The sequence below is a fragment of the Pseudorca crassidens genome, chromosome 4 (genome assembly GCF_039906515.1).
Source record: "Pseudorca crassidens isolate mPseCra1 chromosome 4, mPseCra1.hap1, whole genome shotgun sequence".
Taxonomy (NCBI): Eukaryota; Metazoa; Chordata; class Mammalia; order Artiodactyla; family Delphinidae; genus Pseudorca; species Pseudorca crassidens.
The window spans coordinates 155,389,253-155,461,341 of NC_090299.1; positions in this window are offsets into that span (position 1 = coordinate 155,389,253).

Genomic DNA, 72,089 nt, shown 5'->3' on the forward strand with positions numbered 1-72,089 from the left:
TGCAGGTTTGTGAATTACAGTGCCCCTGAGCTCCTTTCTTCAACTCGCTTTCTTTTGAGCTGGCCGCAACACCGCAGGATGGCTTCAGGCCCTAATCTGGTTCCGGCACGGCACGCTGAGCCTTTGGTTAATTCCTCTTCCTGGTGGGAAATGAGAGTTAAATTTGCCCGTCCAGACACCTCCAGCTAGTCTCTCATTGGTTCTCGCTATTCCTGTTCATCTTCCGCAGAAATTGCAAACTGGGCCAAACAGGAGGTTAAAGGGACTGACTCTCCAAGTCGGGAGGGTGTTAGTAAAGCGTCTGGAATGTTGCACCCGAGTACCAGGGTACGAAAACTGAGACATATTTGAACACATCTCCCGATCACATGGTTGATCATACTCTAGGTTCCACATGCATGTTTTACCTGAAGGAAGAATACCTTAAACCTGGGTAGTTGAAACCCGTGGAATGGGTACCATGCAATATGACTTCAAAGGGTCTTCATTTGCTCACCGAACCTCTCCAATCCTATCACTGCTGCGTTTATGCCCCTGTACACATGCTTGATTCTCTTTCGGAGACATAGCAATCCATAGGTTTTAAGATACTTACTAGTCAGGTACATTCTTAGGCGTTTAATATGCGGTGTTGAGTCCATTTCGTTGAGCAAGAGGTAGCTCTTGTCTATTCCATATTTGTCTTAAGGAACTTTATCTGTGCTCATTTCAATCTCTGGTTTTATGCAGCACCCCAACTCACCTTTACCCTTAAGAAAGCATAAGTTGGTTTTCTAAATTTGAGACCCTGTTCTGTTCTGTAATTCAGTTCCTGTGTAGCCAAGTTTACATTCCGTGTATTCCTGATATCTTATGATGTTTCTTTTTCTGTGTGACTTATTTCAGTTAGAATCATCATACCTGAATCCACTCATTGTGCTGCTAAGGGCCTGATGACATAGATTTCATTGCTGAGTGATATTGCTTTGTAAGTAAATACCACAACTTCTTTATCCATTTTTCACTTTCTGCGATGTTGAACTTGTACTGTAAACGAGGTTCTTGTAAACAGAGGCGTCCCAAACTTTGGGGTGGCTGTGTCTTTTTGATTTTAATTTCCCTAAGCTATAGGACCATAAGTGGAAGTGCCCTAGGCTCTGTTGCTTTGTTTTTTAGATGTTTCAGGAAACACCATACACTTCTCCCGAGTGTCTGTTGGCAATTTACATCCCGCCCATCAGCATAACAAGGCTCCCAGTTCTCCATGGCCTGTCCTGCCTTTCTGGATTTTACACTTTTTTCAGATGGCCCTTTTGACCGCGGGGAAGTGAGACTTCATTGTAGTGCAGATTTCCTTTGCAAGCTTGCTTGGTTGGCCAAAAAGGGCGTATGCGTTTTTTCCTGAATATATTCAGGAAAAAACGCATACGCCCTTTTTGGCCAAGTGCATCATTGTGGACGTTCTGCCTCTTTTCCTATGCTTTCAATGCAATTCCAGTCTACCTCCTGAAATCGGTTTCCTGCAATTCTGCCCCGCTTTCAAGTCCTCTTGGCAGCCTTACTTCAGTATATTTTTGGACGATAGCTGTCATTTATAACTCTGCAGGTTTGTGAATTACAGTGCCCCTGAGCTCCTTTCTTCAACTCGCTTTCTTTTGAGCTGGCCGCAACACCGCAGGATGGCTTCAGGCCCTAATCTGGTTCCGGCACGGCACGCTGAGCCTTTGGTTAATTCCTCTTCCTGGTGGGAAATGAGAGTTAAATTTGCCCGTCCAGACACCTCCAGCTAGTCTCTCATTGGTTCTCGCTATTCCTGTTCATCTTCCGCAGAAATTGCAAACTGGGCCAAACAGGAGGTTAAAGGGACTGACTCTCCAAGTCGGGAGGGTGTTAGTAAAGCGTCTGGAATGTTGCACCCGAGTACCAGGGTACGAAAACTGAGACATATTTGAACACGTCTCCCGATCACATGGTTGATCATACTCTAGGTTCCACATGCATGTTTTACCTGAAGGAAGAATACCTTAAACCTGGGTAGTTGAAACCCGTGGAATGGGTACCATGCAATATGACTTCAAAGGGTCTTCATTTGCTCACCGAACCTCTCCAATCCTATCACTGCTGCGTTTATGCCCCTGTACACATGCTTGATTCTCTTTCGGAGACATAGCAATCCATAGGTTTTAAGATACTTACTAGTCAGGTACATTCTTAGGCGTTTAATATGCGGTGTTGAGTCCATTTCGTTGAGCAAGAGGTAGCTCTTGTCTATTCCATATTTGGCTTAAGGAACTTTATCTGTGCTCATTTCAATCTCTGGTTTTATGCAGCACCCCAACTCACCTTTACCCTTAAGCAAGCATAAGTTGGTTTTCTAAATTTGAGACCCTGTTCTGTTCTGTAATTCAGTTCCTGTGTAGCCAAGTTTACATTCCGTGTATTACTGATATCTTATGATGTTTCTTTTTCTGTGTGACTTATTTCAGTTAGAATCATCATACCTGAATCCACTCATTGTGCTGCTAAGGGCCTGATGACATAGATTTCATTGCTGAGTGATATTGCTTTGTAAGTAAATACCACAACTTCTTTATCCATTTTTCACTTTCTGCGATGTTGAACTTGTACTGTAAACGAGGTTCTTGTAAACAGAGGCGTCCCAAACTTTGGGGTGGCTGTGTCTTTTTGATTTTAATTTCCCTAAGCTATAGGACCATAAGTGGAAGTGCCCTAGGCTCTGTTGCTTTGTTTTTTAGATGTATCAGGAAACACCATACACTTCTCCCGAGTGTCTGTTGGCAATTTACATCCCGCCCATCAGCATAACAAGGCTCCCAGTTCTCCATGGCCTGTCCTGCCTTTCTGGATTTTACACTTTTTTCAGATGGCCCTTTTGACCGGGGGGAAGTGAGACTTCATTGTAGTGCAGATTTCCTTTGCAAGCTTGCTTGGTTGGCCAAAAAGGGCGTATGCGTTTTTTCCTGAATATATTCAGGAAAAAACGCATACGCCCTTTTTGGCCAAGTGCATCATTGTGGACGTTCTGCCTCTTTTCCTATGCTTTCAATGCAATTCCAGTCTACCTCCTGAAATCGGTTTCCTGCAATTCTGCCCCGCTTTCAAGTCCTCTTGGCAGCCTTACTTCAGTATATTTTTGGACGATAGCTGTCATTTATAACTCTGCAGGTTTGTGAATTACAGTGCCCCTGAGCTCCTTTCTTCAACTCGCTTTCTTTTGAGCTGGCCGCAACACCGCAGGATGGCTTCAGGCCCTAATCTGGATCCGGCACGGCACGCTGAGCCTTTGGTTAATTCCTCTTCCTGGTGGGAAATGAGAGTTAAATTTGCCCATCCAGACACCTCCAGCTAGTCTCTCATTGGTTCTCGCTATTCCTGTTCATCTTCCGCAGAAATTGCAAACTGGGCCAAACAGGAGGTTAAAGGGACTGACTCTCCAAGTCGGGAGGGTGTTAGTAAAGCGTCTGGAATATTGCACCCGAGTACCAGGGTACGAAAACTGAGACATATTTGAACACGTCTCCCGATCACATGGTTGATCATACTCTAGGTTCCACATGCATGTTTTACCTGAAGGAAGAATACCTTAAACCTGGGTAGTTGAAACCCGTGGAATGGGTACCATGCAATATGACTTCAAAGGGTCTTCATTTGCTCACCGAACCTCTCCAATCCTATCACTGCTGCGTTTATGCCCCTGTACACATGCTTGATTCTCTTTCGGAGACATAGCAATCCATAGGTTTTAAGATACTTACTAGTCAGGTACATTCTTAGGCGTTTAATATGCGGTGTTGAGTCCATTTCGTTGAGCAAGAGGTAGCTCTTGTCTATTCCATATTTGTCTTAAGGAACTTTATCTGTGCTCATTTCAATCTCTGGTTTTATGCAGCACCCCAACTCACCTTTACCCTTAAGAAAGCATAAGTTGGTTTTCTAAATTTGAGACCCTGTTCTGTTCTGTAATTCAGTTCCTGTGTAGCCAAGTTTACATTCCGTGTATTCCTGATATCTTATGATGTTTCTTTTTCTGTGTGACTTATTTCAGTTAGAATCATCATACCTGAATCCACTCATTGTGCTGCTAAGGGCCTGATGACATAGATTTCATTGCTGAGTGATATTGCTTTGTAAGTAAATACCACAACTTCTTTATCCATTTTTCACTTTCTGCGATGTTGAACTTGTACTGTAAACGAGGTTCTTGTAAACAGAGGCGTCCCAAACTTTGGGGTGGCTGTGTCTTTTTGATTTTAATTTCCCTAAGCTATAGGACCATAAGTGGAAGTGCCCTAGGCTCTGTTGCTTTGTTTTTTAGATGTTTCAGGAAACACCATACACTTCTCCCGAGTGTCTGTTGGCAATTTACATCCCGCCCATCAGCATAACAAGGCTCCCAGTTCTCCATGGCCTGTCCTGCCTTTCTGGATTTTACACTTTTTTCAGATGGCCCTTTTGACCGCGGGGAAGTGAGACTTCATTGTAGTGCAGATTTCCTTTGCAAGCTTGCTTGGTTGGCCAAAAAGGGCGTATGCGTTTTTTCCTGAATATATTCAGGAAAAAACGCATACGCCCTTTTTGGCCAAGTGCATCATTGTGGACGTTCTGCCTCTTTTCCTATGCTTTCAATGCAATTCCAGTCTACCTCCTGAAATCGGTTTCCTGCAATTCTGCCCCGCTTTCAAGTCCTCTTGGCAGCCTTACTTCAGTATATTTTTGGACGATAGCTGTCATTTATAACTCTGCAGGTTTGTGAATTACAGTGCCCCTGAGCTCCTTTCTTCAACTCGCTTTCTTTTGAGCTGGCCGCAACACCGCAGGATGGCTTCAGGCCCTAATCTGGTTCCGGCACGGCACGCTGAGCCTTTGGTTAATTCCTCTTCCTGGTGGGAAATGAGAGTTAAATTTGCCCGTCCAGACACCTCCAGCTAGTCTCTCATTGGTTCTCGCTATTCCTGTTCATCTTCCGCAGAAATTGCAAACTGGGCCAAACAGGAGGTTAAAGGGACTGACTCTCCAAGTCGGGAGGGTGTTAGTAAAGCGTCTGGAATGTTGCACCCGAGTACCAGGGTACGAAAACTGAGACATATTTGAACACGTCTCCCGATCACATGGTTGATCAGACTCTAGGTTCCACATGCATGTTTTACCTGAAGGAAGAATACCTTAAACCTGGGTAGTTGAAACCCGTGGAATGGGTACCATGCAATATGACTTCAAAGGGTCTTCATTTGCTCACCGAACCTCTCCAATCCTATCACTGCTGCGTTTATGCCCCTGTACACATGCTTGATTCTCTTTCGGAGACATAGCAATCCATAGGTTTTAAGATACTTACTAGTCAGGTACATTCTTAGGCGTTTAATATGCGGTGTTGAGTCCATTTCGTTGAGCAAGAGGTAGCTCTTGTCTATTCCATATTTGGCTTAAGGAACTTTATCTGTGCTCATTTCAATCTCTGGTTTTATGCAGCACCCCAACTCACCTTTACCCTTAAGCAAGCATAAGTTGGTTTTCTAAATTTGAGACCCTGTTCTGTTCTGTAATTCAGTTCCTGTGTAGCCAAGTTTACATTCCGTGTATTACTGATATCTTATGATGTTTCTTTTTCTGTGTGACTTATTTCAGTTAGAATCATCATACCTGAATCCACTCATTGTGCTGCTAAGGGCCTGATGACATAGATTTCATTGCTGAGTGATATTGCTTTGTAAGTAAATACCACAACTTCTTTATCCATTTTTCACTTTCTGCGATGTTGAACTTGTACTGTAAACGAGGTTCTTGTAAACAGAGGCGTCCCAAACTTTGGGGTGGCTGTGTCTTTTTGATTTTAATTTCCCTAAGCTATAGGACCATAAGTGGAAGTGCCCTAGGCTCTGTTGCTTTGTTTTTTAGATGTTTCAGGAAACACCATACACTTCTCCCGAGTGTCTGTTGGCAATTTACATCCCGCCCAACAGCATAACAAGGCTCCCAGTTCTCCATGGCCTGTCCTGCCTTTCTGGATTTTACACTTTTTTCAGATGGCCCTTTTGACCGGGGGGAAGTGAGACTTCATTGTAGTGCAGATTTCCTTTGCAAGCTTGCTTGGTTGGCCAAAAAGGTCGTATGCGTTTTTTCCTGAATATATTCAGGAAAAAACGCATACGCCCTTTTTGGCCAAGTGCATCATTGTGGACGTTCTGCCTCTTTTCCTATGCTTTCAATGCAATTCCAGTCTACCTCCTGAAATCGGTTTCCTGCAATTCTGCCCCGCTTTCAAGTCCTCTTGGCAGCCTTACTTCAGTATATTTTTGGACGATAGCTGTCATTTATAACTCTGCAGGTTTGTGAATTACAGTGCCCCTGAGCTCCTTTCTTCAACTCGCTTTCTTTTGAGCTGGCCGCAACACCACAGGATGGCTTCAGGCCCTAATCTGGTTCCGGCACGGCACGCTGAGCCTTTGGTTAATTCCTCTTCCTGGTGGGAAATGAGAGTTAAATTTGCCCGTCCAGACACCTCCAGCTAGTCTCTCATTGGTTCTCGCTATTCCTGTTCATCTTCCGCAGAAATTGCAAACTGGGCCAAACAGGAGTTTAAAGGGACTGACTCTCCAAGTCGGGAGGGTGTTAGTAAAGCGTCTGGAATGTTGCACCCGAGTACCAGGGTACGAAAACTGAGACATATTTGAACACATCTCCCGATCACATGGTTGATCATACTCTAGGTTCCACATGCATGTTTTACCTGAAGGAAGAATACCTTAAACCTGGGTAGTTGAAACCCGTGGAATGGGTACCATGCAATATGACTTCAAAGGGTCTTCATTTGCTCACCGAACCTCTCCAATCCTATCACTGCTGCGTTTATGCCCCTGTACACATGCTTGATTCTCTTTCGGAGACATAGCAATCCATAGGTTTTAAGATACTTACTAGTCAGGTACATTCTTAGGCATTTAATATGCGGTGTTGAGTCCATTTCGTTGAGCAAGAGGTAGCTCTTGTCTATTCCATATTTGGCTTAAGGAACTTTATCTGTGCTCATTTCAATCTCTGGTTTTATGCAGCACCCCAACTCACCTTTACCCTTAAGAAAGCATAAGTTGGTTTTCTAAATTTGAGACCCTGTTCTGTTCTGTAATTCAGTTCCTGTGTAGCCAAGTTTACATTCCGTGTATTACTGATATCTTATGATGTTTCTTTTTCTGTGTGACTTATTTCAGTTAGAATCATCATACCTGAATCCACTCATTGTGCTGCTAAGGGCCTGATGACATAGATTTCATTGCTGAGTGATATTGCTTTGTAAGTAAATACCACAACTTCTTTATCCATTTTTCACTTTCTGCGATGTTGAACTTGTACTGTAAATGAGGTTCTTGTAAACAGAGGCGTCCCAAACTTTGGGGTGGCTGTGTCTTTTTGATTTTAATTTCCCTAAGCTATAGGACCATAAGTGGAAGTGCCCTAGGCTCTGTTGCTTTGTTTTTTAGATGTTTCAGGAAACACCATACACTTCTCCCGAGTGTCTGTTGGCAATTTACATCCCGCCCATCAGCATAACAAGGCTCCCAGTTCTCCATGGTCTGTCCTGCCTTTCTGGATTTTACACTTTTTTCAGATGGCCCTTTTGACCGGGGGGAAGTGAGACTTCATTGTAGTGCAGATTTCCTTTGCAAGCTTGCTTGGTTGGCCAAAAAGGGCGTATGCGTTTTTTCCTGAATATATTCAGGAAAAAACGCATACGCCCTTTTTGGCCAAGTGCATCATTGTGGACGTTCTGCCTCTTTTCCTATGCTTTCAATGCAATTCCAGTCTACCTCCTGAAATCGGTTTCCTGCAATTCTGCCCCGCTTTCAAGTCCTCTTGGCAGCCTTACTTCAGTATATTTTTGGACGATAGCTGTCATTTATAACTCTGCAGGTTTGTGAATTACAGTGCCCCTGAGCTCCTTTCTTCAACTCGCTTTCTTTTGAGCTGGCCGCAACACCGCAGGATGGCTTCAGGCCCTAATCTGGTTCCGGCACGGCACGCTGAGCCTTTGGTTAATTCCTCTTCCTGGTGGGAAATGAGAGTTAAATTTGCCCGTCCAGACACCTCCAGCTAGTCTCTCATTGGTTCTCGCTATTCCTGTTCATCTTCCGCAGAAATTGCAAACTGGGCCAAACAGGAGGTTAAAGGGACTGACTCTCCAAGTCGGGAGGGTGTTAGTAAAGCGTCTGGAATGTTGCACCCGAGTACCAGGGTACGAAAACTGGGACATATTTGAACACGTCTCCCGATCACATGGTTGATCATACTCTAGGTTCCACATGCATGTTTTACCTGAAGGAAGAATACCTTAAACCTGGGTAGTTGAAACCCGTGGAATGGGTACCATGCAATATGACTTCAAAGGGTCTTCATTTGCTCACCGAACCTCTCCAATCCTATCACTGCTGCGTTTATGCCCCTGTACACATGCTTGATTCTCTTTCAGAGACATAGCAATCCATAGGTTTTAAGATACTTACTAGTCAGGTACATTCTTAGGCGTTTAATATGCGGTGTTGAGTCCATTTCGTTGAGCAAGGAGTAGCTCTTGTCTATTCCATATTTGGCTTAAGGAACTTTATCTGTGCTCATTTCAATCTCTGGTTTTATGCAGCACCCCAACTCACCTTTCCCCTTAAGCAAGCATAAGTTGGTTTTCTAAATTTGAGACCCTGTTCTGTTCTGTAATTCAGTTCCTGTGTAGCCAAGTTTACATTCCGTGTATTACTGATATCTTATGATGTTTCTTTTTCTGTGTGACTTATTTCAGTTAGAATCATCATACCTGAATCCACTCATTGTGCTGCTAAGGGCCTGATGACATAGATTTCATTGCTGAGTGATATTGCTTTGTAAGTAAATACCACAACTTCTTTATCCATTTTTCACTTTCTGCGATGTTGAACTTGTACTGTAAACGAGGTTCTTGTAAACAGAGGCGTCCCAAACTTTGGGGTGGCTGTGTCTTTTTGATTTTAATTTCCCTAAGCTATAGGACCATAAGTGGAAGTGCCCTAGGCTCTGTTGCTTTGTTTTTTAGATGTTTCAGGAAACACCATACACTTCTCCCGAGTGTCTGTTGGCAATTTACATCCCGCCCATCAGCATAACAAGGCTCCCAGTTCTCCATGGCCTGTCCTGCCTTTCTGGATTTTACACTTTTTTCAGATGGCCCTTTTGACCGCGGGGAAGTGAGACTTCATTGTAGTGCAGATTTCCTTTGCAAGCTTGCTTGGTTGGCCAAAAAGGGCGTATGCGTTTTTTCCTGAATATATTCAGGAAAAAACGCATACGCCCTTTTTGGCCAAGTGCATCATTGTGGACATTCTGCCTCTTTCCCTATGCTTTCAATGCAATTCCAGTCTACCTCCTGAAATCGGTTTCCTGCAATTCTGCCCCGCTTTCAAGTCCTCTTGGCAGCCTTACTTCAGTATATTTTTGGACGATAGCTGTCATTTATAACTCTGCAGGTTTGTGAATTACAGTGCCCCTGAGCTCCTTTCTTCAACTCGCTTTCTTTTGAGCTGGCCGCAACACCGCAGGATGGTTTCAGGCCCTAATCTGGTTCCGGCACGGCACGCTGAGCCTTTGGTTAATTCCTCTTCCTGGTGGGAAATGAGAGTTAAATTTGCCCGTCCAGACACCTCCAGCTAGTCTCTCATTGGTTCTCGCTATTCCTGTTCATCTTCCACAGAAATTGCAAACTGGGCCAAACAGGAGGTTAAAGGGACTGACTCTCCAAGTCGGGAGGGTGTTAGTAAAGCGTCTGGAATGTTGCACCCGAGTACCAGGGTACGAAAACTGAGACATATTTGAACACGTCTCCCGATCACATGGTTGATCATACTCTAGGTTCCACATGCATGTTTTAGCTGAAGGAAGAATACCTTAAACCTGGGTAGTTGAAACCCGTGGAATGGGTACCATGCAATATGACTTCAAAGGGTCTTCATTTGCTCACCGAACCTCTCCAATCCTATCACTGCTGCGTTTATGCCCCTGTACACATGCTTGATTCTCTTTCGGAGACATAGCAATCCATAGGTTTTAAGATACTTACTAGTCAGGTACATTCTTAGGCATTTAATATGCGGTGTTGAGTCCATTTCGTTGAGCAAGGAGTAGCTCTTGTCTATTCCATATTTGGCTTAAGGAACTTTATCTGTGCTCATTTCAATCTCTGGTTTTATGCAGCACCCCAACTCACCTTTACCCTTAAGCAAGCATAAGTTGGTTTTCTAAATTTGAGACCCTGTTCTGTTCTGTAATTCAGTTCCTGTGTAGCCAAGTTTACATTCCATGTATTACTGATATCTTATGATGTTTCTTTTTCTGTGTGACTTATTTCAGTTAGAATCATCATACCTGAATCCACTCATTGTGCTGCTAAGGGCCTGATGACATAGATTTCATTGCTGAGTGATATTGCTTTGTAAGTAAATACCACAACTTCTTTATCCATTTTTCACTTTCTGCGATGTTGAACTTGTACTGTAAACGAGGTTCTTGTAAACAGAGGCGTCCCAAACTTTGGGGTGGCTGTGTCTTTTTGATTTTAATTTCCCTAAGCTATAGGACCATAAGTGGAAGTGCCCTAGGCTCTGTTGCTTTGTTTTTTAGATGTTTCAGGAAACACCATACACTTCTCCCGAGTGTCTGTTGGCAATTTACATCCCGCCCATCAGCATAACAAGGCTCCCAGTTCTCCATGGCCTGTCCTGCCTTTCTGGATTTTACACTTTTTTCAGATGGCCCTTTTGACCGGGGGGAAGTGAGACTTCATTGTAGTGCAGATTTCCTTTGCAAGCTTGCTTGGTTGGCCAAAAAGGGCGTATGCGTTTTCTCCTGAATATATTCAGGAAAAAACGCATACGCCCTTTTTGGCCAAGTGCATCATTGTGGACGTTCTGCCTCTTTTCCTATGCTTTCAATGCAATTCCAGTCTACCTCCTGAAATCGGTTTCCTGCAATTCTGCCCCGCTTTCAAGTCCTCTTGGCAGCCTTACTTCAGTATATTTTTGGACGATAGCTGTCATTTATAACTCTGCAGGTTTGTGAATTACAGTGCCCCTGAGCTCCTTTCTTCAACTCGCTTTCTTTTGAGCTGGCCGCAACACCGCAGGATGGCTTCAGGCCCTAATCTGGTTCCGGCACGGCACGCTGAGCCTTTGGTTAATTCCTCTTCCTGGTGGGAAATGAGAGTTAAATTTGCCCGTCCAGACACCTCCAGCTAGTCTCTCATTGGTTCTCGCTATTCCTGTTCATCTTCCGCAGAAATTGCAAACTGGGCCAAACAGGAGGTTAAAGGGACTGACTCTCCAAGTCGGGAGGGTGTTAGTAAAGCGTCTGGAATATTGCACCCGAGTACCAGGGTACGAAAACTGAGACATATTTGAACACGTCTCCCGATCACATGGTTGATCATACTCTAGGTTCCACATGCATGTTTTACCTGAAGGAAGAATACCTTAAACCTGGGTAGTTGAAACCCGTGGAATGGGTACCATGCAATATGACTTCAAAGGGTCTTCATTTGCTCACCGAACCTCTCCAATCCTATCACTGCTGCGTTTATGCCCCTGTACACATGCTTGATTCTCTTTCAGAGACATAGCAATCCATAGGTTTTAAGATACTTACTAGTCAGGTACATTCTTAGGCGTTTAATATGCGGTGTTGAGTCCATTTCGTTGAGCAAGGAGTAGCTCTTGTCTATTCCATATTTGGCTTAAGGAACTTTATCTGTGCTCATTTCAATCTCTGGTTTTATGCAGCACCCCAACTCACCTTTACCCTTAAGCAAGCATAAGTTGGTTTTCTAAATTTGAGACCCTGTTCTGTTCTGTAATTCAGTTCCTGTGTAGCCAAGTTTACATTCCGTGTATTACTGATATCTTATGATGTTTCTTTTTCTGTGTGACTTATTTCAGTTAGAATCATCATACCTGAATCCACTCATTGTGCTGCTAAGGGCCTGATGACATAGATTTCATTGCTGAGTGATATTGCTTTGTAAGTAAATACCACAACTTCTTTATCCATTTTTCACTTTCTGCGATGTTGAACTTGTACTGTAAACGAGGTTCTTGTAAACAGAGGCGTCCCAATGTTTGGGGTGGCTGTGTCTTTTTGATTTTAATTTCCCTAAGCTATAGGACCATAAGTGGAAGTGCCCTAGGCTCTGTTGCTTTGTTTTTTAGATGTTTCAGGAAACACCATACACTTCTCCCGAGTGTCTGTTGGCAATTTACATCCCGCCCATCAGCATAACAAGGCTCCCAGTTCTCCATGGCCTGTCCTGCCTTTCTGGATTTTACACTTTTTTCAGATGGCCCTTTTGACCGGGGGGAAGTGAGACTTCATTGTAGTGCAGATTTCCTTTGCAAGCTTGCTTGGTTGGCCAAAAAGGGCGTATGCGTTTTTTCCTGAATATATTCAGGAAAAAACGCATACGCCCTTTTTGGCCAAGTGCATCATTGTGGACGTTCTGCCTCTTTTCCTATGCTTTCAATGCAATTCCAGTCTACCTCCTGAAATCGGTTTCCTGCAATTCTGCCCCGCTTTCAAGTCCTCTTGGCAGCCTTACTTCAGTATATTTTTGGATGATAGCTGTCATTTATAACTCTGCAGGTTTGTGAATTACAGTGCCCCTGAGCTCCTTTCTTCAACTCGCTTTCTTTTGAGCTGGCCGCAACACCGCAGGATGGCTTCAGGCCCTAATCTGGTTCTGGCACGGCACGCTGAGCCTTTGGTTAATTCCTCTTCCTGGTGGGAAATGAGAGTTAAATTTGCCCGTCCAGACACCTCCAGCTAGTCTCTCATTGGTTCTCGCTATTCCTGTTCATCTTCCGCAGAAATTGCAAACTGGGCCAAACAGGAGGTTAAAGGGACTGACTCTCCAAGTCGGGAGGGTGTTAGTAAAGCGTCTGGAATGTTGCACCCGAGTACCAGGGTACGAAAACTGAGACATATTTGAACACGTCTCCCGATCACATGGTTGATCATACTCTAGGTTCCACATGCATGTTTTAGCTGAAGGAAGAATACCTTAAACCTGGGTAGTTGAAACCCGTGGAATGGGTACCATGCAATATGACTTCAAAGGGTCTTCATTTGCTCACCGAACCTCTCCAATCCTATCACTGCTGCGTTTATGCCCCTGTACACATGCTTGATTCTCTTTTGGAGACATAGCAATCCATAGGTTTTAAGATACTTACTAGTCAGGTACATTCTTAGGCATTTAATATGCGGTGTTGAGTCCATTTCGTTGAGCAAGGAGTAGCTCTTGTCTATTCCATATTTGGCTTAAGGAACTTTATCTGTGCTCATTTCAATCTCTGGTTTTATGCAGCACCCCAACTCACCTTTCCCCTTAAGCAAGCATAAGTTGGTTTTCTAAATTTGAGACCCTGTTCTGTTCTGTAATTCAGTTCCTGTGTAGCCAAGTTTACATTCCGTGTATTACTGATATCTTATGATGTTTCTTTTTCTGTGTGACTTATTTCAGTTAGAATCATCATACCTGAATCCACTCATTGTGCTGCTAAGGGCCTGATGACATAGATTTCATTGCTGAGTGATATTGCTTTGTAAGTAAATACCACAACTTCTTTATCCATTTTTCACTTTCTGCGATGTTGAACTTGTACTGTAAACGAGGTTCTTGTAAACAGAGGCGTCCCAAACTTTGGGGTGGCTGTGTCTTTTTGATTTTAATTTCCCTAAGCTATAGGACCATAAGTGGAAGTGCCCTAGGCTCTGTTGCTTTGTTTTTTAGATGTTTCAGGAAACACCATACACTTCTCCCGAGTGTCTGTTGGCAATTTACATCCCGCCCATCAGCATAACAAGGCTCCCAGTTCTCCATGGCCTGTCCTGCCTTTCTGGATTTTACACTTTTTTCAGATGGCCCTTTTGACCGGGGGGAAGTGAGACTTCATTGTAGTGCAGATTTCCTTTGCAAGCTTGCTTGGTTGGCCAAAAAGGGCGTATGCGTTTTTTCCTGAATATATTCAGGAAAAAACGCATACGCCCTTTTTGGCCAAGTGCATCATTGTGGACGTTCTGCCTCTTTTCCTATGCTTTCAATGCAATTCCAGTCTACCTCCTGAAATCGGTTTCCTGCAATTCTGCCCCGCTTTCAAGTCCTCTTGGCAGCCTTACTTCAGTATATTTTTGGACGATAGCTGTCATTTATAACTCTGCAGGTTTGTGAATTACAGTGCCCCTGAGCTCCTTTCTTCAACTCGCTTTCTTTTGAGCTGGCCGCAACACCGCAGGATGGCTTCAGGCCCTAATCTGGTTCCGGCACGGCACGCTGAGCCTTTGGTTAATTCCTCTTCCTGGTGGGAAATGAGAGTTAAATTTGCCCGTCCAGACACCTCCAGCTAGTCTCTCATTGGTTCTCGCTATTCCTGTTCATCTTCCGCAGAAATTGCAAACTGGGCCAAACAGGAGGTTAAAGGGACTGACTCTCCAAGTCGGGAGGGTGTTAGTAAAGCGTCTGGAATGTTGCACCCGAGTACCAGGGTACGAAAACTGAGACATATTTGAACACGTCTCCCGATCACATGGTTGATCATACTCTAGGTTCCACATGCATGTTTTAGCTGAAGGAAGAATACCTTAAACCTGGGTAGTTGAAACCCGTGGAATGGGTACCATGCAATATGACTTCAAAGGGTCTTCATTTGCTCACCGAACCTCTCCAATCCTATCACTGCTGCGTTTATGCCCCTGTACACATGCTTGATTCTCTTTCGGAGACATAGCAATCCATAGGTTTTAAGATACTTACTAGTCAGGTACATTCTTAGGCATTTAATATGCGGTGTTGAGTCCATTTCGTTGAGCAAGGAGTAGCTCTTGTCTATTCCATATTTGGCTTAAGGAACTTTATCTGTGCTCATTTCAATCTCTGGTTTTATGCAGCACCCCAACTCACCTTTCCCCTTAAGCAAGCATAAGTTGGTTTTCTAAATTTGAGACCCTGTTCTGTTCTGTAATTCAGTTCCTGTGTAGCCAAGTTTACATTCCGTGTATTACTGATATCTTATGATGTTTCTTTTTCTGTGTGACTTATTTCAGTTAGAATCATCATACCTGAATCCACTCATTGTGCTGCTAAGGGCCTGATGACATAGATTTCATTGCTGAGTGATATTGCTTTGTAAGTAAATACCACAACTTCTTTATCCATTTTTCACTTTCTGTGATGTTGAACTTGTACTGTAAACGAGGTTCTTGTAAACAGAGGCGTCCCAAACTTTGGGGTGGCTGTGTCTTTTTGATTTTAATTTCCCTAAGCTATAGGACCATAAGTGGAAGTGCCCTAGGCTCTGTTGCTTTGTTTTTTAGATGTTTCAGGAAACACCATACACTTCTCCCGAGTGTCTGTTGGCAATTTACATCCCGCCCATCAGCATAACAAGGCTCCCAGTTCTCCATGGCCTGTCCTGCCTTTCTGGATTTTACACTTTTTAAAGATGGCCCTTTTGACCGGGGGGAAGTGAGACTTCATTGTAGTGCAGATTTCCTTTGCAAGCTTGCTTGGTTGGCCAAAAAGGGCGTATGCGTTTTCTCCTGAATATATTCAGGAAAAAACGCATACGCCCTTTTTGGCCAAGTGCATCATTGTGGACGTTCTGCCTCTTTTCCTATGCTTTCAATGCAATTCCAGTCTACCTCCTGAAATCGGTTTCCTGCAATTCTGCCCCGCTTTCAAGTCCTCTTGGCAGCCTTACTTCAGTATATTTTTGGACGATAGCTGTCATTTATAACTCTGCAGGTTTGTGAATTACAGTGCCCCTGAGCTCCTTTCTTCAACTCGCTTTCTTTTGAGCTGGCCGCAACACCGCAGGATGGCTTCAGGCCCTAATCTGGTTCCGGCACGGCACGCTGAGCCTTTGGTTAATTCCTCTTCCTGGTGGGAAATGAGAGTTAAATTTGCCCGTCCAGACACCTCCAGCTAGTCTCTCATTGGTTCTCGCTATTCCTGTTCATCTTCCGCAGAAATTGCAAACTGGGCCAAACAGGAGGTTAAAGGGACTGACTCTCCAAGTCGGGAGGGTGTTAGTAAAGCGTCTGGAATATTGCACCCGAGTACCAGGGTACGAAAACTGAGACATATTTGAACACGTCTCCCGATCACATGGTTGATCATACTCTAGGTTCCACATGCATGTTTTACCTGAAGGAAGAATACCTTAAACATGGGTAGTTGAAACCCGTGGAATGGGTACCATGCAATATGACTTCAAAGGGTCTTCATTTGCTCACCGAACCTCTCCAATCCTATCACTGCTGCGTTTATGCCCCTGTACACATGCTTGATTCTCTTTCAGAGACATAGCAATCCATAGGTTTTAAGATACTTACTAGTCAGGTACATTCTTAGGCGTTTAATATGCGGTGTTGAGTCCATTTCGTTGAGCAAGGAGTAGCTCTTGTCTATTCCATATTTGGCTTAAGGAACTTTATCTGTGCTCATTTCAATCTCTGGTTTTATGCAGCACCCCAACTCACCTTTACCCTTAAGCAAGCATAAGTTGGTTTTCTAAATTTGAGACCCTGTTCTGTTCTGTAATTCAGTTCCTGTGTAGCCAAGTTTACATTCCGTGTATTCCTGATATCTTATGATGTTTCTTTTTCTGTGTGACTTATTTCAGTTAGAATCATCATACCTGAATCCACTCATTGTGCTGCTAAGGGCCTGATGACATAGATTTCATTGCTGAGTGATATTGCTTTGTAAGTAAATACCACAACTTCTTTATCCATTTTTCACTTTCTGCGATGTTGAACTTGTACTGTAAACGAGGTTCTTGTAAACAGAGGCGTCCCAATGTTTGGGGTGGCTGTGTCTTTTTGATTTTAATTTCCCTAAGCTATAGGACCATAAGTGGAAGTGCCCTAGGCTCTGTTGCTTTGTTTTTTAGATGTTTCAGGAAACACCATACACTTCTCCCGAGTGTCTGTTGGCAATTTACATCCCGCCCATCAGCATAACAAGGCTCCCAGTTCTCCATGGCCTGTCCTGCCTTTCTGGATTTTACACTTTTTTCAGATGGCCCTTTTGACCGGGGGGAAGTGAGACTTCATTGTAGTGCAGATTTCCTTTGCAAGCTTGCTTGGTTGGCCAAAAAGGGCGTATGCGTTTTTTCCTGAATATATTCAGGAAAAAACGCATACACCCTTTTTGGCCAAGTGCATCATTGTGGACGTTCTGCCTCTTTTCCTATGCTTTCAATGCAATTCCAGTCTACCTCCTGAAATCGGTTTCCTGCAATTCTGCCCCGCTTTCAAGTCCTCTTGGCAGCCTTACTTCAGTATATTTTTGGACGATAGCTGTCATTTATAACTCTGCAGGTTTGTGAATTACAGTGCCCCTGAGCTCCTTTCTTCAACTCGCTTTCTTTTGAGCTGGCCGCAACACCGCAGGATGGCTTCAGGCCCTAATCTGGTTCCGGCACGGCACGCTGAGCCTTTGGTTAATTCCTCTTCCTGGTGGGAAATGAGAGTTAAATTTGCCCGTCCAGACACCTCCAGCTAGTCTCTCATTGGTTCTCGCTATTCCTGTTCATCTTCCGCAGAAATTGCAAACTGGGCCAAACAGGAGGTTAAAGGGACTGACTCTCCAAGTCGGGAGGGTGTTAGTAAAGCGTCTGGAATGTTGCACCCGAGTACCAGGGTACGAAAACTGAGACATATTTGAACACGTCTCCCGATCACATGGTTGATCATACTCTAGGTTCCACATGCATGTTTTAGCTGAAGGAAGAATACCTTAAACCTGGGTAGTTGAAACCCGTGGAATGGGTACCATGCAATATGACTTCAAAGGGTCTTCATTTGCTCACCGAACCTCTCCAATCCTATCACTGCTGCGTTTATGCCCCTGTACACATGCTTGATTCTCTTTCGGAGACATAGCAATCCATAGGTTTTAAGATACTTACTAGTCAGGTACATTCTTAGGCATTTAATATGCGGTGTTGAGTCCATTTCGTTGAGCAAGGAGTAGCTCTTGTCTATTCCATATTTGGCTTAAGGAACTTTATCTGTGCTCATTTCAATCTCTGGTTTTATGCAGCACCCCAACTCACCTTTCCCCTTAAGCAAGCATAAGTTGGTTTTCTAAATTTGAGACCCTGTTCTGTTCTGTAATTCAGTTCCTGTGTATCCAAGTTTACATTCCGTGTATTACTGATATCTTATGATGTTTCTTTTTCTGTGTGACTTATTTCAGTTAGAATCATCATACCTGAATCCACTCATTGTGCTGCTAAGGGCCTGATGACATAGATTTCATTGCTGAGTGATATTGCTTTGTAAGTAAATACCACAACTTCTTTATCCATTTTTCACTTTCTGCGATGTTGAACTTGTACTGTAAACGAGGTTCTTGTAAACAGAGGCGTCCCAAACTTTGGGGTGGCTGTGTCTTTTTGATTTTAATTTCCCTAAGCTATAGGACCATAAGTGGAAGTGCCCTAGGCTCTGTTGCTTTGTTTTTTAGATGTTTCAGGAAACACCATACACTTCTCCCGAGTGTCTGTTGGCAATTTACATCCCGCCCATCAGCATAACAAGGCTCCCAGTTCTCCATGGCCTGTCCTGCCTTTCTGGATTTTACACTTTTTTCAGATGGCCCTTTTGACCGGGGGGAAGTGAGACTTCATTGTAGTGCAGATTTCCTTTGCAAGCTTGCTTGGTTGGCCAAAAAGGGCGTATGCGTTTTTTCCTGAATATATTCAGGAAAAAACGCATACGCCCTTTTTGGCCAAGTGCATCATTGTGGACGTTCTGCCTCTTTTCCTATGCTTTCAATGCAATTCCAGTCTACCTCCTGAAATCGGTTTCCTGCAATTCTGCCCCGCTTTCAAGTCCTCTTGGCAGCCTTACTTCAGTATATTTTTGGACGATAGCTGTCATTTATAACTCTGCAGGTTTGTGAATTACAGTGCCCCTGAGCTCCTTTCTTCAACTCGCTTTCTTTTGAGCTGGCCGCAACACCGCAGGATGGCTTCAGGCCCTAATCTGGTTCCGGCACGGCACGCTGAGCCTTTGGTTAATTCCTCTTCCTGGTGGGAAATGAGAGTTAAATTTGCCCGTCCAGACACCTCCAGCTAGTCTCTCATTGGTTCTCGCTATTCCTGTTCATCTTCCGCAGAAATTGCAAACTGGGCCAAACAGGAGGTTAAAGGGACTGACTCTCCAAGTCGGGAGGGTGTTAGTAAAGCGTCTGGAATGTTGCACCCGAGTACCAGGGTACGAAAACTGAGACATATTTGAACACGTCTCCCGATCACATGGTTGATCATACTCTAGGTTCCACATGCATGTTTTAGCTGAAGGAAGAATACCTTAAACCTGGGTAGTTGAAACCCGTGGAATGGGTACCATGCAATATGACTTCAAAGGGTCTTCATTTGCTCACCGAACCTCTCCAATCCTATCACTGCTGCGTTTATGCCCCTGTACACATGCTTGATTCTCTTTCGGAGACATAGCAATCCATAGGTTTTAAGATACTTACTAGTCAGGTACATTCTTAGGCGTTTAATATGCGGTGTTGAGTCCATTTCGTTGAGCAAGGAGTAGCTCTTGTCTATTCCATATTTGGCTTAAGGAACTTTATCTGTGCTCATTTCAATCTCTGGTTTTATGCAGCACCCCAACTCACCTTTCCCCTTAAGCAAGCATAAGTTGGTTTTCTAAATTTGAGACCCTGTTCTGTTCTGTAATTCAGTTCCTGTGTAGCCAAGTTTACATTCCGTGTATTACTGATATCTTATGATGTTTCTTTTTCTGTGTGACTTATTTCAGTTAGAATCATCATACCTGAATCCACTCATTGTGCTGCTAAGGGCCTGATGACATAGATTTCATTGCTGAGTGATATTGCTTTGTAAGTAAATACCACAACTTCTTTATCCATTTTTCACTTTCTGCGATGTTGAACTTGTACTGTAAACGAGGTTCTTGTAAACAGAGGCGTCCCAAACTTTGGGGTGGCTGTGTCTTTTTGATTTTAATTTCCCTAAGCTATAGGACCATAAGTGGAAGTGCCCTAGGCTCTGTTGCTTTGTTTTTTAGATGTTTCAGGAAACACCATACACTTCTCCCGAGTGTCTGTTGGCAATTTACATCCCGCCCATCAGCATAACAAGGCTCCCAGTTCTCCATGGCCTGTCCTGCCTTTCTGGATTTTACACTTTTTTCAGATGGCCCTTTTGACCGGGGGGAAGTGAGACTTCATTGTAGTGCAGATTTCCTTTGCAAGCTTGCTTGGTTGGCCAAAAAGGGCGTATGCGTTTTTTCCTGAATATATTCAGGAAAAAACGCATACGCCCTTTTTGGCCAAGTGCATCATTGTGGACGTTCTGCCTCTTTTCCTATGCTTTCAATGCAATTCCAGTCTACCTCCTGAAATCGGTTTCCTGCAATTCTGCCCCGCTTTCAAGTCCTCTTGGCAGCCTTACTTCAGTATATTTTTGGACGATAGCTGTCATTTATAACTCTGCAGGTTTGTGAATTACAGTGCCCCTGAGCTCCTTTCTTCAACTCGCTTTCTTTTGAGCTGGCCGCAACACCGCAGGATGGCTTCAGGCCCTAATCTGGTTCCGGCACGGCACGCTGAGCCTTTGGTTAATTCCTCTTCCTGGTGGGAAATGAGAGTTAAATTTGCCCGTCCAGACACCTCCAGCTAGTCTCTCATTGGTTCTCGCTATTCCTGTTCATCTTCCGCAGAAATTGCAAACTGGGCCAAACAGGAGGTTAAAGGGACTGACTCTCCAAGTCGGGAGGGTGTTAGTAAAGCGTCTGGAATGTTGCACCCGAGTACCAGGGTACGAAAACTGAGACATATTTGAACACGTCTCCCGATCACATGGTTGATCATACTCTAGGTTCCACATGCATGTTTTAGCTGAAGGAAGAATACCTTAAACCTGGGTAGTTGAAACCCGTGGAATGGGTACCATGCAATATGACTTCAAAGGGTCTTCATTTGCTCACCGAACCTCTCCAATCCTATCACTGCTGCGTTTATGCCCCTGTACACATGCTTGATTCTCTTTCGGAGACATAGCAATCCATAGGTTTTAAGATACTTACTAGTCAGGTACATTCTTAGGCATTTAATATGCGGTGTTGAGTCCATTTCGTTGAGCAAGGAGTAGCTCTTGTCTATTCCATATTTGGCTTAAGGAACTTTATCTGTGCTCATTTCAATCTCTGGTTTTATGCAGCACCCCAACTCACCTTTCCCCTTAAGCAAGCATAAGTTGGTTTTCTAAATTTGAGACCCTGTTCTGTTCTGTAATTCAGTTCCTGTGTATCCAAGTTTACATTCCGTGTATTACTGATATCTTATGATGTTTCTTTTTCTGTGTGACTTATTTCAGTTAGAATCATCATACCTGAATCCACTCATTGTGCTGCTAAGGGCCTGATGACATAGATTTCATTGCTGAGTGATATTGCTTTGTAAGTAAATACCACAACTTCTTTATCCATTTTTCACTTTCTGCGATGTTGAACTTGTACTGTAAACGAGGTTCTTGTAAACAGAGGCGTCCCAAACTTTGGGGTGGCTGTGTCTTTTTGATTTTAATTTCCCTAAGCTATAGGACCATAAGTGGAAGTGCCCTAGGCTCTGTTGCTTTGTTTTTTAGATGTTTCAGGAAACACCATACACTTCTCCCGAGTGTCTGTTGGCAATTTACATCCCGCCCATCAGCATAACAAGGCTCCCAGTTCTCCATGGCCTGTCCTGCCTTTCTGGATTTTACACTTTTTTCAGATGGCCCTTTTGACCGGGGGGAAGTGAGACTTCATTGTAGTGCAGATTTCCTTTGCAAGCTTGCTTGGTTGGCCAAAAAGGGCGTATGCGTTTTTTCCTGAATATATTCAGGAAAAAACGCATACGCCCTTTTTGGCCAAGTGCATCATTGTGGACGTTCTGCCTCTTTTCCTATGCTTTCAATGCAATTCCAGTCTACCTCCTGAAATCGGTTTCCTGCAATTCTGCCCCGCTTTCAAGTCCTCTTGGCAGCCTTACTTCAGTATATTTTTGGACGATAGCTGTCATTTATAACTCTGCAGGTTTGTGAATTACAGTGCCCCTGAGCTCCTTTCTTCAACTCGCTTTCTTTTGAGCTGGCCGCAACACCGCAGGATGGCTTCAGGCCCTAATCTGGTTCCGGCACGGCACGCTGAGCCTTTGGTTAATTCCTCTTCCTGGTGGGAAATGAGAGTTAAATTTGCCCGTCCAGACACCTCCAGCTAGTCTCTCATTGGTTCTCGCTATTCCTGTTCATCTTCCGCAGAAATTGCAAACTGGGCCAAACAGGAGGTTAAAGGGACTGACTCTCCAAGTCGGGAGGGTGTTAGTAAAGCGTCTGGAATGTTGCACCCGAGTACCAGGGTACGAAAACTGAGACATATTTGAACACGTCTCCCGATCACATGGTTGATCATACTCTAGGTTCCACATGCATGTTTTAGCTGAAGGAAGAATACCTTAAACCTGGGTAGTTGAAACCCGTGGAATGGGTACCATGCAATATGACTTCAAAGGGTCTTCATTTGCTCACCGAACCTCTCCAATCCTATCACTGCTGCGTTTATGCCCCTGTACACATGCTTGATTCTCTTTCGGAGACATAGCAATCCATAGGTTTTAAGATACTTACTAGTCAGGTACATTCTTAGGCGTTTAATATGCGGTGTTGAGTCCATTTCGTTGAGCAAGGAGTAGCTCTTGTCTATTCCATATTTGGCTTAAGGAACTTTATCTGTGCTCATTTCAATCTCTGGTTTTATGCAGCACCCCAACTCACCTTTCCCCTTAAGCAAGCATAAGTTGGTTTTCTAAATTTGAGACCCTGTTCTGTTCTGTAATTCAGTTCCTGTGTAGCCAAGTTTACATTCCGTGTATTACTGATATCTTATGATGTTTCTTTTTCTGTGTGACTTATTTCAGTTAGAATCATCATACCTGAATCCACTCATTGTGCTGCTAAGGGCCTGATGACATAGATTTCATTGCTGAGTGATATTGCTTTGTAAGTAAATACCACAACTTCTTTATCCATTTTTCACTTTCTGCGATGTTGAACTTGTACTGTAAACGAGGTTCTTGTAAACAGAGGCGTCCCAAACTTTGGGGTGGCTGTGTCTTTTTGATTTTAATTTCCCTAAGCTATAGGACCATAAGTGGAAGTGCCCTAGGCTCTGTTGCTTTGTTTTTTAGATGTTTCAGGAAACACCATACACTTCTCCCGAGTGTCTGTTGGCAATTTACATCCCGCCCATCAGCATAACAAGGCTCCCAGTTCTCCATGGCCTGTCCTGCCTTTCTGGATTTTACACTTTTTTCAGATGGCCCTTTTGACCGGGGGGAAGTGAGACTTCATTGTAGTGCAGATTTCCTTTGCAAGCTTGCTTGGTTGGCCAAAAAGGGCGTATGCGTTTTTTCCTGAATATATTCAGGAAAAAACGCATACGCCCTTTTTGGCCAAGTGCATCATTGTGGACGTTCTGCCTCTTTTCCTATGCTTTCAATGCAATTCCAGTCTGCCTCCTGAAATCGGTTTCCTGCAATTCTGCCCCGCTTTCAAGTCCTCTTGGCAGCCTTACTTCAGTATATTTTTGGACGATAGCTGTCATTTATAACTCTGCAGGTTTGTGAATTACAGTGCCCCTGAGCTCCTTTCTTCAACTCGCTTTCTTTTGAGCTGGCCGCAACACCGCAGGATGGCTTCAGGCCCTAATCTGGTTCCGGCACGGCACGCTGAGCCTTTGGTTAATTCCTCTTCCTGGTGGGAAATGAGAGTTAAATTTGCCCGTCCAGACACCTCCAGCTAGTCTCTCATTGGTTCTCGCTATTCCTGTTCATCTTCCGCAGAAATTGCAAACTGGGCCAAACAGGAGGTTAAAGGGACTGACTCTCCAAGTCGGGAGGGTGTTAGTAAAGCGTCTGGAATGTTGCACCCGAGTACCAGGGTACGAAAACTGAGACATATTTGAACACGTCTCCCGATCACATGGTTGATCATACTCTAGGTTCCACATGCATGTTTTAGCTGAAGGAAGAATACCTTAAACCTGGGTAGTTGAAACCCGTGGAATGGGTACCATGCAATATGACTTCAAAGGGTCTTCATTTGCTCACCGAACCTCTCCAATCCTATCACTGCTGCGTTTATGCCCCTGTACACATGCTTGATTCTCTTTCGGAGACATAGCAATCCATAGGTTTTAAGATACTTACTAGTCAGGTACATTCTTAGGCGTTTAATATGCGGTGTTGAGTCCATTTCGTTGAGCAAGGAGTAGCTCTTGTCTATTCCATATTTGGCTTAAGGAACTTTATCTGTGCTCATTTCAATGTCTGGTTTTATGCAGCACCCCAACTCACCTTTCCCCTTAAGCAAGCATAAGTTGGTTTTCTAAATTTGAGACCCTGTTCTGTTCTGTAATTCAGTTCCTGTGTAGCCAAGTTTACATTCCGTGTATTACTGATATCTTATGATGTTTCTTTTTCTGTGTGACTTATTTCAGTTAGAATCATCATACCTGAATCCACTCATTGTGCTGCTAAGGGCCTGATGACATAGATTTCATTGCTGAGTGATATTGCTTTGTAAGTAAATACCACAACTTCTTTATCCATTTTTCACTTTCTGCGATGTTGAACTTGTACTGTAAACGAGGTTCTTGTAAACAGAGGCGTCCCAAACTTTGGGGTGGCTGTGTCTTTTTGATTTTAATTTCCCTAAGCTATAGGACCATAAGTGGAAGTGCCCTAGGCTCTGTTGCTTTGTTTTTTAGATGTTTCAGGAAACACCATACACTTCTCCCGAGTGTCTGTTGGCAATTTACATCCCGCCCATCAGCATAACAAGGCTCCCAGTTCTCCATGGCCTGTCCTGCCTTTCTGGATTTTACACTTTTTTCAGATGGCCCTTTTGACCGGGGGGAAGTGAGACTTCATTGTAGTGCAGATTTCCTTTGCAAGCTTGCTTGGTTGGCCAAAAAGGGCGTATGCGTTTTTTCCTGAATATATTCAGGAAAAAACACATACGCCCTTTTTGGCCAAGTGCATCATTGTGGACGTTCTGCCTCTTTTCCTATGCTTTCAATGCAATTCCAGTCTGCCTCCTGAAATCGGTTTCCTGCAATTCTGCCCCGCTTTCAAGTCCTCTTGGCAGCCTTACTTCAGTATATTTTTGGACGATAGCTGTCATTTATAACTCTGCAGGTTTGTGAATTACAGTGCCCCTGAGCTCCTTTCTTCAACTCGCTTTCTTTTGAGCTGGCCGCAACACCGCAGGATGGCTTCTGGCCCTAATCTGGTTCCGGCACGGCACGCTGAGCCTTTGGTTAATTCCTCTTCCTGGTGGGAAATGAGAGTTAAATTTGCCCGTCCAGACACCTCCAGCTAGTCTCTCATTGGTTCTCGCTATTCCTGTTCATCTTCCGCAGAAATTGCAAACTGGGCCAAACAGGAGGTTAAAGGGACTGACTCTCCAAGTCGGGAGGGTGTTAGTAAAGCGTCTGGAATGTTGCACCCGAGTACCAGGGTACGAAAACTGAGACATATTTGAACACGTCTCCCGATCACATGGTTGATCATACTCTAGGTTCCACATGCATGTTTTAGCTGAAGGAAGAATACCTTAAACCTGGGTAGTTGAAACCCGTGGAATGGGTACCATGCAATATGACTTCAAAGGGTCTTCATTTGCTCACCGAACCTCTCCAATCCTATCACTGCTGCGTTTATGCCCCTGTACACATGCTTGATTCTCTTTCGGAGACATAGCAATCCATAGGTTTTAAGATACTTACTAGTCAGGTACATTCTTAGGCATTTAATATGCAGTGTTGAGTCCATTTCGTTGAGCAAGGAGTAGCTCTTGTCTATTCCATATTTGGCTTAAGGAACTTTATCTGTGCTCATTTCAATCTCTGGTTTTATGCAGCACCCCAACTCACCTTTACCCTTAAGCAAGCATAAGTTGGTTTTCTAAATTTGAGACCCTGTTCTGTTCTGTAATTCAGTTCCTGTGTAGCCAAGTTTACATTCCGTGTATTACTGATATCTTATGATGTTTCTTTTTCTGTGTGACTTATTTCAGTTAGAATCATCATACCTGAATCCACTCATTGTGCTGCTAAGGGCCTGATGACATAGATTTCATTGCTGAGAGATATTGTTTTGTAAGTAAATACCACAACTTCTTTATCCATTTTTCACTTTCTGCGATGTTGAACTTGTACTGTAAACGAGGTTCTTGTAAACAGAGGCGTCCCAAACTTTGGGGTGGCTGTGTCTTTTTGATTTTAATTTCCCTAAGCTATAGGACCATAAGTGGAAGTGCCCTAGGCTCTGTTGCTTTGTTTTTTAGATGTTTCAGGAAACACCATACACTTCTCCCGAGTGTCTGTTGGCAATTTACATCCCGCCCATCAGCATAACAAGGCTCCCAGTTCTCCATGGCCTGTCCTGCCTTTCTGGATTTTACACTTTTTTCAGATGGCCCTTTTGACCGGGGGGAAGTGAGACTTCATTGTAGTGCAGATTTCCTTTGCAAGCTTGCTTGGTTGGCCAAAAAGGGCGTATGCGTTTTTTCCTGAATATATTCAGGAAAAAACGCATACGCCCTTTTTGGCCAAGTGCATCATTGTGGACGTTCTGCCTCTTTTCCTATGCTTTCAATGCAATTCCAGTCTGCCTCCTGAAATCGGTTTCCTGCAATTCTGCCCCGCTTTCAAGTCCTCTTGGCAGCCTTACTTCAGTATATTTTTGGACGATAGCTGTCATTTATAACTCTGCAGGTTTGTGAATTACAGTGCCCCTGAGCTCCTTTCTTCAACTCGCTTTCTTTAGAGCTGGCCGCAACACCGCAGGATGGCTTCAGGCCCTAATCTGGTTCCGGCACGGCACGCTGAGCCTTTGGTTAATTCCTCTTCCTGGTGGGAAATGAGAGTTAAATTTGCCCGTCCAGACACCTCCAGCTAGTCTCTCATTGGTTCTCGCTATTCCTGTTCATCTTCCGCAGAAATTGCAAACTGGGCCAAACAGGAGGTTAAAGGGACTGACTCTCCAAGTCGGGAGGGTGTTAGTAAAGCGTCTGGAATGTTGCACCCGAGTACCAGGGTACGAAAACTGAGACATATTTGAACACGTCTCCCGATCACATGGTTGATCATACTCTAGGTTCCACATGCATGTTTTACCTGAAGGAAGAATACCTTAAACCTGGGTAGTTGAAACCCGTGGAATGGGTACCATGCAATATGACTTCAAAGGGTCTTCATTTGCTCACCGAACCTCTCCAATCCTATCACTGCTGCGTTTATGCCCCTGTACACATGCTTGATTCTCTTTCGGAGACATAGCAATCCATAGGTTTTAAGATACTTACTAGTCAGGTACATTCTTAGGCGTTTAATATGCGGTGTTGAGTCCATTTCGTTGAGCAAGGAGTAGCTCTTGTCTATTCCATATTTGGCTTAAGGAACTTTATCTGTGCTCATTTCAATCTCTGGTTTTATGCAGCACCCCAACTCACCTTTCCCCTTAAGCAAGCATAAGTTGGTTTTCTAAATTTGAGACCCTGTTCTGTTCTGTAATTCAGTTCCTGTGTAGCCAAGTTTACATTCCGTGTATTACTGATATCTTATGATGTTTCTTTTTCTGTGTGACTTATTTCAGTTAGAATCATCATACCTGAATCCACTCATTGTGCTGCTAAGGGCCTGATGACATAGATTTCATTGCTGAGTGATATTGCTTTGTAAGTAAATACCACAACTTCTTTATCCATTTTTCACTTTCTGCGATGTTGAACTTGTACTGTAAACGAGGTTCTTGTAAACAGAGGCGTCCCAAACTTTGGGGTGGCTGTGTCTTTTTGATTTTAATTTCCCTAAGCTATAGGACCATAAGTGGAAGTGCCCTAGGCTCTGTTGCTTTGTTTTTTAGATGTTTCAGGAAACACCATACACTTCTCCCGAGTGTCTGTTGGCAATTTACATCCCGCCCATCAGCATAACAAGGCTCCCAGTTCTCCATGGCCTGTCCTGCCTTTCTGGATTTTACACTTTTTTCAGATGGCCCTTTTGACCGGGGGGAAGTGAGACTTCATTGTAGTGCAGATTTCCTTTGCAAGCTTGCTTGGTTGGCCAAAAAGGGCGTATGCGTTTTTTCCTGAATATATTCAGGAAAAAACACATACGCCCTTTTTGGCCAAGTGCATCATTGTGGACGTTCTGCCTCTTTTCCTATGCTTTCAATGCAATTCCAGTCTGCCTCCTGAAATCGGTTTCCTGCAATTCTGCCCCGCTTTCAAGTCCTCTTGGCAGCCTTACTTCAGTATATTTTTGGACGATAGCTGTCATTTATAACTCTGCAGGTTTGTGAATACAGTGCCCCTGAGCTCCTTTCTTCAACTCGCTTTCTTTTGAGCTGGCCGCAACACCGCAGGATGGCTTCTGGCCCTAATCTGGTTCCGGCACGGCACGCTGAGCCTTTGGTTAATTCCTCTTCCTGGTGGGAAATGAGAGTTAAATTTGCCCGTCCAGACACCTCCAGCTAGTCTCTCATTGGTTCTCGCTATTCCTGTTCATCTTCCGCAGAAATTGCAAACTGGGCCAAACAGGAGGTTAAAGGGACTGACTCTCCAAGTCGGGAGGGTGTTAGTAAAGCGTCTGGAATGTTGCACCCGAGTACCAGGGTACGAAAACTGAGACATATTTGAACACGTCTCCCGATCACATGGTTGATCAGACTCTAGGTTCCACATGCATGTTTTAGCTGAAGGAAGAATACCTTAAACCTGGGTAGTTGAAACCCGTGGAATGGGTACCATGCAATATGAATTCAAAGGGTCTTCATTTGCTCACCGAACCTCTCCAATCCTATCACTGCTGCGTTTATGCCCCTGTACACATGCTTGATTCTCTTTCGGAGACATAGCAATCCATAGGTTTTAAGATACTTACTAGTCAGGTACATTCTTAGGCATTTAATATGCAGTGTTGAGTCCATTTCGTTGAGCAAGGAGTAGCTCTTGTCTATTCCATATTTGGCTTAAGGAACTTTATCTGTGCTCATTTCAATCTCTGGTTTTATGCAGCACCCCAACTCACCTTTACCCTTAAGCAAGCATAAGTTGGTTTTCTAAATTTGAGACCCTGTTCTGTTCTGTAATTCAGTTCCTGTGTAGCCAAGTTTACATTCCGTGTATTACTGATATCTTATGATGTTTCTTTTTCTGTGTGACTTATTTCAGTTAGAATCATCATACCTGAATCCACTCATTGTGCTGCTAAGGGCCTGATGACATAGATTTCATTGCTGAGAGATATTGTTTTGTAAGTAAATACCACAACTTCTTTATCCATTTTTCACTTTCTGCGATGTTGAACTTGTACTGTAAACGAGGTTCTTGTAAACAGAGGCGTCCCAAACTTTGGGGTGGCTGTGTCTTTTTGATTTTAATTTCCCTAAGCTATAGGACCATAAGTGGAAGTGCCCTAGGCTCTGTTGCTTTGTTTTTTAGATGTTTCAGGAAACACCATACACTTCTCCCGAGTGTCTGTTGGCAATTTACATCCCGCCCATCAGCATAACAAGGCTCCCAGTTCTCCATGGCCTGTCCTGCCTTTCTGGATTTTACACTTTTTTCAGATGGCCCTTTTGACCGGGGGGAAGTGAGACTTCATTGTAGTGCAGATTTCCTTTGCAAGCTTGCTTGGTTGGCCAAAAAGGGCGTATGCGTTTTTTCCTGAATATATTCAGGAAAAAACGCATACGCCCTTTTTGGCCAAGTGCATCATTGTGGACGTTCTGCCTCTTTTCCTATGCTTTCAATGCAATTCCAGTCTGCCTCCTGAAATCGGTTTCCTGCAATTCTGCCCCGCTTTCAAGTCCTCTTGGCAGCCTTACTTCAGTATATTTTTGGACGATAGCTGTCATTTATAACTCTGCAGGTTTGTGAATTACAGTGCCCCTGAGCTCCTTTCTTCAACTCGCTTTCTTTTGAGCTGGCCGCAACACCGCAGGATGGCTTCTGGCCCTAATCTGGTTCCGGCACGGCACGCTGAGCCTTTGGTTAATTCCTCTTCCTGGTGGGAAATGAGAGTTAAATTTGCCCGTCCAGACACCTCCAGCTAGTCTCTCATTGGTTCTCGCTATTCCTGTTCATCTTCCGCAGAAATTGCAAACTGGGCCAAACAGGAGGTTAAAGGGACTGACTCTCCAAGTCGGAGGGTGTTAGTAAAGCGTCTGGAATGTTGCACCCGAGTACCAGGGTACGAAAACTGAGACATATTTGAACACGTCTCCCGATCACATGGTTGATCAGACTCTAGGTTCCACATGCATGTTTTAGCTGAAGGAAGAATACCTTAAACCTGGGTAGTTGAAACCCGTGGAATGGGTACCATGCAATATGACTTCAAAGGGTCTTCATTTGCTCACCGAACCTCTCCAATCCTATCACTGCTGCGTTTATGCCCCTGTACACATGCTTGATTCTCTTTCGGAGACATAGCAATCCATAGGTTTTAAGATACTTACTAGTCAGGTACATTCTTAGGCATTTAATATGCAGTGTTGAGTCCATTTCGTTGAGCAAGGAGTAGCTCTTGTCTATTCCATATTTGGCTTAAGGAACTTTATCTGTGCTCATTTCAATCTCTGGTTTTATGCAGCACCCCAACTCACCTTTACCCTTAAGCAAGCATAAGTTGGTTTTCTAAATTTGAGACCCTGTTCTGTTCTGTAATTCAGTTCCTGTGTAGCCAAGTTTACATTCCGTGTATTACTGATATCTTATGATGTTTCTTTTTCTGTGTGACTTATTTCAGTTAGAATCATCATACCTGAATCCACTCATTGTGCTGCTAAGGGCCTGATGACATAGATTTCATTGCTGAGAGATATTGATTTGTAAGTAAATACCACAACTTCTTTATCCATTTTTCACTTTCTGCGATGTTGAACTTGTACTGTAAACGAGGTTCTTGTAAACAGAGGCGTCCCAAACTTTGGGGTGGCTGTGTCTTTTTGATTTTAATTTCCCTAAGCTATAGGACCATAAGTGGAAGTGCCCTAGGCTCTGTTGCTTTGTTTTTTAGATGTTTCAGGAAACACCATACACTTCTCCCGAGTGTCTGTTGGCAATTTACATCCCGCCCATCAGCATAACAAGGCTCCCAGTTCTCCATGGCCTGTCCTGCCTTTCTGGATTTTACACTTTTTTCAGATGGCCCTTTTGACCGGGGGGAAGTGAGACTTCATTGTAGTGCAGATTTCCTTTGCAAGCTTGCTTGGTTGGCCAAAAAGGGCGTATGCGTTTTTTCCTGAATATATTCAGGAAAAAACGCATACGCCCTTTTTGCCCAAGTGCATCATTGTGGACGTTCTGCCTCTTTTCCTATGCTTTCAATGCAATTCCAGTCTACCTCCTGAAATCGGTTTCCTGCAATTCTGCCCCGCTTTCAAGTCCTCTTGGCAGCCTTACTTCAGTATATTTTTGGACGATAGCTGTCATTTATAACTCTGCAGGTTTGTGAATTACAGTGCCCCTGAGCTCCTTTCTTCAACTCGCTTTCTTTTGAGCTGGCCGCAACACCGCAGGATGGCTTCAGGCCCTAATCTGGTTCCGGCACGGCACGCTGAGCCTTTGGTTAATTCCTCTTCCTGGTGGGAAATGAGAGTTAAATTTGCCCGTCCAGACACCTCCAGCTAGTCTCTCATTGGTTCTCGCTATTCCTGTTCATCTTCCGCAGAAATTGCAAACTGGGCCAAACAGGAGGTTAAAGGGACTGACTCTCCAAGTCGGGAGGGTGTTAGTAAAGCGTCTGGAATGTTGCACCCGAGTACCAGGGTACGAAAACTGAGACATATTTGAACACGTCTCCCGATCACATGGTTGATCAGACTCTAGGTTCCACATGCATGTTTTAGCTGAAGGAAGAATACCTTAAACCTGGGTAGTTGAAACCCGTGGAATGGGTACCATGCAATATGACTTCAAAGGGTCTTCATTTGCTCACCGAACCTCTCCAATCCTATCACTGCTGCGTTTATGCCCCTGTACACATGCTTGATTCTCTTTCGGAGACATAGCAATCCATAGGTTTTAAGATACTTACTAGTCAGGTACATTCTTAGGCATTTAATATGCAGTGTTGAGTCCATTTCGTTGAGCAAGGAGTAGCTCTTGTCTATTCCATATTTGGCTTAAGGAACTTTATCTGTGCTCATTTCAATCTCTGGTTTTATGCAGCACCCCAACTCACCTTTACCCTTAAGCAAGCATAAGTTGGTTTTCTAAATTTGAGACCCTGTTCTGTTCTGTAATTCAGTTCCTGTGTAGCCAAGTTTACATTCCGTGTATTACTGATATCTTATGATGTTTCTTTTTCTGTGTGACTTATTTCAGTTAGAATCATCATACCTGAATCCACTCATTGTGCTGCTAAGGGCCTGATGACATAGATTTCATTGCTGAGAGATATTGTTTTGTAAGTAAATACCACAACTTCTTTATCCATTTTTCACTTTCTGCGATGTTGAACTTGTACTGTAAACGAGGTTCTTGTAAACAGAGGCGTCCCAAACTTTGGGGTGGCTGTGTCTTTTTGATTTTAATTTCCCTAAGCTATAGGACCATAAGTGGAAGTGCCCTAGGCTCTGTTGCTTTGTTTTTTAGATGTTTCAGGAAACACCATACACTTCTCCCGAGTGTCTGTTGGCAATTTACATCCCGCCCATCAGCATAACAAGGCTCCCAGTTCTCCATGGCCTGTCCTGCCTTTCTGGATTTTACACTTTTTTCAGATGGCCCTTTTGACCGGGGGGAAGTGAGACTTCATTGTAGTGCAGATTTCCTTTGCAAGCTTGCTTGGTTGGCCAAAAAGGGCGTATGCGTTTTTTCCTGAATATATTCAGGAAAAAACGCATACGCCCTTTTTGGCCAAGTGCATCATTGTGGACGTTCTGCCTCTTTTCCTATGCTTTCAATGCAATTCCAGTCTACCTCCTGAAATCGGTTTCCTGCAATTCTGCCCCGCTTTCAAGTCCTCTTGGCAGCCTTACTTCAGTATATTTTTGGACGATAGCTGTCATTTATAACTCTGCAGGTTTGTGAATTACAGTGCCCCTGAGCTCCTTTCTTCAACTCGCTTTCTTTTGAGCTGGCCGCAACACCGCAGGATGGCTTCAGGCCCTAATCTGGTTCCGGCACGGCACGCTGAGCCTTTGGTTAATTCCTCTTCCTGGTGGGAAATGAGAGTTAAATTTGCCCGTCCAGACACCTCCAGCTAGTCTCTCATTGGTTCTCGCTATTCCTGTTCATCTTCCGCAGAAATTGCAAACTGGGCCAAACAGGAGGTTAAAGGGACTGACTCTCCAAGTCGGGAGGGTGTTAGTAAAGCGTCTGGAATGTTGCACCCGAGTACCAGGGTACGAAAACTGAGACATATTTGAACACGTCTCCCGATCACATGGTTGATCATACTCTAGGTTCCACATGCATGTTTTAGCTGAAGGAAGAATACCTTAAACCTGGGTAGTTGAAACCCGTGGAATGGGTACCATGCAATATGACTTCAAAGGGTCTTCATTTGCTCACCGAACCTCTCCAATCCTATCACTGCTGCGTTTATGCCCCTGTACACATGCTTGATTCTCTTTCGGAGACATAGCAATCCATAGGTTTTAAGATACTTACTAGTCAGGTACATTCTTAGGCATTTAATATGCGGTGTTGAGTCCATTTCGTTGAGCAAGGAGTAGCTCTTGTCTATTCCATATTTGGCTTAAGGAACTTTATCTGTGCTCATTTCAATCTCTGGTTTTATGCAGCACCCCAACTCACCTTTACCCTTAAGCAAGCATAAGTTGGTTTTCTAAATTTGAGACCCTGTTCTGTTCTGTAATTCAGTTCCTGTGTAGCCAAGTTTACATTCCGTGTATTACTGATATCTTATGATGTTTCTTTTTCTGTGTGACTTATTTCAGTTAGAATCATCATACCTGAATCCACTCATTGTGCTGCTAAGGGCCTGATGACATAGATTTCATTGCTGAGTGATATTGCTTTGTAAGTAAATACCACAACTTCTTTATCCATTTTTCACTTTCTGCGATGTTGAACTTGTACTGTACACGAGGTTCTTGTAAACAGAGGCGTCCCAAACTTTGGGGTGGCTGTGTCTTTTTGATTTTAATTTCCCTAAGCTATAGGACCATAAGTGGAAGTGCCCTAGGCTCTGTTGCTTTGTTTTTTAGATGTTTCAGGAAACACCATACACTTCTCCCGAGTGTCTGTTGGCAATTTACATCCCGCCCATCAGCATAACAAGGCTCCCAGTTCTCCATGGCCTGTCCTGCCTTTCTGGATTTTACACTTTTTTCAGATGGCCCTTTTGACCGGGGGGAAGTGAGACTTCATTGTAGTGCAGATTTCCTTTGCAAGCTTGCTTGGTTGGCCAAAAAGGGCGTATGCGTTTTTTCCTGAATATATTCAGGAAAAAACGCATACGCCCTTTTTGGCCAAGTGCATCATTGTGGACGTTCTGCCTCTTTTCCTATGCTTTCAATGCAATTCCAGTCTGCCTCCTGAAATCGGTTTCCTGCAATTCTGCCCCGCTTTCAAGTCCTCTTGGCAGCCTTACTTCAGTATATTTTTGGACGATAGCTGTCATTTATAACTCTGCAGGTTTGTGAATTACAGTGCCCCTGAGCTCCTTTCTTCAACTCGCTTTCTTTTGAGCTGGCCGCAACACCGCAGGATGGCTTCAGGCCCTAATCTGGTTCCGGCACGGCACGCTGAGCCTTTGGTTAATTCCTCTTCCTGGTGGGAAATGAGAGTTAAATTTGCCCGTCCAGACACCTCCAGCTAGTCTCTCATTGGTTCTCGCTATTCCTGTTCATCTTCCGCAGAAATTGCAAACTGGGCCAAACAGGAGGTTAAAGGGACTGACTCTCCAAGTCGGGAGGGTGTTAGTAAAGCGTCTGGAATGTTGCACCCGAGTACCAGGGTACGAAAACTGAGACATATTTGAACACGTCTCCCGATCACATGGTTGATCATACTCTAGGTTCCACATGCATGTTTTAGCTGAAGGAAGAATACCTTAAACCTGGGTAGTTGAAACCCGTGGAATGGGTACCATGCAATATGACTTCAAAGGGTCTTCATTTGCTCACCGAACCTCTCCAATCCTATCACTGCTGCGTTTATGCCCCTGTACACATGCTTGATTCTCTTTCGGAGACATAGCAATCCATAGGTTTTAAGATACTTACTAGTCAGGTACATTCTTAGGCATTTAATATGCGGTGTTGAGTCCATTTCGTTGAGCAAGGAGTAGCTCTTGTCTATTCCATATTTGGCTTAAGGAACTTTATCTGTGCTCATTTCAATCTCTGGTTTTATGCAGCACCCCAACTTACCTTTCCCCTTAAGCAAGCATAAGTTGGTTTTCTAAATTTGAGACCCTGTTCTGTTCTGTAATTCAGTTTCTGTGTAGCCAAGTTTACATTCCGTGTATTAGTGATATCTTATGATGTTTCTTTTTCTGTGTGACTTATTTCAGTTAGAATCATCATACCTGAATCCACTCATTGTGCTGCTAAGGGCCTGATGACATAGATTTCATTGCTGAGTGATATTGCTTTGTAAGTAAATACCACAACTTCTTTATCCATTTTTCACTTTCTGCGATGTTGAACTTGTACTGTAAACGAGGTTCTTGTAAACAGAGGCGTCCCAAACTTTGGGGTGGCTGTGTCTTTTTGATTTTAATTTCCCTAAGCTATAGGACCATAAGTGGAAGTGCCCTAGGCTCTGTTGCTTTGTTTTTTAGATGTTTCAGGAAACACCATACACATCCCGCCCATCAGCATAACAAGGCTCCCAGTTCTCCATGGCCTGTCCTGCCTTTCTGGATTTTACACTTTTTTCAGATGGCCCTTTTGACCAGGGGGAAGTGAGACTTCATTGTAGTGCAGATTTCCTTTGCAAGCTTGCTTGGTTGGCCAAAAAGGGCGTATGCGTTTTTTCCTGAATAAATTCAGGAAAAAATGCATACACCCTTTTTGGCCAAGTGAATCATTGTGGACGTTCTGCCTCTTTTCCTATGCTTTAAATGCAATTCCAGTCTACCTCCTGAAATCGTTTTCCTGCAATTCTGCCTTGCTTTCAATGCCTCTTCATAGCCTTACCTCAATATATTTTTTGAAAATAGTTGGCCTTTATAACTCTGCAGGTTTTTGAATTGCAGTTGCCCTTAGCTCCATTTTTCAGCTCTTATTTTTGTGATCTTGCCTCATAACCACAGGATTCCTTCAGGCCCTATTCTTCTTCTGGGGCACCTTGCTGTGCCTTTGGTTTATTCTTCTTACTGATGTGAATTTAGAGTGACATGTGCCCATTGAAACCGCTACAGCTAGTTTCTCACTGGTTCCCCCTATTCCCATTCATCCTCCGCACTAACTGCAGACTGTGCGATACCAGAACTTAAAGGCATTGACTCTCCATGTGGGGATATTTTTGGTAAAGTGGCTGGAATGTCGATCCGGAGCCCCAGGAGAGGAAAAATGAGGTGCGTTTTAGAAACCTTTCCCGATCATATGGTATACCAGTCGCTGGGTTTCCCAAGCATGGTTTAGCTGTAGGAAGATTCCCTTCAACCTGGAGTGTTGGGACCCTTGGAATGAGTAGCATGAAGTATTGCATTAAACTTTTGGCAGTTGCTCACCAAAGCTCATCAATCCTCTCAGCCCCAAGTGTCCAGCCTTATGTCTTATCCAGCTGTGGGTTTATATGTGGTCAATCCAGGTTGCATCACAGCCCCTGAGCGAATTTTGTAAGAATTTTTCTCTCTTTCATTGTTTCTGCGTTTTGTTTTTAAAATTTATTTCTATAATGGGGTTTAGCTCATTTTCACTGCTGTGTTTGTGCCACTCTGCACACACTTGATTCCCTTATGGAGATATATCAATACATGGGTTTTAAGATTCTTATTACTCAGATATATTTCTCTGCGGTGTATAGGGTGTGTTGAGGCCAGTTCATTGAGCAAGGTGTAGATCTTGGCTAATATCTATTTGGTTTATTGAACGGTATCTGTGCTAATTTCAAACTCTGGTTTTATGCATCACCCCACCTCTCCTTTCCCCTTAAGCTGAAATAAGTGTGTTTTCTAAACGTGAGACACTGTTCTGTTCTGTAATTCATTTCTTGTGCAGCCATATTTACCCTCCCTCTATAAGTGATATCTTATGATATGTTTCTTTTTCTGTTTGACTTATTTCAAGTAGTATTATCGGACCTAAATCCACTCTTTATCCTTCTACTAGCCTTATTACATTGATTTCATGGTGAAGAGATATTCCATTGTACATAAGTACCACATCTTCTTTATCCATTGTTCTCTTTCCTGGGATATTTAAGGTATACTGAAGTTGAGGTTCTTGTAAACAGAGTAGCCCTAAACTGTGGTGTGCTTGTGTCTTGTTAATTTTTAGATTTCCCTAGATATACTCCCATGATTGGAAGTGTCCTATGCTCTGTAGCTCTGTTTTTTAGATGATTTAGGAACCACCATACACTTCTCCAGAGTGGCTCTCGGCAGTTCACACACTGCCCATCAGCGTATAAAGGCTCCCTGTTCTCCATGGCCTGTCCTGCATTTCTGGTTTTTACAATTTTTTAGGATGGCCCTTTTGACCAGTGGGAAATGAGACTTCTTTGTTGTGCACATTTGCATTGCTTGCTTGCTTCGTTGCCTATAAAGTGCGTATGCGTTTTTTCCTGGGTATAATCAGGAAAAAACGCATACGCCCTTTTGGGCCAACTGCATCATTGTCGAAATTCTGCCGCTTTTCATGTGCTTTAAAGACGAGTCCAATCTATCTCTTGAAATCTGTTTCTTGCAATTCTGTCTTGCATTCAGATCCTCTTCTTTGCCTTACCTCAACATATTTTTGGACGTTAGTTTTCATTTATAACTCTGCAGGTTTGTGAATTGCAGTGACCCTGAGCTCCATTTTTTAAGTTGCTCTTTTGTGAGCTGGCCTCAAACCCGCAGGATTGCTTCAGGCCCTATTTTGGCTCGGGCGAGGCGGGCTGAGCCTTTTTTCAATTCTTATTCTTAATGGGAAATTAGAGTGATATGTGCCCGTCCAAACCCCTACAACTATTCTCTCATTGGTTCCCCGTTCATCCTCCTCACAATTTGCAAAATGTGTGAAACAGAAGTTGAAATGTGCTGATTCTCCAAGTGGGGATATTCTAAGTAACGTGGCTGGAATGGTGAACAGGAGCACCAGGAGAGGATAAATGAGCTGCATTTTAGACACATCTCCCGATCACATGGTGTACAGTCCTCTGGGTTTTCCATGCATGTTTTAGCTGTAGGAAGATCCCTTGAACCTGCATATTTGGGACCCATTGAATGGGTACCAGGTAATATTACTTTAAAGGGTGTGCATTTCCTCACCCAACCTCACATTTCTCTTAGCGCAAACAGTTTCCAGCCTTATGTCTCATCCTGCTGTGGGTCTAGATGTGTTCAATCCATGTTGCATCACCGGCCCTGAGGAAAAGTTGTAAGAGGTTTTCTCTGTCTCTCTGTCGTTTATTTTTTTCAATTTATTACTATATTGGTTACAGCTGATTTTCAAAGCTCTGTTTCTTGCTGCTGTACATCCACTTGATTCACGTACAGAGAGACATCAGTAAATTCTTTTTCAGATTCTTACCAGTCGTATATATTCTTTTCCGGTGACTTGAGTGTGCTGAGTGCAGTTCTTTTAGCTACCGTGTAGGCCTTGTTGATTATCAGTTTGGTATTTGGAATGGTATCTTTGCTAATTTCAACCTCCTGGGTGATGCCTCACCCCTCCCCACCTTTCCCGTTTAGCAGCCTTATGCGTGTTTTCTACATATTTGACTATGTTTTTGTTTTGTAATTTATTTCATGTGTAGCCATTTTGGATTCCACCTTTAAGTGATATCTTATGATATGTGTCTTTTTCTTTTTGAATTCTGTCACTTAGAAAGATCATACGTAACTCCTCCGGAGTTGTTACAACTGGCCATATTTCATTGATTTCCAGGCTGAATAATATTCCACTCTACCTAAGTACCACATCTCTACCCATTTTTTCCCTCCAGAGACATTTAAGTTATATCCTAGTTGAGGATCTTTTAAACAGAGAGGGGGTAAACATTGGGGTGCCTGTGTCCTCTCGATTTTTGTTTTTCTCAAGATATACGCCCATGAGTGCAAGTGCCCTATGCTCTGTAGCTCATTTTTTAGATGCTTTAGTAAACACAATACACTTCTCCAGAATGGCCGTTGGCAATATACATTTCCACTATAAGTCTCACAGGGCTCCCTCTTCTCCTTGCCCTGTCCTGCATTTCTGTTGTTTACGCTTTATGAGGATGGCTCTTCTGACTGATGCGAAGTGATATCTTTTGTAGTATTGACTTCCAGTGCCCACCTGTTTGGTTGGCTAAAAAAGTGTATGCCCTTTTCTTGAATATATACAGAAAAAAACGCATACACCCTTTTTGGCCAACTGCAATGTTGGCAATGTTCAGCTCCTTTTCTTGTGCTTAATGGCGAGTCTTTTCTACCTCCTCAAATCCCTTTCCTGCCATTCTCCCTTGCTTACAAGTCCTTTTCTCTGACTTTCCTCAAGACATTTTTCAGTGATGGATATTTTCAACTCTGCAGTTTTGTGAATTTTACTGCCCCTGAGTTCCATTGTTCAACTTGTGTTTATGGGAACTGGCCACAAAGCAGCGGGATTTCCTCAAGCCCTATACTGTTTCCATGGGCAACCCTAGCCTTTGGTCAATTCGTCTTCCTGATTGGAAATTAGAGTGACATGTGCCTGTCTGAACACCTAGGACTTGTCTCTCATTGTTCCTCATCCTTCCGCTTCATCCTCTGGACAAATTCCAAACTGTACGTAACAGGATGTTGACAGTGCTGACATCTCCAAGTGGGGAGACTGTTAGTAAAGACGCTGGAGGGGTGAACCCGAGCACCAGGAGATGAGGAGAGGAGATGCCTTTTCCAAACTCTTCCCGATCAGACGGTATACCATCCTCTGGGTGTGACAGACATGTTTTAGCAGTAGGAAGAGTCCCATTCATGTAAGGAGAACACCAGGGCTTTTTCAAAATCAGTGTCTCCCCAAAACCCAAACTGGGGAATTTTTTAAGCTACGGCTACACATATGTTCATTAAGGGCCTTGGGAAGTAGGCAGAGTCCAAACTTTAGATGATTGAAGTCTTCAGGGTCAGAAGCACTCACCACCAGCTTCCCTTAGGTTACACTTTAACTGTCATTGATAGATGATGTCAATAAAAATATCTATTCTTTTTCAGATTATTTCCCCTTATAGGTTATTGCAAAATGTTGAGTGTAGTTCCCTGTGCTATACAGTAGTTCCTTGTTGATGATCTATTTTATACATAGCAGTGTGTATGTGTTAATCCCAAACTGTTAATTTATCCCTCCTCCCACCTTTCCCCTTTGGTAATAATAAATTATAAGATTTTATACTTCTCAGAAATGGGGGAGCTGAAAGAGAGGTATCATTTTCAATGGAAAAGCATTTAAAACAAGATTGAAGCTTTAACCAAGATTATTAGATGTACATCCTTGGAAAGAAATCACTTCGTTTCTCTAATATTGACCTGACAAATAAGACAAACCTTTTCACTGAACTTGCTTATAATAAAGTGATGGAAATATCAAATGGAAGTGTTAGAAACATCTTATTTTACCCGAGCCTTATACACTGTTCTATGTTAACTACAGTTTGGCTCACACATCTGTTCATTGAGGTTACAATAGTCTCAATTTCTGTTACTGATCCTCCAGAGTGGACCCCAACAAGTGTCCCCCTGCCCAGTGTCATTGGGGCCAACAGATCGAGACTGAGTTTGGTTCACAAGCAAAGGAAACTTTATATTTTGATCAGAGAATGGAGAGGTGAGAGCATGCACTACCCCGTGGGCTGTGGGCTGGGCTGCTGTGTAGAGATCCTGTCAGAGTCAGTGGGAGGGAGGGGGCGGAGCTCTCGAGGGCCAGGTTGGCTGCAGCTCAGGCTCTATATCGCGGAGTCTGCACTGGGCCCCAGGAGCTGAGGTGTCGACCCAGCCATTCTGCACTAGGAAATCTGGTCTGAAGTGCCGGGTGTGGAACCTCTGCATGCGGGACCCTAGGAGCACGTGAAATTAGACAAAGCACAAAGGATAAAAAAGGTTAGACTTGACTTTATTGCCCAGATTCTATTTTTATCTCCCAGGGATTTTTAATGGGCTTTGCTGGGGACAAACCCCTCCTCTGCCTTTTGTCCCGTTCCTCATTCTTGGAGTGCTGAGGGTGCAGACACTTCTTCTGTAACTGCTGAGTGCTGAGTTGGGAGCCCTAATACCCGGGGGCGAGGGTCAGAGCTTCTCCCCAGCAGCCTCCAGGTGACGTTGATTGTCCCCAGGCCCCCTGCCTCCCTGCTCGTCCACCTGAGCACCAGCATTGGAAGTGTTATAGATTCTAATGACCTTTAAGGGTCCAGGAAAGAGATGTGCAGAGACGCTGTGGGGGCCGGTTTCACCCCGCCCCACATTTGTTCGGCCACCTTAGGCTGACCATTTCTGCCAGCCTAGATGCTCTGACCAGTAGTCTGCGCTTTCTTCAATTAGGCCCCTGAATTAACGTACAAACAGCACCAGGTGTCAGAGCCCTGCCTGCTCAACTCCCAGACAGTCCAGGGTCAGTGGTGATCAAGGACCATGATGACCACTGAGTCAACAGCCTTTTGAAGTAAACAGGAGTCCAGCCGGTCTTATTGGCCACCATCATCACGGTGTCTGTAGGCTTTTCTATGGTGACAGTGTGATATACGGTTCCCCCGCCAAGATTATTAGCTCCCCTCTGGGTGCAGTAAGTCCTGCAAGCAGTAGTCTACTCTTTTGGGACACACTCTTATTGTTTTATGAGAGAAACTCCAGGTCAAGTGATGTTCACACGAGTCGTCATGGTGCCCTGTTGCCCCCGGTTATCTCTCTGGATGTTGGAGTTGGAGGGCCTCCTCACTCGAGGTCGGTGTGCCCACGGAGCGAACCCTGCAACTTCAGGGCATCGTTGGTGGTTAGGATCACCACGTGGGGTCCTTTTCCCTTAGGAAGGAGGTGGCCTTTTGGGCTGCTGATTTCCAGGTTTTTAGATACCACCAGTATCTTGGCCAGATGCGGCAGTGGGCCAAGCCCCTTGGTGACCGTAGTTTATCCTACCTGGATGGCATTCTTGCATTGTTCCATTTCAAGTGGTCCCAGTTTTTGCACTAATTCTCCAATGGCGATTCACCTTTCACCGGGAATGGAAAGGTCAAAGGGTTTAGCTAAATTAGGGAGTTCCAGGGCAAGGGTCTGAATTGACTGCTCTTTCCATTCTTGAAAGGCCACTTCTGGATTCTATTCAAAAGGATCATCATCTTTTCCTTTCAGTGTTTCATATAGAGGCCCAGCTAGTAGACTGTAGTTAGGGATCCAGAAGCAGCAAACCCTGGCCTCCCCAGGAACCCCTAAGCTGTCTTCTAGTTTTAGAAAGGGGTAAGGCTGCAAATGGTTTCTTCCCTTTCCTGGGATGGGCTTCTCCGACCTTCTGTGAGAATGAAGCCCAGGCAGGTCACCGCAGTCTGTGATATTTGAGCTTTTTCTTGGACAACTTCTATCCTTTATTGGCTTGGTAGTTCAGAGGCCTCCTTAGTAGGGCTGGCGATCAGAATGTCGTCTGCGTACTGAAGGAGGGTTTCCTTTTCCAGAGGTAGAACTTTTAGGTCTTTAGCTAAGCTTTCCCCAAAGATGGTGTGGGAATTTTTGCACCCTTGGGGCAAGACGGCCCGGAAGTATTGTTTTAGTTGTATGTTGAGTCCTGCCACTCACAAGCCAAAATTTCTTGTGACTCTGGGACTAATGGAATACAAAAGAAGGCATCATTGAAGACTAATACAGAATACCATGTCCTGGTGGTTGGTAGAATGACCAGCAGGGTGTAGGAATTAGGAGCAACTGGAGGTATATCCTCGGTGGCTTCACTGACTGTCCTGACATCCTTTACCAGGTCCCCAGCAGCCCATGGGTCTCTCGTGGTCAGACCAATCCCAGAATATGGAGCTCACCTGGGCAGGTACCCCACCCCCACCCCAGCCCACGGGGCTCTCGTGGTCAGGCCCTTCCCAGGATACAGAGCTACCCTTGCAGGTACCGTGGCAGGGCTGGGCACACAGGAACCGTGCACATAGCCCTCATTGCAGAGCACCCCCAGCTCACCTGTCGCTCAGAGCTGGCACAGAGCACCTCAGAGCAGGACTTGAACTAACAAACAGCAGCTGCGACAGGTCTGTGACCCTGGGCATCACTCTGTGCGGCCTCCCTCCACCTGGTCTTCCAGAGACTTCCACTGCACCCGGGGCACCAGGCCTCTGTCTCCAACCACCACCCACCCCTCCTCTCCCTGACTCCTGGGTTCCTCTCATAAGGAGAGGGTTTTCTTGAAGTTGTCTCCCACTCATGGGCCAGATAAAATGATTAGAAAACAAGCCAAAGCTGCAGCCCCTTGTCTATCCTGACTCTCAGGAGCCCACACCTGTTCCTTGGACCTGGCCAGTTCAGCAAGTTCCATTTTCTGCAACTGTGAGCCCCTGAGGGGTGATGATTGGCTGACCTGGGCAGCCTTACCGTGCGGGCCAGCCCTCCCCAGGTGTGCCTGGGTTGAGATCAACATAAATACCACTCCAGGCAGCAAGAGCCCCTGCAGCCGTGCCTGACGCCATTTTCTCTGCCCTGTCAGCAGTCTCGGGGCTGGGCTGGTGGGAGGGAGTGAGAGGCCACGGCTTTGTGGGTGGCCCAGTGTGAGTGGGGCTCTGCTGGACTTTCTGCAGCAGTTGCCAGGCTGCCACCTGCTAAAGAAGAGGATGTGTCACCCATACCTGCTGCTGGAATTTCTCCCTGGGCAGAGGTGAGGAAGGAAAAAAGCAGTGGGGGCAGGGACAGGACGGGTATCTCAGTCAGGGAAATGGAAATCTTCCAGAAGAGCACCCAGGGCCAGGACCATCCTGGCTGGCCTGCAGGCACCAAGTCGGCCGGCATGCTGTCACTCGTGTGGCTCTATGGCCCTTCCTCTAGGCTTTCAAGTCCTTGTATATATTCAGGTGTTTTACCTGGGATGGGTGGGAATAGTTCAGCAGCAACTGGCCTGGGGCTCACCTCCCGTTTACTCACAGATGCCTCGGCACGGTGCCCCAGCTTTGCAATGAGGACGCTTGTTGCGTGGGGGCTGCTGGCTGAATGGGAGACGATTCCCCACCACTGGCCAACTTCAGAATTGTTTACAACTGGAGCAAGTGCCCTGATACGGTTTTCCTCTGTGGAACTGGTGGGTTCTGTGTTTTTTTTTTCTCTTTTTCGTTTTTGGTTCAAGGTAGATTTTATTCCTCTTTTTTGTATTTACAGATATAAGCATGGAAATAATTTATTCATATAAATACATGTATGTGAAGGGAATAATTGTTTTTTCTGTTTTATTTTTTTAATTTTATTTCTTTTTAATTTTGAATTTTATTTTATATTTTTATACAGCAGGTTCTTATTGGTTATCTATTTTATACATATAAATGTATACATGCCAATCCCAGTCTCTCAACTCCTCCCACCACCACCCCCCCAACAGCTTTCCCCCCTTGTTGTCCATACATTTGTTGTCTACATCTGTTGCTCTATTTATGCCTTGCAAAATGGTTAATCTGTACAGTTTTTCTAGGTTCCACATATATGCATGAATATACAAGATTTGTTTTTCTCTTTCTGACTTACTTCACTCTGTATGACAGTCTCTAGATCCATCGACGTCTCTACAAATGACCCAATTTCATTTCTTTTCATGGCTTAGTAATATTCCATTTTATATATGTACCACAGCTTTATGCATTCGTCTGTCTGTGGGCATTTAGGTTGCTTCCATTACCTCGATATTGTAAATAGTGATGCAATGAACATTGCGGTGAATGTCTCGTTTTGATTTATGGTTTTGTCTGGGTATATGTCCAGTACTGGGATTGCTGTATCATATGGTAATTCTATTGTTAGTTTCTTAAGAAACTCCATATTGTTCTCCGTAGTGACTGTATCAATTTATATTCCCAACAATAGTGGAAGAGGGTTCCTTTTCTCCACACCCTTTCCAGCATTTTTGTTTGTAGATTTTCTCATGATGCCCATTCTATCAGGTGTGAGGTGATACCTCATTGTTGAGTCCATTTTGTTGAGCAAGGGGTAGGTCTTGTCTATTACATATTTGGCTTATTGAATGGTATCTGTGCTAATTTCAAACTCTGGTTTTATGCAGCACCCCAACTCACTTTCCCCCTTAAGGAAGCATAAGTTGGTTTTCTAAACTTGAGACCCTGTTCTGTTTTGTAATTCAGTTCATGTGTAGCCAAGTTCACATTCCGTGTATTAGTGATATCTTATGATGTTTCTTTTTCTGTGTGACATATTTCAGTTAGAATCATCATACCTGAATCCACTCATTATGCTGCTACGGGCCTGATGACATAGATTTCATGGCTGAGTGATTTTGCATTGTACATAAGTACCACAACTTCTTTATCCATTTTTCACTTTCTGCGATATTGAACTTGTACCGTAAACGAGGTTCTTGTAAACAGAGCTGTCCCAAACTGTGGGGTGGCTGTGTCTTTTTGATTTTAATTTCCCTAAGCTATAGGACCATAAGTGGAAGTGCCCTAGGCTCTGTTGCTTTGTTTTTTAGATGTTTCAGGAAACACCATACACTTCTCCCGAGTGTCTGTTGGCAATTTACATCCCGCCCATCAGCATAACAAGGCTCCCAGTTCTCCATGGCCTGTCCTGCCTTTCTGGATTTTACACTTTTCTCAGATGGCCCTTTTGACCGGGGGGAAGTGAGACTTCATTGTAGTGCAGATTTCCTTTGCAAGCTTGCTTGGTTGGCCAAAAAGTGCGTATGCGTTTTTTCCTGATTCAGGAAAAAACGCATACGCCCTTTTTGGCCAAGTGCATCATTGTGGACGTTCTGCCTCTTTTCCTATGCTTTCAATGCAATTCCAGTCTACCTCCTGAAATCGGTTTCCTGCAATTCTGCCCCGCTTTCAAGTCCTCTTGGCAGCCTTACTTCAGTATATTTTTGGACGATAGCTGTCATTTATAACTCTGCAGGTTTGTGAATTCCTGTGCCCCTGACCTCCGTTCTTCATCTCGCTTTCTTGTGAGCTGGCTGCAACACCGCAGGATTGCTTCAGGCCCTAATCTGGTTCCAGCACGGCACGCTGAGCCTTTGGTTAATTCCTGTCCTTGGTGGGAAATGAGAGTTAAATTTGCCCGTCCAGAAACCTCCAGCTTGTCTCTCATTGGTTCTCCCTATTCCTGTTCATCTTCCACAGAAATTGCAAACTGGGCCAAACAGGAGAATAAAGATACTGACTCTCCAAGTCGGGAGAGTGTTAGTAAAGCGTCTGGAATGTTGCACCCGAGTACCAGGGGACGAAAACTGAGACATATTTGAACACGTCTCCCGATCACATGGTTGATCATACTCTGGGTTCCACATGCATGTTTTAGCTGAAGGAAGAATCCCTTAAACCTGGAGAGTTGAGACCCGTGGAATGGGTACCATGCAATGTGACTTCAAAGGGTCTTCATTTGCTCACCGAACCTCTCCAATCCTATCACTGCTGCGTTTATGCCCCTCTACACACGCTTGATTCTCTTTCAGAGACATAGCAATCCATAGATTTTAAGATACTTGCTAGTCAGGTACATTCTTAGGCGTTTAATATGGGGTGTTGAGTCCATTTCGTTGAGCAAGGAGTAGCTCTTGTCTATTACATATTTGATTAAGGAACTTTATCTGTGCTCATTTCAATCTCTGGTTTTATGCAGCACCCCAACTCCCCTTTCCCCTTAAGCAAGCATAAGTTGGTTTTCTAAATTTGAGACCCTGTTCTGTTTTGGAATTCAGTTCCTGTGTAGCCAAGTTTACATTCCGTGTATTACTCATATCTTATGATGTTTCTTTTTCTGTGTGACTTATTTCAGATAAAATCATCATACCTGAATCCACTCATCATGCTTCTACGTGTCTGAAGACAGAGATTTAATTGCTGAGTGATATTGCATTGTACGTAAGTACCACAACTTCTTTATCCATTTTTCGCACTTTGCGATATTGAACTTGTACCGTAAACGAGGTTCTTGTAAACAGAGCCGTCCCAAACTTTGGGGTGGCTGTGTCTTTTTGATTTTAATTTCCCTAAGCTATAGGACCATAAATGGAAGTGCCCTAGGCTCTGTTGCTTTGTTTTTTAGATGTTTCAGGAAACACCATACACTTCTCCCAAGTGTCTGTTGGCAATCTACATCCCGCCCATCAGCATAACAAGGCTCCCAGTTCTCCATGGCCTGTCCTGCCTTTCTGGATTTTACACTTTTTTCAGATGGCCCTTTTGACCGGGGTGAAGTGAGACTTCATTGTAGTGCAGATTTCCTTTGCAAGCTTGCTTGGTTGGCCAAAAAGGGCGTAGGCGTTTTTTCCTGAATATGTTCAGGAAAAAACGCCTACGCCCTTTTTGGCCAAGTGCATCATTGTGGACGTTCTGCCTCTTTTCCTATGCTTTCAATGCAATTCCAGTCTACCTCCTGAAATCGGTTTCCTGCAATTCTGCCCCGCTTTCAAGTCCTCTTGGCAGCCTTACTTCAGTATATTTTTGGACGATAGCTGTCATTTATAACTCTGCAGGTTTGTGAATTACAGTGCCCCTGAGCTCCTTTCTTCTACTCGCTTTCTTGTGACCTGGCCGCAACACCGCAGGATGGCTTCAGGCCCTAATTTGGTTCCGGCACGGCACGCTGAGCCTTTGGTTAATTCCTCTTCCTGGTGGGAAATGAGAGTTAAATTTGCCCGTCCAGACACCTCCAGCTAGTCTCTCATTGGTTCTCGCTATTCCTGTTCATCTTCCGCAGAAATTGCAAACTGGGCCAAACAGGAGGTTAAAGGGACTGACTCCCCAAGTCGGGAGAGTGTTAGTAAAGCGTCTGGAATGTTGCACCCGAGTACCAGGGGACGAAAACTGAGACATATTTGAACACGTCTCCCGATCACATGGTTGATCATACTCTGGGTTCCACATGCATGTTTTAGCTGAAGGAAGAATCCCTTAAACCTGGAGAGTTGAGACCCGTGGAATGGGTACCATGCAATGTGACTTCAAAGGGTCTTCATTTGCTCACCGAACCTCTCCAATCCTATCACTGCTGCGTTTATGCCCCTCTACACACGCTTGATTCTCTTTCAGAGACATAGCAATCCATAGATTTTAAGATACTTGCTAGTCAGGTACATTCTTAGGCGTTTAATACGGGGTGTTGAGTCCATTTCGTTGAGCAAGGAGTAGCTCTTGTCTATTACATATTTGATTAAGGAACTTTATCTGTGCTCATTTCAATCTCTGGTTTTATGCAGCACCCCAACTCACTTTCCCCCTTAAGGAAGCATAAGTTGGTTTTCTAAACTTGAGACCCTGTTCTGTTTTGTAATTCAGTTCATGTGTAGCCAAGTTCACATTCCGTGTATTAGTGATATCTTATGATGTTTCTTTTTCTGTGTGACATATTTCAGTTAGAATCATCATACCTGAATCCACTCATTATGCTGCTACGGGCCTGATGACATAGATTTCATGGCTGAGTGATTTTGCATTGTACATAAGTACCACAACTTCTTTATCCATTTTTCACTTTCTGCGATATTGAACTTGTACCGTAAACGAGGTTCTTGTAAACAGAGCTGTCCCAAACTGTGGGGTGGCTGTGTCTTTTTGATTTTAATTTCCCTAAGCTATAGGACCATAAGTGGAAGTGCCCTAGGCTCTGTTGCTTTGTTTTTTAGATGTTTCAGGAAACACCATACACTTCTCCCGAGTGTCTGTTGGCAATTTACATCCCGCCCATCAGCATAACAAGGCTCCCAGTTCTCCATGGCCTGTCCTGCCTTTCTGGATTTTACACTTTTCTCAGATGGCCCTTTTGACCGGGGGGAAGTGAGACTTCATTGTAGTGCAGATTTCCTTTGCAAGCTTGCTTGGTTGGCCAAAAAGTGCGTATGCGTTTTTTCCTGATTCAGGAAAAAACGCATACGCCCTTTTTGGCCAAGTGCATCATTGTGGACGTTCTGCCTCTTTTCCTATGCTTTCAATGCAATTCCAGTCTACCTCCTGAAATCGGTTTCCTGCAATTCTGCCCCGCTTTCAAGTCCTCTTGGCAGCCTTACTTCAGTATATTTTTGGACGATAGCTGTCATTTATAACTCTGCAGGTTTGTGAATTCCTGTGCCCCTGACCTCCGTTCTTCATCTCGCTTTCTTGTGAGCTGGCTGCAACACCGCAGGATTGCTTCAGGCCCTAATCTGGTTCCAGCACGGCACGCTGAGCCTTTGGTTAATTCCTGTCCTTGGTGGGAAATGAGAGTTAAATTTGCCCGTCCAGAAACCTCCAGCTTGTCTCTCATTGGTTCTCCCTATTCCTGTTCATCTTCCACAGAAATTGCAAACTGGGCCAAACAGGAGAATAAAGATACTGACTCTCCAAGTCGGGAGAGTGTTAGTAAAGCGTCTGGAATGTTGCACCCGAGTACCAGGGGACGAAAACTGAGACATATTTGAACACGTCTCCCGATCACATGGTTGATCATACTCTGGGTTCCACATGCATGTTTTAGCTGAAGGAAGAATCCCTTAAACCTGGAGAGTTGAGACCCGTGGAATGGGTACCATGCAATGTGACTTCAAAGGGTCTTCATTTGCTCACCGAACCTCTCCAATCCTATCACTGCTGCGTTTATGCCCCTCTACACACGCTTGATTCTCTTTCAGAGACATAGCAATCCATAGATTTTAAGATACTTGCTAGTCAGGTACATTCTTAGGCGTTTAATATGGGGTGTTGAGTCCATTTCGTTGAGCAAGGAGTAGCTCTTGTCTATTACATATTTGATTAAGGAACTTTATCTGTGCTCATTTCAATCTCTGGTTTTATGCAGCACCCCAACTCCCCTTTCCCCTTAAGCAAGCATAAGTTGGTTTTCTAAATTTGAGACCCTGTTCTGTTTTGGAATTCAGTTCCTGTGTAGCCAAGTTTACATTCCGTGTATTACTCATATCTTATGATGTTTCTTTTTCTGTGTGACTTATTTCAGATAAAATCATCATACCTGAATCCACTCATCATGCTTCTACGTGTCTGAAGACAGAGATTTAATTGCTGAGTGATATTGCATTGTACGTAAGTACCACAACTTCTTTATCCATTTTTCGCACTTTGCGATATTGAACTTGTACCGTAAACGAGGTTCTTGTAAACAGAGCCGTCCCAAACTTTGGGGTGGCTGTGTCTTTTTGATTTTAATTTCCCTAAGCTATAGGACCATAAATGGAAGTGCCCTAGGCTCTGTTGCTTTGTTTTTTAGATGTTTCAGGAAACACCATACACTTCTCCCAAGTGTCTGTTGGCAATCTACATCCCGCCCATCAGCATAACAAGGCTCCCAGTTCTCCATGGCCTGTCCTGCCTTTCTGGATTTTACACTTTTTTCAGATGGCCCTTTTGACCGGGGTGAAGTGAGACTTCATTGTAGTGCAGATTTCCTTTGCAAGCTTGCTTGGTTGGCCAAAAAGGGCGTAGGCGTTTTTTCCTGAATATGTTCAGGAAAAAACGCCTACGCCCTTTTTGGCCAAGTGCATCATTGTGGACGTTCTGCCTCTTTTCCTATGCTTTCAATGCAATTCCAGTCTACCTCCTGAAATCGGTTTCCTGCAATTCTGCCCCGCTTTCAAGTCCTCTTGGCAGCCTTACTTCAGTATATTTTTGGACGATAGCTGTCATTTATAACTCTGCAGGTTTGTGAATTACAGTGCCCCTGAGCTCCTTTCTTCTACTCGCTTTCTTGTGACCTGGCCGCAACACCGCAGGATGGCTTCAGGCCCTAATTTGGTTCCGGCACGGCACGCTGAGCCTTTGGTTAATTCCTCTTCCTGGTGGGAAATGAGAGTTAAATTTGCCCGTCCAGACACCTCCAGCTAGTCTCTCATTGGTTCTCGCTATTCCTGTTCATCTTCCGCAGAAATTGCAAACTGGGCCAAACAGGAGGTTAAAGGGACTGACTCCCCAAGTCGGGAGAGTGTTAGTAAAGCGTCTGGAATGTTGCACCCGAGTACCAGGGGACGAAAACTGAGACATATTTGAACACGTCTCCCGATCACATGGTTGATCATACTCTGGGTTCCACATGCATGTTTTAGCTGAAGGAAGAATCCCTTAAACCTGGAGAGTTGAGACCCGTGGAATGGGTACCATGCAATGTGACTTCAAAGGGTCTTCATTTGCTCACCGAACCTCTCCAATCCTATCACTGCTGCGTTTATGCCCCTCTACACACGCTTGATTCTCTTTCAGAGACATAGCAATCCATAGATTTTAAGATACTTGCTAGTCAGGTACATTCTTAGGCGTTTAATACGGGGTGTTGAGTCCATTTCGTTGAGCAAGGAGTAGCTCTTGTCTATTACATATTTGATTAAGGAACTTTATCTGTGCTCATTTCAATCTCTGGTTTTATGCAGCACCCCAACTCCCCTTTCCCCTTAAGCAAGCATAAGTTGGTTTTCTAAATTTGAGACCCTGTTCTGTTTTGGAATTCAGTTCCTGTGTAGCCAAGTTTACATTCCGTGTATTACTCATATCTTATGATGTTTCTTTTTCTGTGTGACTTATTTCAGATAAAATCATCATACCTGAATCCACTCATCATGCTTCTACGTGTCTGAAGACAGAGATTTAATTGCTGAGTGATATTGCATTGTACGTAAGTACCACAACTTCTTTATCCATTTTTCGCACTTTGCGATATTGAACTTGTACCGTAAACGAGGTTCTTGTAAACAGAGCCGTCCCAAACTTTGGGGTGGCTGTGTCTTTTTGATTTTAATTTCCCTAAGCTATAGGACCATAAATGGAAGTGCCCTAGGCTCTGTTGCTTTGTTTTTTAGATGTTTCAGGAAACACCATACACTTCTCCCAAGTGTCTGTTGGCAATCTACATCCCGCCCATCAGCATAACAAGGCTCCCAGTTCTCCATGGCCTGTCCTGCCTTTCTGGATTTTACACTTTTTTCAGATGGCCCTTTTGACCGGGGTGAAGTGAGACTTCATTGTAGTGCAGATTTCCTTTGCAAGCTTGCTTGGTTGGCCAAAAAGGGCGTATGCGTTTTTTCCTGAATATGTTCAGGAAAAAACGCCTACGCCCTTTTTGGCCAAGTGCATCATTGTGGACGTTCTGCCTCTTTTCCTATGCTTTCAATGCAATTCCAGTCTACCTCCTGAAATCGGTTTCCTGCAATTCTGCCCCGCTTTCAAGTCCTCTTGGCAGCCTTACTTCAGTATATTTTTGGACGATAGCTGTCATTTATAACTCTGCAGGTTTGTGAATTACAGTGCCCCTGAGCTCCTTTCTTCTACTCGCTTTCTTGTGACCTGGCCGCAACACCGCAGGATGGCTTCAGGCCCTAATTTGGTTCCGGCACGGCACGCTGAGCCTTTGGTTAATTCCTCTTCCTGGTGGGAAATGAGAGTTAAATTTGCCCGTCCAGACACCTCCAGCTAGTCTCTCATTGGTTCTCGCTATTCCTGTTCATCTTCCGCAGAAATTGCAAACTGGGCCAAACAGGAGGTTAAAGGGACTGACTCCCCAAGTCGGGAGAGTGTTAGTAAAGCGTCTGGAATGTTGCACCCGAGTACCAGGGGACGAAAACTGAGACATATTTGAACTCGTCTCCCGATCACATGGTTGATCATACTCTGGGTTCCACATGCATGTTTTAGCTGAAGGAAGAATCCCTTAAACCTGGAGAGTTGAGACCCGTGGAATGGGTACCATGCAATGTGACTTCAAAGGGTCTTCATTTGCTCACCGAACCTCTCCAATCCTATCACTGCTGCGTTTATGCCCCTCTACACACGCTTGATTCTCTTTCAGAGACATAGCAATCCATAGATTTTAAGATACTTGCTAGTCAGGTACATTCTTAGGCGTTTAATATGGGGTGTTGAGTCCATTTCGTTGAGCAAGGAGTAGCTCTTGTCTATTACATATTTGATTAAGGAACTTTATCTGTGCTCATTTCAATCTCTGGTTTTATGCAGCACCCCAAATCACCTTTACCCTTAAGCAAGCATAAGTTGGTTTTCTAAATTTGAGACCCTGTTCTGTTTTGGAATTCAGTTCCTGTGTAGCCAAGTTTACATTCCGTGTATTACTCATATCTTATGATGTTTCTTTTTCGGTGTGACTTATTACATTTAGAATCATCGTACCTGAATCCACTCATTATGCTGCTACGGGCCTGATGACATAGATTTCATTGTTGAGTGATACTGCATTTTACGTAAGTACCACAAGTTCTTTATCCATTTTTCACTTTCTGTGATATTGAACTTGTACGGTAAACGAGGTTCTTGTAAACAGAGGCGGCCCAAACTTTGGGGTGGCTGTGTCTTTTTGATTTTAATTTCCCTAAGCTATAGGACCATAAGTGGAAGTGCCCTAGGCTCTGTTGCTTTGTTTTTTAGATGTTTCAGGAAACACCATACACTTCTCCCGAGTGTCTGTTGGCAATTTACATCCCGCCCATCAGCATAACAAGGCTCCAAGTTCTCCATGGCCTGTCCTGCCTTTCTGGATTTTACACTTTTTTCAGATGGCCCATTTGACCAGGGGGAAGTGAGTCTTCATTGTAGTGCAGATTTCCTTTGCAAGCTTGCTTGGTTGGCCAAAAAGGGCGTATGCGTTTTTTCCTGAATATGTTCAGGAAAAAACGCATACGCCCTTTTTGGCCAAGTGCATCATTGTGGACGTTCTGCCTCTTTTCCTATGCTTTCAATGCAATTCCAGTCTACCTCCTGAAATCGGTTTCCTGCAATTCTGCCCCGCTTTCAAGTCCTCTTGGCAGCCTTACTTCAGTATATTTTTGGACGATAGCTGTCATTTATAACTCTGCAGGTTTGTGAATTACAGTGCCCCTGAGCTCCTTTCTTCAACTCGCTTTCTTGTGACCTGGCCGCAACACCACAGGATGTCTTCAGGCCCTAATCTGGTTCCGGCACGGCACGCTGAGCCTTTGGTTAATTCCTCTTCCTGGTGGGAAATGAGAGTTAAATTTGCCCGTCCAGACACCTCCAGCTTGTCTCTCATTGGTTCTCCCTATTCCTGTTCATCTTCAGCAGAAATTGCAAACTGGGCCAAACAGGAGGTTAAAGGCGCTGACTCTCCAAGTCGGGAGAGTTTTAGTAAAGCGTCTGGAATGTTGCACCCGAGTACCAGGGTACGAAAACTGAGACATATTTGAACACGTCTCCCGATCACATGGTTGATCATACTCTAGGTTCCACATGCATGTTTTAGCTGAAGGAAGAATACCTTAAACCTGGAGAGTTGAGACCCGTGTAATGGGTACCATGCAATATGAATTAAAAGGGTCTTCATTTGCTCACCGAACCTCTCCAATCCTATCACTGCTGCGTTTATGCCCCTGTACACACGCTTGATTCTCTTTTGGAGACAGAGCAATCCATAGGTTTTAAGATACTTACTAGTCAGGTACATTCTTAGGCGTTTAATATGGGGTGTTGAGTCCATTTCGTTGAGCAAGGAGTAGCTCTTGTCTATTCCATATTTGGCTTAAGGAACTTTATCTGTGCTCATTTCAATCTCTGGTTTTATGCAGCACCCCAACTCACCTTTCCCCTTAAGCAAGCATAAGTTGCTTTTCTAAATTTGAGACCGTGTTCTGTTTTGTAATTCAGTTCCTGTGTAGCCAAGTTTACATTCCGTGTATTAGTGATATCTTATGATGTTTCTTTTTCGGTGTGACTTATTTCAGTTTGAATCATCGTATCTGAATCCACTCATTATGCTGCTACGGGCCTGATGACATAGATTTCATTGCTGAGTGATGCTGCATTGTACGTAAGTACCACAAATTCTTTATCCATTTTTCACTTTCTGCGATATTGAACTTGTACCGTAAACGAGGTTCTTGTAAACAGAGCCGTCCCAAACTTTGCGGTGGCTGTGTCTCTTTGATTTTAATTTCCCTAAGCTATAGGACCATAAGTGGAAGTGCCCTAGGCTCTGTTGCTTTGGTTTTTAGATGTTTCAGGAAACAACATACACTTCTCCCAAGTGGCTGTTGGAAATTTACATCCCGCCCATCAGCATAACAAGGCTCCCAGTTCTCCATGGCCTGTCCTGCCTTTCTGGATTTTACACTTTTTTCAGATGGCCCTTTTGACCGGGGGGAAGTGAGTCTTCATTGTAGTGCAGATTTCCTTTGCAAGCTTGCTTGGTTGGCCAAAAAGGGCGTATGCGTTTTTTCCTGAATATATTCAGGAAAAAACGCATACGCCCTTTTTGGCCAAGTGCATCATTGTGGACGTTCTGCCTCTTTTCCTATGCTTTCAATGCAATTCCAGTCTACCTCCTGAAATCAGTTTCCTGCAATTCTGCCCCGCTTTCAAGTCCTCTTGGCAGCCTTACTTCAGTATATTTTTGGACGATAGCTGTCATTTATAACTCTGCAGGTTTGTGAATTACAGTGCCCCTGAGCTCCTTTCTTCAACTCGCTTTCTTTTGAGCTGGCCGCAACACCGCAGGATGGCTTCAGGCCCTAATCTGGTTCCGGCACGGCACGCTGAGCCTTTGGTTAATTCCTCTTCCTGGTGGGAAATGAGAGTTAAATTTGCCCGTCCAGACACCTCCAGCTAGTCTCTCATTGGTTCTCCCTATTCCTGTTCATCTTCCGCAGAAATTGCAAACTGGGCCAAACAGGAGGTTAAAGGCGCTGACTCTCCAAGTGGGGAGAGTGTTAGTAAAGCATCTGGAATGTTGCACCCGAGTACCAGGGGAGGAAAACTGAGACATATTTGAAAACGTCTCCCGTTCACACGGTTGATCATACTCTAGGTTCCACATGCATGTTTTAGCTGAAGGAAGAATACCTTAAACCTGGAGAGTTGAGACCCGTGTAATGGGTACCATGCAATATGACTTCAAAGGGTCTTCATTTGCTCACCGAACCTCTCCAATCCTATCACTGCTGCGTTTATGCCCCTGTACACACGCTTCATTCTCTTTTGGAGACATAGCAATCCATAGGTTTTAAGATACTTACTAGTCAGGTACATTCCTAGGCGTTTAATATGGGGTGTTGAGTCCATTTCGTTGAGCAAGGAGTAGCTCTTGTCTATTCCATATTTGGCTTAAGGAATTTTATCTGTGCTCATTTCAATGTCTGGTTTTATGCAGCACCTCAACTCACGTTTCCCCTTAAGCAAGCATAAGTTGGTTTTCTAAATTTGAGACCCTGTTCTGTTTTGGAATTCAGTTCCTGTGTAGCCAAGTTTACATTCCCTGTATTACTGATATCTTATGATGTTTCTTTTTTGGTGTGACTTATTTCAGTTAGAATCATCGTACCTGAATCCACTCATTATGCTGCTATGGGCCTGATGACATAGATTTCATTGCTGAGTGATACTGCATTGTACGTAAGTACCACAAGTTCTGTATCCATTTTTCACTTTCTGTGATATTGAACTTGTATGGTAAACGAGGTTCTTGTAAACAGAGGCGTCCCAAACTTTGGGGTGGCTGTGTCTTTTTGATTTTAATTTCCCTAAGCTATAGGACCATAAGTGGAAGTGCCCTAGGCTCTGTTGCTTTGTTTTTTAGATGTTTCAGGAAACACCATACACTTCTCCCGAGTGTCTGTTGGCAATTTACATCCCGCCCATCAGCATAACAAGGCTCCCAGTTCTCCATGGCCTGTCCTGCCTTTCTGGATTTTACACTTTTTTCAGATGGCCCTTTTTACCGGGGGGAAGTGAGTCTTCATTGTAGTGCAGATTTCCTTTGCAAGCTTGCTTGGTTGGCCAAAAAGGGCGTATGCGTTTTTTCCTGAATATATTCAGGAAAAAACGCATACGCCCTTTTTGGCCAAGTGCATCATTGTGGACGTTCTGCCTCTTTTCCTATGCTTTCAATGCAATTCCAGTCTACCTCCTGAAATCGGTTTCCTGCAATTCTGCCCCGCTTTCAAGTCCTCTTGGCAGCCTTACTTCAGTATATTTTTGGACGATAGCTGTCATTTATAAGTCTGCAGGTTTGTGAATTACAGTGCCCCTGAGCTCCTTTCTTCAACTCGCTTTCTTGTGAGCTAGCCGCAACACCACAGGATGTCTTCAGGCCCTAATCTGGGTCCGGCACGGCACGCTGAACCTTTGGTTAATTCCTCTTCCTGGTGGGAAATGAGAGTTAAATTTGCCCGTCCAGACACCTCCAGCTAGTCTCTCATTGGTTCTCCCTATTCCTGTTCATCTTCCGCAGAAATTGCAAACTGGGCCAAACAAGAGTTTAAAGGCGCTGACTCTCCAAGTCGGGAGAGTTTTAGTAAAGCGTCTGGAATGTTGCACCCGAGTACCAGGGTACGAAAACTGAGACATATTTGAACACGTCTCCCGATCACATGGTTGATCATACTCTAGGTTCCACATGCATGTTTTAGCTGAAGGAAGAATACCTTAAACCTGGGTAGTTGAAACCCATGGAATGGGTACCATGCAATATGACTTCAAAGGGTCTTCATTTGCTCACCGAACCTCTCCAATCCTATCACGGCTGCGTTTAAGCCCCTGTACACACGCTTCATTCTCTTTTGGAGACATAGCAATCCATAGGTTTTAAGATACTTACTAGTCAGGTACATTCTTAGGCATTTAATATGGGGTGTTGAGTCCATTTCGTTGAGCAAGGAGTAGCTCTTGTCTATTCCATATTTGGCTTAAGGAATTTTATCTGTGCTCATTTCAATGTCTGGTTTTATGCAGCACCCCAACTCACCTTTCCCCTTAAGCAAGCATAAGTTGGTTTTCTAAATTTGAGACCCTGTTCTGTTTTGGAATTCAGTTCCTGTGTAGCCAAGTTTACATTCCGTGTATTACTGATATCTTATGATGTTTCTTTTTCGGTGTGACTTATTTCAGTTAGAATCATCGTACCTGAATCCAATCATTATGCTTCTACGGGCCTGATGACATAGATTTCATTGCTGAGTGATACTACATTGTACGTAATTACCACAAGTTCTGTATCCATTTTTCACTTTCTGTGATATTGAACTTGTACGGTAAACGAGGTTCTTGTAAACAGAGGCGTCCCAAACTTTGGGGTGGCTGTGTCTTTTTGATTTTAATTTCCCTAAGCTATAGGACCATAAGTGGAAGTGCCCTAGGCTCTGTTGCTTTGTGTTTTAGATGTTTCAGGAAACACCATACACTTCTCCCTAGTGGCTGTTTGCAATTTACATCCCGCCCATCAGCATAACAAGGCTCCCAGTTCTCCATGGCCTGTCCTGCCTTTCTGGATTTTACACATTTTTCAGATGGCCCTTTTGACCGGGGGGAAGTGAGACTTCATTGTAGTGCAGATTTCCTTTGCAAGCTTGCTTGGTTGGCCAAAAAGGGCGTATGCGTTTTTTCCTGAATATATTCAGGAAAAAACGCATACGCCCTTTTTGGCCAAGTGCATCATGGTGGACGTTCTGCCTCTTTTCCTATGCTTTCAATGCAATTCCAGTCTACCTCCTGAAATCGGTTTCCTGCAATTCTGCCCCGCTTTCAAGTCCTCTTGGCAGCCTTACTTCAGTATATTTTTGGACGATAGCTGTCATTTATAACTCTGCAGGTTTGTGAATTACAGTGCCCCTGAGCTCCTTTCTTCAACTCGCTTTCTTTTGAGCTGGCCGCAACACCGCAGGATGGCTTCAGGCCCTAATCTGGTTCCGGCACGGCAAACTGAGCCTTTGGTTATTTCCTCTTCCTGGTGGGAAATGAGAGTTAAATTTGCCCGTTCAGACACCTCCAGCTAGTCTCTGATTGGTTCTCGCTATTCCTGTTCATCTTCCACAGAAATTGCAAACTGGGCCAAACAGGAGGTTAAAGGCGCTGAATCTCCAAGTGGGGAGAGTGTTAGTAAAGCGTCTGGAATGTTGCAGCCGAGTACCAGGGTACGAAAACTGAGACATATTTGAACACGTTTCCCGATCACATGGTTGATCATACTCTGGGTTCCACATGCATGTTTTAGCTGAAGGAGGAATACCTTAAACCTGGGTAGTTGAAACCCGTGGAATGGGTACCATGCAATAAGATTTCAAAGGGTCTTCATTTGCTCACCGAACCTCTCCAATCCTATCACTGCTGCGTTTATGCCCCTGTACACATGCTTGATTCTCTTTCGGAGACATAGCAATCCATAGGTTTTAAGATACTTACTAGTCAGGTACATTCTTAGGCGTTTAATATGCGGTGTTGAGTCCATTTCGTTGAGCAAGGAGTAGCTCTTGTCTATTCCATATTTGGCTTAAGGAACTTTATCTGTGCTCATTTCAATGTCTGGTTTTATGCAGCACCCCAACTCACCTTTCCCCTTAAGCAAGCATAAGTAGGTTTTCTAAATTTGAGACCCTGTTCTGTTTTGGAATTCAGTTCCTGTGTAGCCAAGTTTACATTCCGTGTATTACTGATATCTTATGATGTTTCTTTTCCTGTGTGACTTATTTCAGTTAGAATCATCATACCTGAATCCACTCATTGTGCTGCTAAGGGCCTGATGACATAGATTTCATTGCTGAGTGATATTGCTTTGTAAGTAAATACCACAACTTCTTTATCCATTTTTCACTTTCTGCGATGTTGAACTTGTACTGTAAACGAGGTTCTTGTAAACAGAGGCGTCCCAAACTTTGGGGTAGCTGTATCTTTTTGATTTTAATTTCCTTAATCTATACGACCATAAGTTAAAGTGCCCTATGCTCTATTGCTTTGTTTTTTAGATGTTTCAGGAAACACCATACACTTCTCCCGAGTGTCTGTTGGCAATTTACATCCCGCCCATCAGCATAACAAGGCTCCCAGTTCTCCATGGCCTGTCCTGCCTTTCTGGATTTTACACTTTTTTCAGATGGCCCTTTTGACCGGGGGGAAGTGAGACTTCATTGTAGTGCAGATTTCCTTTGCAAGCTTGCTTGGTTGGCCAAAAAGGGCGTATGCGTTTTTTCCTGAATATATTCAGGAAAAAACGCATACGCCCTTTTTGGCCAAGTGCATCATTGTGGACGTTCTGCCTCTTTTCCTATGCTTTCAATGCAATTCCAGTCTACCTCCTGAAATCGGTTTCCTGCAATTCTGCCCCGCTTTCAAGTCCTCTTGGCAGCCTTATTTCAGTATATTTTTGGACGATAGCTGTCATTTATAAGTCTGCAGGTTTGTGAATTACAGTGCCCCTGAGCTCCTTTCTTCAACTCGCTTTCTTTTGAGCTGGCCGCAACACCGCAGGATGGCTTCAGGCCCTAATCTGGTTCCGGCACGGCACGCTGAGCCTTTGGTTATTTCCTCTTCCTGGTGGGAAATGAGAGTTAAATTTGCCCGTCCAGACACCTCCAGCTAGTCTCTCATTGGTTCTCCCTATTCCTGTTCATCTTCCGCAGAAATTGCAAACTGGGCCAAACAGGAGGTTAAAGGCGCTGACTCTCCAAGTGTGGAGAGTGTTAGTAAAGCGTATGGAATGTTACACCCGAGTACCAGGGGAGGAAAACTGAGACATATTTGAACACGTCTCCCGTTCACACGGTTGATCATACTCTGGGTTCCACATGCATGTTTTAGCTGAAGGAAGAATACCTTAAACCTGGAGAGTTGAGATCCGTGTAATGGGTACCATGCAATATGACTTCAAAGGGTCTTCATTTGCTCACCGAACCTCTCCAATCCTATCACAGCTGCGTTTATGCCCCTGTATACACGCTTGATTCTCTTTTGGAGACATAGCAATCCATAGGTTTTAAGATACTTACTAGTCAGGTACATTCTTAGGCGTTTAATATGGGGTGTTGAGTCCATTTCGTTGAGCAAGGAGTAGCTCTTGTCTATTCCATATTTGGCTTAAGGAACTTTATCTGTGCTCATTTCAATGTCTGGTTTTATGCAGCACCCCAAATCACCTTTCCCCTTAAGCAAGCATAAGTTGGTTTTCTAAATTTGAGACCCTGTTCTGTTTTGGAATTCAGTTCCTCTGTAGCCAAGTTTACATTCCGTGTATTACTGATATCTTATGATGTTTCTTTTTCGGTGTGACTTATTACAGTTAGAATCATCGTACCTGAATCCACTCATTATGCTGCTACGGGCCTGATGACATAGATTTCATTGTTGAGTGATACTGCATTTTACGTAAGTACCACAAGTTCTTTATCCATTTTTCTCTTTCTGTGATATTGAACTTGTATGGTAAACGAGGTTCTTGTAAACAGAGGCGTCCCAAACTTTGGGGTGGCTGTGTCTTTTTGATTTTAATTTCCCTAAGCTATAGGACCATAAGTGGAAGTGCCCTAGGCTCTGTTGCTTTGTTTTTTAGATGTTTCAGGAAACACCATACACTTCTCCCGAGTGTCTGTTGGCAATTTACATCCCGCCCATCAGCATAACAAGGCTCCAAGTTCTCCATGGCCTGTCCTGCCTTTCTGGATTTTACACTTTTTACAGATGGCCCATTTGACCAGGGGGAAGTGAGTCTTCATTGTAGTGCAGATTTCTTTGCAAGCTTGCTTGGTTGGCCAAAAAGGGCGTATGCGTTTTTTCCTGAATATATTCAGGAAAAAACGCATACGCCCTTTTTGGCCAAGTGCATCATTGTGGACGTTCTGCCTCTTTTCCTATGCTTTCAATGCAATTCCAGTCTACCTCCTGAAATCGGTTTCCTGCAATTCTGCCCCGCTTTCAAGTCCTCTTGGCAGCCTTACTTCAGTATATTTTTGGACGATAGCTGTCATTTATAACTCTGCAGGTTTGTGAATTACAGTGCCCCTGAGCTCCTTTCTTCAACTCGCTTTCTTGTGACCTGGCCGCAACACCACAGGATGTCTTCAGGCCCTAATCTGGTTCCGGCACGGCACGCTGAACCTTTGGTTAATTCCTCTTCCTGGTGGGAAATGAGAGTTAAATTTGCCCGTCCAGACACCTCCAGCTAGTCTCTCATTGGTTCTCCCTATTCCTGTTCATCTTCAGCAGAAATTGCAAACTGGGCCAAACAGGAGGTTAAAGGCGCTGACTCTCCAAGTCGGGAGAGTTTTAGTAAAGCGTCTGGAATGTTGCACCCGAGTACCAGGGTACGAAAACTGAGACATATTTGAACACGTCTCCCGATCACATGGTTGATCATACTCTAGGTTCCACATGCATGTTTTAGCTGAAGGAAGAATACCTTAAACCTGGAGAGTTGAGACCCGTGTAATGGGTACCATGCAATATGAATTCAAAGGGTCTTCATTTGCTCACCGAACCTCTCCAATCCTATCACTGCTGCGTTTATGCCCCTGTACACACGCTTGATTCTCTTTTGGAGACAGAGCAATCCATAGGTTTTAAGATACTTACTAGTCAGGTACATTCTTAGGCGTTTAATATGGGGTGTTGAGTCCATTTCGTTGAGCAAGGAGTAGCTCTTGTCTATTCCATATTTGGCTTAAGGAACTTTATCTGTGCTCATTTCAATCTCTGGTTTTATGCAGCACCCCAACTCACCTTTACCCTTAAGCAAGCATAAGTTGCTTTTCTAAATTTGAGACCGTGTTCTGTTTTGTAATTCAGTTCCTGTGTAGCCAAGTTTACATTCCGTGTATTAGTGATATCTTATGATGTTTCTTTTTCGGTGTGACTTATTTCAGTTTGAATCATCGTATCTGAATCCACTCATTATGCTGCTACGGGCCTGATGACATAGATTTCATTGCTGAGTGATGCTGCATTGTACGTAAGTACCACAACTTCTTTATCCATTTTTCACTTTCTGCGATATTGAACTTGTACCGTAAACGAGGTTCTTGTAAACAGAGCCGTCCCAAACTTTGCGGTGGCTGTGTCTCTTTGATTTTAATTTCCCTAAGCTATAGGACCATAAGTGGAAGTGCCCTAGGCTCTGTTGCTTTGGTTTTTAGATGTTTCAGGAAACAACATACACTTCTCCCAAGTGGCTGTTGGAAATTTACATCCCGCCCATCAGCATAACAAGGCTCCCAGTTCTCCATGGCCTGTCCTGCCTTTCTGGATTTTACACTTTTTTCAGATGGCCCTTTTGACCGGGGGGAAGTGAGTCTTCATTGTAGTGCAGATTTCCTTTGCAAGCTTGCTTGGTTGGCCAAAAAGGGCGTATGCGTTTTTTCCTGAATATATTCAGGAAAAAACGCATACGCCCTTTTTGGCCAAGTGCATCATTGTGGACGTTCTGCCTCTTTTCCTATGCTTTCAATGCAATTCCAGTCTACCTCCTGAAATCAGTTTCCTGCAATTCTGCCCCGCTTTCAAGTCCTCTTGGCAGCCTTACTTCAGTATATTTTTGGACGATAGCTGTCATTTATAACTCTGCAGGTTTGTGAATTACAGTGCCCCTGAGCTCCTTTCTTCAACTCGCTTTCTTGTGACCTGGCCGCAACACTGCATTATGGCTTCAGGCCCTAATATGGGTCCGGCACGGCACGCTGAACCTTTGGTTAATTCCTCTTCCTGGTGGGAAATGAGAGTTAAATTTGCCCGTCCAGACACCTCCAGCTAGTCTCTCATTGGTTCTCCCTATTCCTGTTCATCTTCCGCAGAAATTGCAAACTGGGCCAAACAAGAGGTTAAAGGCACTGACTCTCCAAGTCGGGAGAGTTTTAGTAAAGCGTCTGGAATGTTGCACCCGAGTACCAGGGTACGAAAACTGAGACATATTTGAACACGTCTCCCGATCACATGGTTGATCATACTCTAGATTCCACATGCATGTTTTAGCTGAAGGAAGAATACCTTAAACCTGGGTACTTGAAACCCATGGAATGGGTACCATGCAATATGACTTCAAAGGGTCTTCATTTGCTCACCGAACCTCTCCAATCCTATCACTGCTGCGTTTATGCCCCTGTACACATGCTTGATTCTCTTTCGGAGACATAGCAATCCATAGGTTTTAAGATACTTAGTAGTCAGGTACATTCTTAGGCGTTTAATATGCGGTGTTGAGTCCATTTCGTTGAGCAAGGAGTAGCTCTTTTCTATTCCGTATTTGGCTTAAGGAACTTTATCTGTGCTCATTTCAATCTCTGGTTTTATGCAGCACCCCAACTCACCTTTACCCTTAAGCAAGCATAAGTTGGTTTTCTAAATTTGAGACCCTGTTCTGTTCTGTAATTCAGTTCCTGTGTAGCCAAGTTTACATTCCGTGTATTACTGATATCTTATGATGTTTCTTTTTCTGTGTGACTTATTTCAGTTAGAATCATCATACCTGAATCCACTCATTGTGCTGCTAAGGGCCTGATGACATAGATTTCATTGCTGAGTGTTACTGCATTGTACGTAAGTACCACAAGTTCTTTATCCATTTTTCACTTTCTGTGATATTGAACTTGTACGGTAAACGAGGTTCTTGTAAACAGAGGCGTCCCAAACTTTGGGGTGGCTGTGTCTTTTTGATTTTAATTTCCCTAAGCTATAGGACCATAAGTGGAAGTGCCCTAGGCTCTGTTGCTTTGTTTTTTAGATGTTTCAGGAAACACCATACACTTCTCCCGAGTGTCTGTTGGCAATTTACATCCCGCCCATCAGCATAACAAGGCTCCCAGTTCTCCATGGCCTGTCCTGCCTTTCTGGATATTACACTTTTTTCAGATGGCCCTTTTGACCGGGGGGAAGTGAGACTTCAATGTAGTGCAGATTTCTTTGCAAGCTTGCTTGGTTGGCCAAAAAGTGCGTATGCGTCTTTTCCTGAATATATTCAGGAAAAAACACATACGCCCTTTTTGGCCAAGTGCATCATTGTGGACGTTCTGCCTCTTTTCCTATATTGTCAATGCAATTCCAGTCTACCTCCTGAAATCGGTTTCCTGCAATTCTGCCCCGCTTTCAAGTCCTCTTGGCAGCCTTACTTCAGTATATTTTTGGACGATAGCTGTCATTTATAAGTCTGCAGGTTTGTGAATTACAGTGCCCCTGAGCTCCTTTCTTCAACTCGCTTTCTTTTGAGCTGGCCGCAACACCGCAGGATGGCTTCAGGCCCTAATCTGGTTCCGGCACGGCACGCTGAGCCTTTGGTTATTTCCTCTTCCTGGTGGGAAATGAGAGTTAAATTTGCCCGTCCAGACACCTCCAGCTAGTCTCTCATTGGTTCTCCCTATTCCTTTTCATCTTCCGCAGAAATTGCAAACTGGGCCAAACAGGAGGTTAAAGGAGGTGACTCTCCAAGTGGGGAGAGTGTTAGTAAAGCATCTGGAATGTTGCACCCGAGTACCAGGGGAGGAAAACTGAGACATATTTGAACACGTCTCCCGTTCACACGGTTGATCATACTCTGGGTTCCACATGCATGTTTTAGCTGAAGGAAGAATACCTTAAACCTGGAGAGTTGAGACCCGTGTAATGGGTACCATGCAATATGACTTCAAAGGGTCTTCATTTGCTCACCGAACCTCTCCAATCCTATCACTGCTGCGTTTATGCCCCTGTACACACGCTTCATTCTCTTTTGGAGACATAGCAATCCATAGGTTTTAAGATACTTACTAGTCAGGTACATTCCTAGGCGTTTAATATGGGGTGTTGAGTCCATTTCGTTGAGCAAGGAGTAGCTCTTGTCTATTCCATATTTGGCTTAAGGAATTTTATCTGTGCTCATTTCAATGTCTGGTTTTATGCAGCACCCTAACTCACCTTTCCCCTTAAGCAAGCATAAGTTGGTTTTCTAAATTTGAGACCCTGTTCTGTTTTGGAATTCAGTTCCTCTGTAGCCAAGTTTACATTCCGTGTATTACTGATATCTTATGATGTTTCTTTTTCGGTGTGACTTATTACAGTTAGAATCATCGTACCTGAATCCACTCATTATGCTGCTACGGGCCTGATGACATAGATTTCATTGTTGAGTGATACTGCATTTTACGTAAGTACCACAAGTTCTTTATCCATTTTTCTCTTTCTGTGATATTGAACTTGTATGGTAAACGAGGTTCTTGTAAACAGAGGCGTCCCAAACTTTGGGGTGGCTGTGTCTTTTTGATTTTAATTTCCCTAAGCTATAGGACCATAAGTGGAAGTGCCCTAGGCTCTGTTGCTTTGTTTTTTAGATGTTTCAGGAAACACCATACACTTCTCCCGAGTGTCTGTTGGCAATTTACATCCCGCCCATCAGCATAACAAGGCTCCAAGTTCTCCATGGCCTGTCCTGCCTTTCTGGATTTTACACTTTTTACAGATGGCCCATTTGACCAGGGGGAAGTGAGTCTTCATTGTAGTGCAGATTTCCTTTGCAAGCTTGCTTGGTTGGCCAAAAAGGGCGTATGCGTTTTTTCCTGAATATATTCAGGAAAAAACGCATATGCCCTTTTTGGCCAAGTGCATCATTGTGGACGTTCTGCCTCTTTTCCTATGCTTTCAATGCAATTCCAGTCTACCTCCTGAAATCGGTTTCCTGCAATTCTGCCCCGCTTTCAAGTCCTCTTGGCAGCCTTACTTCAGTATATTTTTGGACGATAGCTGTCATTTATAACTCTGCAGGTTTGTGAATTACAGTGCCCCTGAGCTCCTTTCTTCAACTCGCTTTCTTGTGACCTGGCCGCAACACCGCAGGATGTCTTCAGGCCCTAATCTGGTTCCGGCACGGCACGCTGAACCTTTGGTTAATTCCTCTTCCTGGTGGGAAATGAGAGTTAAATTTGCCCGTCCAGACACCTCCAGCTCGTCTCTCATTGGTTCTCCCTATTCCTGTTCATCTTGAGCAGAAATTGCAAACTGGGCCAAACAGGAGGTTAAAGGCGCTGACTCTCCAAGTCGGGAGAGTTTTAGTAAAGCGTCTGGAATGTTGCACCCGAGTACCAGGGTACGAAAACTGAGACATATTTGAACACGTCTCCCGATCACATGGTTGATCATACTCTAGGTTCCACATGCATGTTTTAGCTGAAGGAAGAATACCTTAAACCTGGAGAGTTGAGACCCGTGTAATGGGTACCATGCAATATGAATTCAAAGGGTCTTCATTTGCTCACCGAACCTCTCCAATCCTATCACTGCTGCGTTTATGCCCCTGTACACACGCTTGATTCTCTTTTGGAGACAGAGCAATCCATAGGTTTTAAGATACTTACTAGTCAGGTACATTCTTAGGCGTTTAATATGGGGTGTTGAGTCCATTTCGTTGAGCAAAGAGTAGCTCTTGTCTATTCCATATTTGGCTTAAGGAACTTTATCTGTGCTCATTTCAATCTCTGGTTTTATGCAGCACCCCAACTCACCTTTCCCCTTAAGCAAGCATAAGTTGCTTTTCTAAATTTGAGACCGTGTTCTGTTTTGTAATTCAGTTCCTGTGTAGCCAAGTTTACATTCCGTGTATTAGTGATATCTTATGATGTTTCTTTTTCGGTGTGACTTATTTCAGTTTGAATCATCGTATCTGAATCCACTCATTATGCTGCTACGGGCCTGATGACATAGATTTCATTGCTGAGTGATGCTGCATTGTACGTAAGTACCACAACTTCTTTATCCATTTTTCACTTTCTGCGATATTGAACTTGTACCGTAAACGAGGTTCTTGTAAACAGAGCCGTCCCAAACTTTGCGGTGGCTGTGTCTCTTTGATTTTAATTTCCCTAAGCTATAGGACCATAAGTGGAAGTGCCCTAGGCTCCGTTGCTTTGTTTTTTAGATGTTTCAGGAAACAACATACACTTCTCCCAAGTGGCTGTTGGAAATTTACATCCCGCCCATCAGCATAACAAGGCTCCCAGTTCTCCATGGCCTGTCCTGCCTTTCTGGATTTTACACTTTTTTCAGATGGCCCTTTTGACCGGTGGGAAGTGAGTCTTCATTGTAGTGCAGATTTCCTTTGCAAGCTTGCTTGGTTGGCCAAAAAGGGCGTATGCGTTTTTTCCTGAATATATTCAGGAAAAAACGCATACGCCCTTTTTGGCCAAGTGCATCATTGTGGACGTTCTGCCTCTTTTCCTATGCTTTCAATGCAATTCCAGTCTACCTCCTGAAATCAGTTTCCTGCAATTCTGCCCCGCTTTCAAGTCCTCTTGGCAGCCTTACTTCAGTATATTTTTGGACGATAGCTGTCATTTATAACTCTGCAGGTTTGTGAATTACAGTGCCCCTGAGCTCCTTTCTTCAACTCGCTTTCTTGTGACCTGGCCGCAACACTGCAGTATGGCTTCAGGCCCTAATATGGGTCCGGCACGGCACGCTGAACCTTTGGTTAATTCCTCTTCCTGGTGGGAAATGAGAGTTAAATTTGCCCGTCCAGACACCTCCAGCTAGTCTCTCATTGGTTCTCCCTATTCCTGTTCATCTTCCGCAGAAATTGCAAACTGGGCCAAACAAGAGGTTAAAGGCACTGACTCTCCAAGTCGGGAGAGTTTTAGTAAAGCGTCTGGAATGTTGCACCCGAGTACCAGGGTACGAAAACTGAGACATATTTGAACACGTCTCCCGATCACATGGTTGATCATACTCTAGGTTCCACATGCATGTTTTAGCTGAAGGAAGAATACCTTAAACCTGGGTACTTGAAACCCATGGAATGGGTACCATGCAATATGACTTCAAAGGGTCTTCATTTGCTCACCGAACCTCTCCAATCCTATCACTGCTGCGTTTATGCCCCTGTACACATGCTTGATTCTCTTTCGGAGACATAGCAATCCATAGGTTTTAAGATACTTAGTAGTCAGGTACATTCTTAGGCGTTTAATATGCGGTGTTGAGTCCATTTCGTTGAGCAAGGAGTAGCTCTTTTCTATTCCGTATTTGGCTTAAGGAACTTTATCTGTGCTCATTTCAATCTCTGGTTTTATGCAGCACCCCAACTCACCTTTCCCCTTAAGCAAGCATAAGTTGGTTTTCTAAATTTGAGACCCTGTTCTGTTCTGTAATTCAGTTCCTGTGTAGCCAAGTTTACATTCCGTGTATTACTGATATCTTATGATGTTTCTTTTTCTGTGTGACTTATTTCAGTTAGAATCATCATACCTGAATCCACTCATTGTGCTGCTAAGGGCCTGATGACATAGATTTCATTGCTGAGTGTTACTGCATTGTACGTAAGTACCACAAGTTCTTTATCCATTTTTCACTTTCTGTGATATTGAACTTGTACGGTAAACGAGGTTCTTGTAAACAGAGGCGTCCCAAACTTTGGGGTGGCTGTGTCTTTTTGATTTTAATTTCCCTAAGCTATAGGACCATAAGTGGAAGTGCCCTAGGCTCTGTTGCTTTGTTTTTTAGATGTTTCAGGAAACACCATACACTTCTCCCGAGTGTCTGTTGGCAATTTACATCCCGCCCATCAGCATAACAAGGCTCCCAGTTCTCCATGGCCTGTCCTGCCTTTCTGGATATTACACTTTTTTCAGATGGCCCTTTTGACCGGGGGGAAGTGAGACTTCAATGTAGTGCAGATTTCTTTGCAAGCTTGCTTGGTTGGCCAAAAAGTGCGTATGCGTCTTTTCCTGAATATATTCAGGAAAAAACACATACGCCCTTTTTGGCCAAGTGCATCATTGTGGACGTTCTGCCTCTTTTCCTATATTGTCAATGCAATTCCAGTCTACCTCCTGAAATCGGTTTCCTGCAATTCTGCCCCGCTTTCAAGTCCTCTTGGCAGCCTTACTTCAGTATATTTTTGGACGATAGCTGTCATTTATAAGTCTGCAGGTTTGTGAATTACAGTGCCCCTGAGCTCCTTTCTTCAACTCGCTTTCTTTTGAGCTGGCCGCAACACCGCAGGATGGCTTCAGGCCCTAATCTGGTTCCGGCACGGCACGCTGAGCCTTTGGTTATTTCCTCTTCCTGGTGGGAAATGAGAGTTAAATTTGCCCGTCCAGACACCTCCAGCTAGTCTCTCATTGGTTCTCCCTATTCCTTTTCATCTTCCGCAGAAATTGCAAACTGGGCCAAACAGGAGGTTAAAGGAGGTGACTCTCCAAGTGGGGAGAGTGTTAGTAAAGCATCTGGAATGTTGCACCCGAGTACCAGGGGAGGAAAACTGAGACATATTTGAACACGTCTCCCGTTCACATGGTTGATCATACTCTGGGTTCCACATGCATGTTTTAGCTGAAGGAAGAATACCTTAAACCTGGAGAGTTGAGACCCGTGTAATGGGTACCATGCAATATGACTTCAAAGGGTCTTCATTTGCTCACCGAACCTCTCCAATCCTATCACTGCTGCGTTTATGCCCCTGTACACACGCTTCATTCTCTTTTGGAGACATAGCAATCCATAGGTTTTAAGATACTTACTAGTCAGGTACATTCCTAGGCGTTTAATATGGGGTGTTGAGTCCATTTCGTTGAGCAAGGAGTAGCTCTTGTCTATTCCATATTTGGCTTAAGGAATTTTATCTGTGCTCATTTCAATGTCTGGTTTTATGCAGCACCCTAACTCACCTTTCCCCTTAAGCAAGCATAAGTTGGTTTTCTAAATTTGAGACCCTGTTCTGTTTTGGAATTCAGTTCCTCTGTAGCCAAGTTTACATTCCGTGTATTACTGATATCTTATGATGTTTCTTTTTCGGTGTGACTTATTACAGTTAGAATCATCGTACCTGAATCCACTCATTATGCTGCTACGGGCCTGATGACATAGATTTCATTGTTGAGTGATACTGCATTTTACGTAAGTACCACAAGTTCTTTATCCATTTTTCTCTTTCTGTGATATTGAACTTGTACGGTAAACGAGGTTCTTGTAAACAGAGGCGTCCCAAACTTTGGGGTGGCTGTGTCTTTTTGATTTTAATTTCCCTAAGCTATAGGACCATAAGTGGAAGTGCCCTAGGCTCTGTTGCTTTGTTTTTTAGATGTTTCAGGAAACACCATACACTTCTCCCGAGTGTCTGTTGGCAATTTACATCCCGCCCATCAGCATAACAAGGCTCCAAGTTCTCCATGGCCTGTCCTGCCTTTCTGGATTTTACACTTTTTACAGATGGCCCATTTGACCAGGGGGAAGTGAGTCTTCATTGTAGTGCAGATTTCCTTTGCAAGCTTGCTTGGTTGGCCAAAAAGGGCGTATGCGTTTTTTCCTGAATATATTCAGGAAAAAACGCATACGCCCTTTTTGGCCAAGTGCATCATTGTGGACGTTCTGCCTCTTTTCCTATGCTTTCAATGCAATTCCAGTCTACCTCCTGAAATCGGTTTCCTGCAATTCTGCCCCGCTTTCAAGTCCTCTTGGCAGCCTTACTTCAGTATATTTTTGGACGATAGCTGTCATTTATAACTCTGCAGGTTTGTGAATTACAGTGCCCCTGAGCTCCTTTCTTCAACTCGCTTTCTTGTGACCTGGCCGCAACACCACAGGATGTCTTCAGGCCCTAATCTGGTTCCGGCACGGCACGCTGAACCTTTGGTTAATTCCTCTTCCTGGTGGGAAATGAGAGTTAAATTTGCCCGTCCAGACACCTCCAGCTCGTCTCTCATTGGTTCTCCCTATTCCTGTTCATCTTCAGCAGAAATTGCAAACTGGGCCAAACAGGAGGTTAAAGGCGCTGACTCTCCAAGTCGGGAGAGTTTTAGTAAAGCGTCTGGAATGTTGCACCCGAGTACCAGGGTACGAAAACTGAGACATATTTGAACACGTCTCCCGATCACATGGTTGATCATACTCTAGGTTCCACATGCATGTTTTAGCTGAAGGAAGAATACCTTAAACCTGGAGAGTTGAGACCCGTGTAATGGGTACCATGCAATATGAATTCAAAGGGTCTTCATTTGCTCACCG